The 72,089-nt window shown below is 35.7% G+C and overlaps 2 protein-coding genes across 2 annotated transcripts; one reads left to right on the forward strand and one right to left on the reverse strand.

Annotated features, from left to right (window-relative positions):
• Window positions 1-7,336: 7,336 nt before the first annotated feature.
• Window positions 7,337-35,230, forward strand: LOC125837677 (uncharacterized). Its single transcript, XM_049516761.1, has 7 exons — window positions 7,337-7,629; window positions 7,925-7,964; window positions 16,308-16,378; window positions 33,177-33,271; window positions 34,034-34,101; window positions 34,580-34,690; window positions 34,937-35,230. Exons 1-7 carry the CDS (start codon window positions 7,416-7,418, stop codon window positions 35,070-35,072), a joined length of 735 nt encoding a protein of 244 aa, XP_049372718.1. The 5' UTR covers window positions 7,337-7,415; the 3' UTR covers window positions 35,073-35,230.
• Window positions 35,231-58,692: 23,462 nt separating this feature from the next.
• LOC125837666 (F-box/LRR-repeat protein 15) lies at window positions 58,693-68,362 on the reverse strand. Its single transcript, XM_049516748.1, has 17 exons — window positions 67,492-68,362; window positions 66,843-67,014; window positions 66,609-66,741; window positions 66,405-66,504; window positions 66,125-66,322; window positions 65,774-66,044; window positions 65,601-65,699; window positions 65,413-65,501; window positions 65,204-65,303; window positions 64,935-65,105; window positions 63,159-63,311; window positions 62,836-62,996; window positions 62,554-62,752; window positions 60,305-60,765; window positions 60,144-60,207; window positions 59,035-59,121; window positions 58,693-58,920 (listed from the first exon to the last, which is right to left on the reverse strand). The coding sequence occupies exons 1-17, from the start codon at window positions 67,896-67,898 to the stop codon at window positions 58,840-58,842; spliced, it is 2,946 nt and encodes a 981-aa protein (XP_049372705.1). The 5' UTR covers window positions 67,899-68,362; the 3' UTR covers window positions 58,693-58,839.
• Window positions 68,363-72,089: the final 3,727 nt, after the last annotated feature.

Below are 72,089 nucleotides of genomic sequence, written 5' to 3' on the forward strand. Positions count from 1 at the left end.
GTGACTTTATGAGATAATGAAATGGGACAACTCCTATAAACTCTTTTAGCCATAACCGAGTCACCACCGGGGTAGAAACCGAAAAAGGTTCCTCTAATATTTCGGGGAGTACTTCAAATTTCATAGCAACCAAAGGTGTAACAAATGATAAAATGGCACAGGGGTCTAACAATGCATAAACATTAAATGGAAAAGACTTGCAACATGACCGTTACCACGTCTGGGGAACTCTCTTGGTCCCCTCGGGATTGGAGAGCATAGAAGCGATTCTTCTTGGGAGCATCAAAATTTGAGCCACTTGGAGGGACTTGATTGCCCTCTCTCCCATGAACCTTTAGCATAGGACAATCTCTTTTCATATGACCGCTCTTGCCACAACTAAAACAACCATTCGTGCCAACTAAGCACTAACCTTCATGCTTCTTGCCACACTTTGCACAACTAGGTCTTTCAACATAAGAGCCACCACTATTACCTCCTTGTGGCTTAGGGTTAGACACCCTATCTTTGTTGACCCTTGGAGTGCTAGAGGAGCCTTGGTTGGAAAACCTCTTCTTGAACCTTGGTTTACCTTGAATCTCAAATCTACCCTTGGAAGAATTCCCATCATTGGTGCTTGCTTGAGCTTTTGTTCCTCAATTTTTTCGGCATGAACCATAAGACGTGAATGATGAGCATCGCCGAACGACATTCATTGACTACCAAGTCGGATATCCCCATAACAAATTTGTTCATCTTGTCTCTAGAGTTTTCCACTAAGGTTGGAGCATGTTTAGACAATTGGGTGAACTTAAGGCTATATTCCTTCACACTCATACCTCCTTGGCGAAGGTTGATGAATTCTTGCATCTTTATCTCCCACAACTCTAGGGGGAAAAACCCATCAAGGAAGGCCGACTTGAAGACTCCCCAATCAATCGGGCCTGCTTTCATGGGTCTTTCATCCTTCCATTGCTCAAACCAAACTTGAGCCACGTCTTTCAATTGGTAGGCAGCTAGTTCCACCTTCTCTTGAGATGACACCCCCATAGCATCAACCACCTTAAACATCTCTTCTATAAAGCCTTGTGGGTCCTCATCCACTTTGGAGCCCTAGAATGTAGGGGGATTCATTCTTGTGAAATCCCTAATACTTGAAGCGGTTGTACTTGCATTGGGGTTCACATGAGCTTTAGCATCCCTAGTTACTTGAGTCACTAAAACATGGGTCAAAGTTTGGAGAGCCGACCTTATCTCCACATTGTCATAGCCCCTTCATCATTAGGAGCTTGAGGAATTTGAGGCCCTTGTTGACCTTGGGGACCTTAGCGAGGAACTCTCTCATCAACAATCTATTCTTACATCCTTTTTGCGGCTGCTCTTATTGTAGTCATATTCCTATATGCACAAGAAAAAGGTTAGGAAAAGGACTTCATAGAGTTAAAACTCAAAGGCACGACTAAAGAGTAATGAAAGAAGTGAAGAGTTCCTAAGAATCTTATAGCCTCTCATTCATAAATGTGGCGCGCTTCACACTTATGAACAAGACTAGACAAGGTTTATGAGACATCATCTTAGAATCATTCTATAACCTTGTGCTCTGACACCAAGTTTGTCACGACCCGGGTTTACCTCCTAGAAGCAACATGGCGTACTTGACCCCGAAGTGGTCACATACAAGCCCTTAGCATTATCATAACATAAATACATAGAATAATTGTGGAAAATTTAAAACTTTTACAATAGAAGTCAACTTCTTCTTCATAGATGAAAATAATAATCTAGACTTGTCTCAATCACCATCTAGTACAATAGAGAGTACAAATAGGGTCAAAAGCCCTTTACATCAATAAAGTCTCAAAAGTGGATGGTACATAAAAGCTAAGAAATGATAACATCTTGTCCTCGAACTTGAGGACTCACCAAGCCTAGGGAATAGTCAACCAAGCTTCACTTGAAGAAAGTAGTATGTATCAATGGCCGGAACCTACACTCATAGAATGTAGAAAATATGGGTTAGCACAAATAATGTACTAAGTATGGAAACCATGCACTAAATCCTTAAAACATGCATAAAAGGGACATTTAGTTGAAATCATGCCTTTGACAAGTTTAGAAACCATTATGCACATATATGAATAAACATAAGTCAAACCAACATATAAGCAACCCAAAGCCATACTAGTGCAATTCTAAGGTAAGATCCCATAACCTTACCAAATACTAAGTACCACATTTAGGTCACCACAACATACATATCTTACTTTACCTTATTTATATCCAACATACATAAGTAAGGAGCCAATCATATTCATAACTTGTAACAAGTGAAGTCAACCTTAACATTCATGCATACCTTTCATACATAATTCATAAGCCTTCATAACATAAGAGAACCTCACCATAACCCCTCTTAAGGTCTACTTGTGCAATGCATAAGTAAAGTCTCATACCCCCACTCATACTAAGTAGTGCCTCTTAAGAAGTCATAATTAAAGTCCATGTTCTTATCATAGTTCATATTCATATCATATAGGGAAAATAACATTAACTGATATAGACCATGTGAGCTACATGGAATCCGGTGTTCTACCCCCACACCAGAAAGAGGTGTCCTACTAACCTAAGGTAGAACTTTCATAATAGCTTTTAGGTGGATCCACTAGCTAAAGACCTATGTGGGCACATAGTTATGGGATATGGGGATTGCTACTAGAAATCCGAACTACTAATGTAAAAGGTTTCCATCCCATGAGACAACATATTTTGGGAAGCCGGACTTGCTAAACGTAAAAGCCTTCATCTCATTTTCATATCCATTCGGTGCTAAGCATAATTCCCTTTAAAGTTCATATTAAGTCTTTACTTAAGTTCATGGTCATAAGAGAATGCACTGGGCACTCAACCAACATACATCATAGTAGCTTATAGATTCATTTGGTGATAATGTCCTTTCAACCTTAGAATCATCAACATGTGAGTAAACCTTTCACATAACATTCATAGTGTTTCATGAGAATAGCCTTTCAATCAACACAATTAGCTTATCATAACATACATACATACTTCATACATAATCAAGTGCAAGGGTATAGAAAAGAAGGATCTTGCATCAATACCACAATTACACAATAGTCATAGGATCATCACTAACTAAGTGAATCACATGTTCATATACAAACCTCATTAACATGTATAAACCCTAACAAATTACCCTTTAAGGCCATGAATCAAGATCAACCCTAACTTATAGAATTACAAGACTAGATAGGGGAATTTTATGATTTAACTTAATAAACATTAACATAATCAGTTGTCAAGCTCTCATCATCAATCAACCCATACATAGTTCATAATTTAGGAAAAAGGGGAAATCATGGGTCCAAGGATATTTTCATCAAAATCCCAACAATACTCCATTAATCCAACCATAAATAATCATCATTCATCATAATAAACAATAATTAAACATTTGAAATCATTTTGGAAGAAGACCCATGACTAGATGAAAACCCTAGGTTTTTGGAAGTCTTAAAACATACTTTGAAGGGACTTCTTGGGGGATAGATACCCAAGAATGAAGAGAATCCATACCTTAGGGAGATTTCCACACGAAATTGAGGAATAAAGTCTTGTTCTTGAACCCCTAGCTTGACCTTGACCTTGTTCTTCAATGGAGTCTTAGAGAGAGAATATTTTAGGAGGGAAGTTGGTTGAGTTTGAGTTTGTGCGTGGTGAGGTGTTAAAAGAGTTGGTTAAGAACTTGGATATAATTATATATGTCTAAAATAATGAATTAAAACGACCCCACACTAATATAACACGTTTTGGAATTTATGGCTTTGACTAAGCCTTGGCCGAATTTTTGGGGTAGCTTCAGGGGTGACCCATGGACCCCCATCCACGGACCGTGGATGAGGTCACTCCTCATGTTGTTCATCCGTCAAAGGTTCAGAGAGGGGAAAATGTGGGAAAGATTAGGGAGACTAAGTCTCGACCCACGACTCCCCAACCACAGAGTGTGGGTCCACCCACGGCTCGTGGGTGCCTAATCGTGGTTAGGTGTTATTTTTGACAGCTTTGGGGTCTTCTCTTGGGTCCTCCTCAAGGGGTCTTCTTGCGAACCTACTCCCCAGGCGGGATAGGGCCTTCTCTAATAGTGAAAAGCCTTATATTTCCGTTAAATGACCCGACCTCCCCTCTGGACCGCCCGGATCCCACGAGTGAATCAAAAGTTGGATCTACATTGGATCTCACCCGGCCAATGGTTCTACAACTGCAACAACACTTACTGAAAAGACTATTCTATGACTAGCAAAGAATCCTGAGATGCATATGCTCTTTTCAGGGTTAAAGGAAGCGCAGAATCCCAAAATGGAATCATTGCAGAAGAAAGGTATAAGGCTTGGGAACCGGATTTACTTTCTGTTCCAGTATCCCTGACCAAGTGTGGTATTCCCAAAATAATATGAGTATGCCCCTATCTCGTAGGTCTTCCATCTTTGCAAGACCCTTCCAATAGAAAGAAAAAGATGTATTTCGAATTAAAGTAAGAGCGTATTGGTCTTCTCGTTTCATGAGGAAAAGGTCTGGAATGGCGCCGAAGCAGACGCTGCCCATGGAGAGCCTTTTTATCACCCCGGATGACGCACACTGCTTTAAATAAAGCGCAGTGAATAATGCACATCGTGGTTCCGGGGTATCGGTTCTTTTTCTCGACCAATTTGAATTCCAGACAATTATGCCAGCATCGGGATTTATACTTTTTTGTCTACTTCCATCCGCAATACTTTGCAGAATTTTACGACAACTATTGATTGGAAAGTCTTATCATCATCTGTATAAAGCATTTATCTACAGGTTTTTCACTTAACGAAAAATCCTGTGAAAAACACGATCGGCAAGACCAAGCCGAGCCACTAGTAGAGTAAGCCCTTCCCACGTGTCAAGTTGAATATGAATAAATGAATGCAGCCTCAGGAATGTGCGGCTGTGCTTCTCTCCCAGGAGGGTAAAAAGGGCCAGACGGGGAACCCCTTGCCGCGTGCCCTTGAGGAGGACCATGCCTTGACGTTTAGGCACTAGGACCTTAGTACTAAGTTAGGAAAGTTATTTTACAACTCTTATCTTGACGTTAACCCTTTTTAGGGCACTAGACTACATGTTAGGCTCTAGCTTGGGTCATTAGATTTCCGGGGTGTTACACATACCCAATAAAATTTCATAAATGGAGTCTTAAAAAGATAGCATATACTTAGCTTTACTCCTACCTTTTGTGTGAATGAACTTGAAAACAAAATTCATAAACTATTAGCTTTAGAGTTGAGCACGCTAAGCTAATTTATGCAAACAAGAGAATTAACAAAGAATTTTTTATAATCACAAAACGTGACTTGATATAAATTTGAAACTCACAAAAGATGATACGTCTTGATTCAATATAAGAATGAAAAAAGACAATATTATATTGATATGGTGATTATTTTATATAAAAAATTAGACGAGATTGAGGTGTTTACATTATTTATTTTGCTCAAATTATTCCTTTTCTTCGTTTAAAAAAGTTGTATTTAGCTTTTATTCGGATGATTTTTTTAAATATAAAAATAAGGTTTGTGTAGCCATAAAGTATTTGAATGATCATCCATCATAATATAAATAAGCTTTATTGTTGACGCTCTAAATAGTATAAGATTAAGATGTTTATACATTTTGTTGATTCTTTTAATTCAATTGTTCCTTTTATTTTTGTTAGCAATTGGTTTCAATTTTGTTTGGGATGAATTTTTGAAGAAGTAGATGAGTTTATATAGTTATGGATTATTCATTAGAATTGAAATGATAATTGATCTTAATATATATGAGACATATAATTGATCACAAATAGTTTGAAATTGAGGTGTTTATATGTTTGTTGATTGAGATGGGTTTTATTTGGTAATATGTGATTGATTGGATAGTAATTATTTTGACTGATATTGTGTTAGTGTTTAAGAATCTATTATTATACATTCGGTCAAACAAACTATAGACTATCAAGCTTCATCTAGCTTCGATGGAGGAACTGATATGTTTCTTGTTTAGCGGAAATTTATTTCTAACATCTTTTGTTTCAAAGAGAATATAGTAGTAATATTTTTATGTCAAACATATATTTTTATTTTTATTTCTTTTTCAGTTCCCAAGAAATTAAGAATTGCAGACAATTGGTAAATATGAAACGTGCGAAATTTAACTGGTAGGGTAGAACAACTTGCCTATTCAAACTTACATTTTCTTGTGAGTATAATTATAACATTTTACCTTTGAATTTTCATTATACTATAGTTTGGCAGTATCAAGGCAACTCATTACTCATTTTAAATAAAGGTGAAAAAAATAGTGAACTCGTTTGTTAATATGACATTTATGTGTTACTTTCTTTTCTGGTGAAGACCTTTGTCGTATATTTATTTTTATCTAATTTAGCAGGTTTATAGAATAATAGTGTATTGTTTTATCTACTTTTCCTTACTTCATTGTTAATTACGTTTCTCATATTTTTTTGTTGGATATCTATCAAAGTCGAGAGACTATATACCGAAGGACTATCCTTAGCTAATTAATCTTCATTTTAATATTTTTGTGTGTTTTTATGTGTGCTTTTTTAAAATTTTATTTCTCAGTCGCTTTCACTGTTTTACTTTCATAGAAAATTATTTAATAGGGCATTTGACGCTGATATTTGATGGAGAGACAGTATAACTGTTATATTTGTTTGAATTGGTTGGACCTTGATACTCTAAAATAATTAGAATACTAATATTTCATCCTCATTTCAAGGATAAAAGGTGATTTTGATAACAAAAAAAAAAAAGATTCAAAGCTATTGATTACAACATACAAGATGCATTTGTAAGTGTTTGATTTATAAATAGTATATATATCCACATATAAAAACTTTCAACTATGTAAATATTCCACTTTAACATTCAATATATGATATTATACAATATATATAGAGTAACACATTTAGCAGCTACACTGTATTCAAGATAGTAATATTTTCATTTATTTCATCTAAAATAATATTTATATACAATTTGATCATTTATATTAATTATATTTAAATAAAAAAAAGTTAGACCATAAATAACATACTTATCTTGTAGTAGTATTAATTTTGATTTTAATGTATATATAAAGGGAGTGCATACACCAATGTGTAGTTATTAAATTAAATAGGGTAATTATATTTAAATAAAAAAAAATTAGACCATAAATAACATACTTTTCTAGTAGTAGTATTAATTTTGATTTTAATGTATATATAAAGGGAGTGCATACACCAATGTGTAGTTATTAAATTAAATAGGGTAGAATTGTAAATTCGGAGATTGCACTGGATAAGTCTTATCATTAGACTGCTCTTCTCTGTTGCCAAACATTCCGATCAGATGACAATTACCATGTACACCCCTGCGCATGTTACCACCAGCATCTTAAATTCCCGGCTCCTCCGCTCTCCGCCACGACAAACATTGTCGCCGGCGAGATATCACCGCAATTTTAGCTTAACTTGCGCGTTATTACCGGAGACAAGGCGGGAAAGCAGACGATTGGTCAACATAGCCCTTGGAGTCTTGCTTCAATGGCTAGCTCTACCTAAAGGTGATTCCCTTCATTGTAGCAATGCTAACCTGCGCCACTGTTTAGTGCAGTGCGCCTTAGTAACTACATTTGTAATCATCTTCTCATGTATAAAGCCACTTTTGGCTGCCATAGGTTATCATACACGTGAGATAGTGATCGAAATTGGTATTATATATGCAAAAACGAAATTGTCAGTTATATTCATTGCTCTCTGTGTGTCTACTTTTCTTGTCCTTCTGAAAATTTGTTTTGGATTAATGGAAAATATTACAAGCGACCTAAGAAAGTTGTGTTGGAACTTTTTTATTTGCAGATGCAGTAGGAGCTAGCCCTTTTGACAAGTATGTGAAAAGGTGAGCACAAAAGTTCTGGGAGTTTGTAATAGGTTACATATATAATTTTTATATAGTTGATGAAAATATGGCTAATTTTTAAAAGTGGATTCAGCTTATAAGCAGTGAAGTGCACATACACTTACTCATCGAAGTATATAATCTGTATGAAAATTTAAAGAAAGATCATGAAAATATGTATATATATTAAAAGGTGCACAGGAAGCATTTAAATCCTTGGCCCCCCTATACTATTATGCGCTCTTATAACTATAAGTTGTGACCATAATATCAAGAGGTAGAATTAGGTTTGATTGCCACATCTATGTAGTTGAATGGGGAAGATATTGTATCATGTTTAGCTCTATTAATCTCCCTGGATTATTGTTTACCTGTTAAATCGTACATGGAAATTTATTTATTTTTGAGATAAAGGTAACTGTGTATTCACAAAAGGGTCATCATCAAATAAATGATGAGCATAGGTCACTTACAATCTCATCAGAGCATATCAAACTACCCTATGGGAGATTACAAATTACCTATGAAGTCATCAAAAAGTTCTATATCCCCCATCATATCTTGTTTACACCAAAAGTACAAAAGACTAAGACAATTCATTCTAATTTTCTAGATGTTGTTTCTCTTATCTAGAAAGCATCTTCCTTTCCTTTCGTACATGTAAATTTATATGAGGTCAAGAGAATGCATCTTGGTTTAACTCTTTTTAAGGCCGATTGTTAGCAATTTGGATATTGCCGGATTTACAAAACAAATCAAATGAAACGAAAGCGTAAAGGAGATAAAGCTGAGACTAAGATGTTGTTGGAGGGTTATGAATCCGAGACTGATAGCCTTTTGAATAGGTGATATCTTTGGGTGAATATGCTTCTAGGATAAGAACTGAATGGAACAACGGTAACTTGGAGCACAAGAAAATTGTGTATTGTTAGAATTCTGTATGAATTTACTAGTGGAGGAAACAAACCATCTATATGTTACAATAGTGAGGCATCATCCAATAAAAAAGCCCCATTCAATCCCTAAATTACTAAGATCAATGACCGTGGGCCACGTGGTGATGCCGTTAGGGGCGCCAACCATAATTTTTGTATTGCTCAGGTCCGTACAGGCTCGTCTGCTCACCTCTCCTCTCTGACACTTTGTCCTCTTTGTCTCCTTGTCCACGTCTTGGGGTTGGTCCTTTGCCCTGTCATCGGCGTGGTCTTTCTCTCATTCCCAAGGATATCTCTCTGATGGGTTGATCTTTTTGAAACTTCGTTTTTAGTTGTACCCTTTCGCCAAGTGTCCATTCCTCCACATGCCACGTGCATTAGTCAGTTTCACCCCAATACAGATTCTCCTTCCACTTTCCAGTCTTAGTCTTGGTGTCAGGCATCGCCGGGAGGCGGAAGGAGAAAACTCACGCAAACCCTTATCACCCATTTTTCTTCAACATGAAAAGATGTTGGTCCCACCTCATTAAACCTTCTTGCCATGTGTTCGGCCTATCTACAACACATAGTCCCAAGCAACGTCAACAACCCTCTTCTGATGTCTATAAATTTGGGAGTTCCCTAAACCATTCAGTTTCTCCACATTCTTCCTCCAACTCTTTATGCAATCCTTGGATCTATTACTCTCAATTTGTTTTGCTGTTCTTTGTTTTTGTTCCATCTTTTTCCTTTGACTGTTCCATGTCTTTGTCATCCTCAAGCTTTGCCACAGCTTCTTCTTTGAGGGGTGACTCGAAAAGGAAAAACAAAAAAAAGATGACTATACATTAAGATCCTTCAGTCCAACTTTCAATACTTTGAGCTTACTTCACAATTGAAACATTCTTGTATGAGTGTACCTTCTCTTCCAAATAGTTGTTAAAATCCCTTCAAACTCAGGGTGCTCTAAAACAATTTTGAATAATCTGAAAGATTTTGGCCAGGAGGGCAGTCTTGTGTCCACTTGGATAAGGATTGGTGAGTGTTCAGATACTCCTGGACTCAAAAACTCAACCTCCACATGCCTCCACTGTCCACCTAAAGTTGCCCAATGCCCAGTCTAGTTTGGAGTATACTCTACTCCCATCTTGATGTCTATTGCTAAAAGTGAAGTGTCTCCCGGTTTGTCTTAAAGCTGTTAGCTGCAAAGTGTCAATGCAACCCTGAAAAGCTTGATTCTCTCCTGGCACAACATGGGATCCAGTTCTGTATTCAGTAGCCAAAGCATTGTTAAAGTCCCCACTTAGAAACCAAGCCTTCTAGATATCATTCCCAATTTGAATTAGGTCCCTCCACAACTCCTCTCTATTCTGACTTCCATTCTTGGCATAGACAATAGTTAGGTAGATTGAAAAAGTATCATTTGCATCAGAGACACTAGAATGAGTATATTGTTGATGAACAACAAATAGATGTTCAAGATGTAAGTTGTAATACTTTAGAAGGGGGACTACATATTTTGATGTAGTGTACCAGTGGATATATAGATTAACTGTTACCATTCTCAAAAAAAAATATTCCCAGACTTTTGCATGTTAGTTCTAGTTTCAATAACTCCCATAATTTCTCTCTTTTCTTCTGCAGAAAGAGCTTCAACTCTTTCTCTTTCGAAGGTTGGCTAAGCCCTTGTATGTTCCATGTGGAGATAATTACTGAGGGAGATGGGTATCCCTCGGGTCTCCAGTGTGAGTGATCCCCTCATCTTGAAGAGCTTCATAGCCATTTGCAACCTTCACATTTCACATGCACCTCTAATTGTAGAACTTCAGGAGGCTGAACTGAGCTGAGATGGTGATATTGGCATCTTCCGTCTATCCACTACTAATGTACTAGTAGTTGGTTCATCCAGCTTTGCTACACCTTTTGTTTTCCAGTTATATCTAGGTTGTTTAGGTTTTCTGTTCCTGCACCTCTTCTTGTTGACTTCCTAGGACTTAGGCTCTTCCTGTGCTTCCACTTCAGAATTCCAGCATGCTTCAACTTTGTGGCCAAATGTCATACACTCAGAACAAAATTTTGGATGCCAATCATACTCAATTATGAAAAGATCCAATTGGTATCATTACTTCAATAGACTCCAAGAGTGGCCATTGATCAGCTTCAACTAGTACTCTAGCGTATGAAATTCGTGCCATTGAAGCAGTGAAACTGTCAGTGAGAGGGGTTTCCCAGTGTCACTCGCAACCTTACTCAATGCTTCACTAGACCAATAGCCCACCGGAAGGCATGGTAGCGTGATCCAAAGGGGGATTTTTTTTTGAACAGGTAACATTTTTGTGTATTAATAACAAACTACACAAAGGGTGTGTAGTCACCCATATTTACATCTAGATGAGAAAAAAAATAAGCTCCCTAATCTTCTCATTAGGAATCTAGTACATCAAAAATTGATTCTAACTCTTCCATTAAGCTATGTTTACGCCAAAAAAAGAAAAGCCTTAATCATGTTATCTTTAGTTTCTGTCTTCAAAACAAACTTGGTTTCTTTCTTCCCACACAATCCACCAAATGCAAGCTGGGAAATTTTCCATCTCTCTTTCTAATTGGAGGGATTGGTATCACTGTCCTAGCATTTCAGTACCTCAGATACACTTCCCAGCATAGTCCAGCTAATGCCTCTCAAGTTAATGAAAATGTCACGACCCGGGAGCACCCCCTAGTTGTAACATGGCGTACACGACCCCGAGGGGGTCTAATACAAGCCTCATAACATTCTTGAACATAAGAACATAGGAAAACAGAGAAGAATTAAAAACTTTCCTTTACAATCGAAAAGACTTCCATTAAAAAGCCAGCGGAAGACTTTCTAGACATTGTGCACTATGTCTCAAACCATCTAATACTATGAATACAACATTGGGAACTTAGCCCATACAAAAGCTTCAACATAAACTAAAAGACATAAAGGAACAAAGTGGGTATTGTCCTCGAAACTATGAGGACTCACCAAGTCTTCATCTTCAAGCACCTTGGAAACCTACTCCTCAAGCATAGAACACCAATATCTCCAAACCCTACACTTAGAAAGAGAAGGGGAAGAATGGGGTTAGCACAATTAAGTACTAAATATGATGACCATGCAAAAACATGCTTAAAAGGGGACATTTGAATTGAAAGTCATGCTTTTATGCCATTTGGAAAAACTTCATGAACATTGATAGAAGAGGCGTAATATAAGCCACAACCCATATACAAGTCACATTTTCGCACTTGAACAAGATCGGCATATAAACCTTTACCTTTACCTTAAGCCTTCACCTCAAGTAACCCTCAAGCTATACCTTGTGCAATGTATGGATAATGTCCCATACCACCACCCACACTAAGGCACCACCTTAAGGTCACCATAAGTGAACTTACCATTCATCCTTTCCACTTTTACACAATAAAGCACATAAGAGACATAAACAATACGTAAGTCGCATCATCACATTAAGACCAACATCTAAGAGAACTCTAAGTCATACTTGTGCAATGTGCAAGTAGCATCCCATACTACTACCCACACTAAGTACTCCTTTGAAGTCACCATAGATAAGGCACATTCATATACAATAAATCAAGACAAGGAAGTAACTCATAATACAATCCAATCAGCTTGGCGAGCTACCACTTAGCTTGCCTTTTGGTCCAGCACCTAGGCCAAATGGACAGTCCACTAGGCGATCACAAGAGCACAAGGACGACTCGCCCAATCCTTTGGGCGATCAAGTACTCCCATCGCCAAACAGCCCCTCAAAGAACAAGGTTTCTTTCGCTCAATCTTGCTAGTCTAGGCCCTTACTTGCACCCTAGGCTTCAACCTTGCCCCACTTAGGTTCTAAAACAGCCTAGACGTCAACCTAAAGTCACACTAACCCAAACGTTAAGGCTCTATATCATTTTCTGAGTCGTTATAGAAAATCTTCCACAACTGATCAGTCCAGCTGCAATGAAGAAAGAGATGAGAGATTGTCTCTGCTTCCTTACCACATAGAAAACACCTTGAGCAAAGATTGACACCTCTCCTCATGAGTTTATCTTGTGTGAGTACAACTTCTCTAGCTAGTAACCAAGAGAAGCATGCAACTTTGTGGGGGATCTTAACCCTCCAGATGATCTTCCCAGTCCAAGTTTGAGGTTGTGAATACTCTGTATGCTGCTTTCACTGTAAATTTGTTCTGCTTATTCCTTAACCATATCAAGTAATCTGCCTCAATTGATGTTCCTTTGAGCTGTTCTAAAGTTCTGAAAAAGCTTGCTAGCCTATCAATTTCTCAATCATTTAAAGTCTTCTGAAACTCAAGTTCCACTCCTCCTCACCCCAAACCATTTCAATTGTTGAGTTTTGTTGTTTGTTGTTGATTAAGGGAGTATATGTCTGGATAGAGCTGCTTTAGGAGGCCTTGCTCTATCTATTTATCATTCCATAGATCTACTTTCCTTCCATTACCAATGCTGAACATGGTTTTTGTTAGCAATTTGGGCCACAAGTTCTTTATGGATTTTCAGAGACTAACTCCATAAGGACTATTGCTCACTTTGGTTGTCCATCTTCCATTCAAACCATATTTCTCCATGATAACCTTCTTCCATAATGGGTGGTCATCTGAGTTGAAGTTCCATATCTGCTTCATCATTAAACTCTGATTATGGATCTTCAAATTCTTAATTCCAGCACCTCCATTCTTCTTGCTGGTTAGACAAGACTCCCAATTGACAAGATGTATTTTATTCTTTTCTCTGTTCTCCTCCCAAAAGAAGTCCCTTCTTAAGGAATCCAACCTTTTCATAACACTGGCAGGGAATGGAAGTAGAGACATCATGTAGGAAGGCATTGCATCCAATACAAAGTTTATCAAGGTCAGCCTTCCTCCCATGGATAAGTATTGGTTTCTCCATCTGCCGACTTTTTTTTCCATTTCTCCAACACTTGAGTCCATATATTTATTGACTTGCTTTTTGGCCCCAAATGTAATCCAAGATATGTTGTTGGAAGTTCCCCAATTCTACCTCCAAGAATGCTGGACAGTCTCCGAAGCCCACTTCATTAGATGGATAAATAGAACTTTTATCCAGTTGATGTGCAGCCTAGAGATGACCTGAAATAAAAGAAAAATCACCCTTAGCATCCTTCCTTGATTTATATCTGCTTCACAGAAAATCAAGGTATCATATTGTAAATGCGTGATCATCATGTTACTGTCTTCCCTGGATCTTACTTTGAACCCTCTGATCCAGTTGTTTATTTAAGCTCTCTGTACCATGTTATTTAAACCCTCCATGCTAATGATGAACAAAAATGGGGATAGAGGATCCCCTTGCCTCAGACCACTTTGTGAAGGGAAGAAACCAACTGGAGAGCCATTGATAAGTACTGAAAACATAGTTGTACTTATGCATAAGTGGATCCATTTGATCCAAGTTTCTCCAAACCCCATCTTCCTAACCATCCCCAATAAGAAGTTCAAGTGATCAAAAGCCTTCTCAATGTCTAACTTGCATAGGATACCAGGGGATTTAATATTGATCCTAGCATCAGTACATTCATTGGCAATTAAAATGGTATCCAGTATCTGTCGGCCTTTGATGAAAGCCATTTTTTGTGCATCCACCAATTTGTGCTCTACTTTCTTCGGTCTCTCAGTCAAAAGCTTGGATGTAATTTTGTAAATGCTTCCTATCAAGCTGATAGGCCTAAAGTCTCTCAGATTTTTGGCCCCAATCTTCTTAGGTTATCCGGGTTAAACTCGAAATCGATACTCCAATTTTGTAGCACAAAAGGTTTGTTGAAGAATGTATAGGGACCAACTTACATAAGTTTCTCACAATCTTCGACAGTTCTAAACCGAAAAATATAGTATCCCTTATGCAACAAAATCGTAGGGTTTGGTCACAAACTTCCAAGCATTTATAATAAAATTTTCCATTGTTAACTCATATGGAGTGTCACCAATCACATGCCCCCAATTAGTGTGGACTTCCAGTAAATTTCTTGCTCCTTAAAGGTCATCCTGCTCCATAGTAACAAAAACCTTACCATCCTTAGAGCTAGGAGGAACATAGGATAGCGTCTTAGTGTCTTATCTTGCTTCACGCTCCTATTGCCCTCATAATCTTTTTTCTCCGCCAGCGTCGGCTGGCCTGAAGTACAGCTTCAGAGAATTGTAGCTGGCGGGCTGCCAGTTGAGTACCGTTCGTTCCACCCCCCGTATGGCTCCAGTTGGATAGAGGATGAAGAATCGGAGTCCTCTCCTTTATCCTCAACAATTGATTGAAATCTTACTGGGATGAAGCTTCCAAACTTTATTGATCGCAATCTACAACACTCCATCCTCCGGTGTGACCAATTTCGCTCTGATTGTGCCTCTGTACCAGAATGTAACTGTCTTTGTTCCCTTTGTCTCTTTGTCCACGTCATCGGGGTTGGTCCTTTGCCTTGTCTTCAGCACGATTCTTCTCTCTTTTCTGAGGATATCTCTCCGACAGGTTGATCTTCACAAAACTTACCTTTTAATTGTACCCTGTCGCCAAGTGTCCATTCCTCCGCATGCCACGTGCGTTAGTCAGTTTCAGTCCAATACAGTTATATGGTTTTTCTTTAATAACAATAAATTTGATGATGTATTTAATGACTTGAGTTTGCACTTGGGTCTTTTTTTTAATTGAAATCGGTAGTTTGCACTAGGAATATTTTAGTGAAAATGAAAAAAAGAAGGTATCTTTTTAGTATGATAATGAAAGAGGCGAAGCATTGATAGTGATTTCGTTTAGTTCAAGCAAGTTTTCCCTGATTTCATTTATCCCGCAATTTGAATGAAGTTAATTCATTTCTTTCTTCCATGCCCCTCTCAATTCTCAAGTCAAATTTTCGAATCTTGGGCCTGCTTTGTGAAGTTGGCGAAACTAGTTTTCCCAAGTGATGTTGACTATTTAAAATGTGCTAAGTTTTGGGTTCTAAGCGTTGTTGTCTGCTACCAAAGATGAAACTTGTACGTAAGGCAAAATTTTGTCCCCACATCAGAAAAAAACAGTTTCCGTTCTTTCCTCAACTGAATTACAGGATTGCTAACTTTTGTGTTTTCACAACTATTGGTATTCACGTCAGAACATAGGCTCAAATAGCTTGTATAACTTAGTGATGTCAGGAGACTCTGTTCCATAATGTTCCGCAATCTTCATTAACTTCCATCACCTGTCTGCCTAGCTTCACATCTGCCAATCTGCTTTACTTAGCTACCGTGATTGGTAAAATTATCTTTTGCTCAAGTCATTGTCCTATGTGCTTTCACTTAGTTTTATAAGCCTGTGATACTTTGTGATTTTTTTTAAGCTTTAAATTGAGTTGTCGTGTTCATTTTATTATTTTAATTTTTGATTTGATAACTAGGAAACAGCTTGATCCACTGGAGGCTTATGTACCAGCTGTGCTGCTAGCTGGGGTGCAGATTAAGGAATTAGGTGACACTCGTTTCCCACTTTCACTTATTTCGTTTCTTAACGTGAAAAACTTTAAGAAAATATCCTCCATTCATGCTGCAATCAGTGTGTTTATTTAGATTGAGTATTTCAATGATCTTTAAAGCAATACAGAGATATCCTAGACTTAAAGGAGTAACAATGGATAGACACCCGAAGTTGGCACCACGGTCAGATAGACACCTTAAATGTGCCAGTGATCATTTGACACCTTCTCTTGATAGAAATTTGTATCATGAACATCTGTCTGTGAGATCACCCGCTTGAGACTCTCTTTGCTGATGTCAGATGGTCAAATGAAATGGTGACATGTGTAATCTTTTTTTTTTTATAAAAATAGAAATAGAATAACTTATAAAATACAAAAACCATTTATTTACCTATACTATAAGATGGAGTTTACATGCCAAAGCAGGCAGTGGGTCAACATGTCTACTTTGGCATGTAAGGTAGTTTGGTCATTTTAAATAAAATTAAATAACATGATTGGCTTAAAAACAAGTTAGAAACTTAAATGATAATGTCACTAAAACACAGGTGGTTACCGAATCTTGAAAGGGGTAACATTTGGCAACTACTGAGATGCATTTGGTGGAGCTCAAATTCATTTAGGTGATTTCAAAAAAATTCTTGAGTTATTTGTTTGTATTTTTTTTAAATTTGTTATATATTTGAAAATTGCATAATATTATAAGAGGGAGTTTACATGCCAAAGCAGGCAGCAGGTCGACATGTCTGCTTTGGCATGTACGGTTAGCTGGGTCATTTTAAATAAAATTAAATAACATGATTGGCTATAAAACAAAGTAGAAACTTAAATGATAATGACACTAAAACACATGTGGTTACATAATGTTGAAAGGGGTAACATTTGGCAGGTACTGAGACGCATTTGGTGGAGCTCAAATCCATTTAGGTGTTCTCAAAAGAATTCTTGACTTATTTGTTTGTATTTTTTTAAATTAGCTAAAATATTTGAAAATTTCATAAAAAATATCATTAATCACAATAATTAGACTTATAATATTTAAAAGACATAAAAAATCGAATTGACTCTCGAATTCTATTAGTGCCACATAAATTGGAAAAGAGGAAGTAACATGTATTATTTGAAAATTAAGTTAAAAGTACTATAAATCCCAATAATTAATAATTTAAAAAATTTAAAAATCATATAAAAAATTTAGTTGACTCTCCTAATTCCATCCATGCGGTATAAAATTGAGATAAATAGAGTAACACATATTGGGCATGTGTTTACACGGGCTCTCCAGTAAATATGAGAAAAACACTCTCTCTTGCTCCTCTCATTTCTTTCGTCAAAATGTTTCAGAACTGAACCTCCGATCCCCCTCCCCTTTTTCTTTCGCCACCTGTCCTTATCCTCACCCTCTTTTTCTTCGAACCCCCCCCCCCCCTCCCCACCCCTCGACCTCCCACCCTTCCTCCTCCACACCTTCCACCTTTCCCTTCCCCACTCCTCCTTCAACAAATCTCTCAAAACTGTTGCGGGTCAGAATCCATCTCTCTCAAAATTCTGAAATGTTGTTTTATTTAAATGGTACAATTATCAAATGTTCTCTGAGTTAATTGAGCACTCATGTTTTTTCCTAAATTTTGATATCGGAAACATTATGCACTCTTCAAATAAATTAGAGAGTTTAAGTTGTACTTCATGTGAAATTAGTTGGTTTTTGAGTCATTATGATTGAAGTCCATCCTGTGCACTGCTTCAGTATGTTGCAATGTTGGAGGAATTTACTCTTATTATACAAGATGTTGTCGGATCAGCTTATATTTTTTCAGTTGGTTGTGGTGGTTTATGGTGGAGGTGGGCAGAGGGTGGTGGAAAAAGTTGGAGTTAGAATAGGGTTACTTCCATAATGTGTTGCCTCTTTTCTGACACCCTGAAACCATATTGGCTTAAACTGTTCTTCTTCAAGAATTTGTGTTAGTGGTTGCAATTACATTGCTATCCTATCCCCTTACTTACCCCCTCCATCCAAAAATAAATTTAAAAAACCCAAAAACAATAGCCATCCTCTAATACTGGCCCAATTGGATCATGAGCACCTTATGAATCAGAGTGGATGTTGTTTATGGAGATCCCCCTTACCCCCTTATTTATTTGTAATGGTTATGGAAATTTTTTAAGTTTGATGCTCAAAACAACTGAAAGAGTGGTATGGCCTAGTGGTCAATGAAGTGAGTCGAGAACCATGAGGTCTCAGGTTCAAATATCAGTAGATACAAAAGCACTTGGTGATTTCTTCTCATCTGTTGTAGCCTCAGTAAATAGAGTTAGTTACCTGATACTTGTTGCTGGTGAGAGGGGACAAATATCCCATGGAGTTAGTCGAGGTGCGCACAAGCTGACCCAGCCTCCACGGTTATCAAAAAAGAAAAGAGAGCAGAAAGGTTGGGGTGGATCACTGGCTTTAAGGTTAAAGGAAATGGTGACAAAAAGGTGGCCATTTCTCATATTTGGCATGCTGATGACACACTGTTAGTGGGTGAGGCAAAGAAGGAACGATTTCTTCTTGTCAGAGAGATTTTTCGGCCTTTGAAGCTGTCACAGGTTTGAAAGCTTACCTCGCGAAGAGTCACCTGTTTAGTGTTGATATTGATAGTAATATTGAAGAGTTGGCTGAAATTGTGATGTAACGTTGAGAAATTCCTTGTTGTATATTTGGGACTTCCTCCGAGTGTTAAAAACAATGATCAAATGATAGTCAATGAGTTCTAGACATGTGCGAAGAAACTGATCCCCCAGGAAAAATAGTATTTATCTTTAGGTGGAAGGCTCACTCTAATCAACATAAGAAAGAGGGGATTGATAAAAAATCTCATCCTTTCCTGGAAGGCTGATGTGATTTGTTTCCAAGAATCTAAAGCAAGGGGTTTGCCTTCTTGGTCGAGCTCGTCGCACCAGGCTTGCCTAGTGCGGGGTACCTCTCCTATGTGGTTTGCAAGCTATTGCATAGGAGCGGGGATTTTACCCTGTGCGCACCCAAAGGGTTGCGGCTGCGAATTTCCCTTGTCATAAAAAAAAATGGAGGGGGATATCAAGGAAATAGTAAGAGATTTATGGGGGATTAGATGGGTTAATTATACTCAACTGGAGGCAAGTAGTACTAGGGGAGGGATTATCCTAATGTGGGACAACAGAGTTTGGGAAGGGGAGATCAGCAGTATAGGCTCTTACTCTGTACCCTGTAATCTACAACGATTACAGGTAAGAATCAGGACTTCGCTTGGTATCTTACTGGAGTATATGCATCAAATGACATAATGGAAAGGGAAGAGGCATGGTGGGAAATAGCATCAGCTAAGGGTCTGATTTCAAGTCCATGGGTTGTCTCTATAGATTTCAACACGGTTAGACATCCATTAGAAAAGAAGAACTGCAATAGAATTAACAAATCAATGACAGACTTCTCCGAGTTCATTGAAGACATGGAGTTGATAGACTTGGATTTAACATGTGGTCAATTCACCTGGAAACAGGGGGATAGATAGGCAGCTGCTGCTAGACTAGATAGATTCCTAGTTTCAGAAGGATGGGACACACATTTAGGAATATAAGACAACTCATTATTCTTAGAGTGACCTCAGATCACACAACGCTGATGCTACAATGTGGTGACTATGAACTTGATAAATCTTATTTCAAGTTTGAGAATTGGTAGCTTTAAACTGAAGATTTTGGTGACAAAGTGAAGAACTGGTGGGAGTCTTTCCACTGCACAGGAAGGCCTGACTATATCTTGGCTTTCAAACTGAAAGTTATGAAGGAGAAATTAAAGGAATAGAGTAAAATAGTCAAGGGTAATATGGAATTACAGAAACAGAACATACCAAACTAGTTAGCATAATTGGAGGAGATCCAAGAACAGAGGATTTTGACAGAAGAAGAAATAACCAAGAGGCTAGCTTTATCAATGGAATTTGAAGATATTGATAGGCATGAGGAGACTGCTTGGAGGCAAATATCCTGGGCACTATGGGGCTAAAACAAGGAGATAGAAATACCAATTTTTTCACAGGACAACCAATGCACACAGGAGAATAAATACCATTGATAAACTAATAGGAAGAGGAGAAACTTTGACGGACCCAATCAACATCAAGAAAGAAATAATCTCTTTCTATGAGTTCTCTACTCAGAGACAGGAATGGAGACCACACTTTAATAGGAGGAACTGTCCCACGGTCAGTGCAAAAGACAACCTGATGTTGACGGCCCCCTTTGAACCACAACAGATTTTGGACTGTGTCAAATTATATGAGAGACAAAGCTCTAGGACCAGATGGTTATACTCTTCCACCAATGTTGGGCAGTGATTAGTTCAGATGTAGTAGTTGTAGTACAAAACTTTTCATAATGTAGGTTTCTTTCAGAAGAGATATAATGCTATATTTGTAGCTCAATTCCAAAGAAAGTGGGTGCTATTGAATCAACTGATTCCACGCCAATCAACTTGATTGGGAGTGTCTACAAGATCATTTCCATAATCTCAGCAGAAAGCTTGAAAAAAGTAACCCACAACTTGGTGTTGGATGGCCTTCATCAAAGGAAGACAAATCATGAATGCTACTACGATGGCAAATGAATGTGTTGAAGGAATGCAGAGGAGCAATTTGCCAGAAATCCTATGCAAACTAGATATCCAGAAAACTTTTGACCATCTTAACTGGAACTACCGTCTTGAACTATTGCAGAAGATGGGCTTTGGTTCCAAGTGGATAAGGTGGATCAAACATTGAATCAACATAGTCAAATTCTCAGTATTGGTCAACAGGGCCCCGGTTTCTTCTCTTCCTACATAGGCTTGAGATAAGGAGATCCTTGTCTCCTTTCCTCTTAATCCTAGCTATGGAAGGCATAAGCAATATGGTATAGACTGCAAAATTAAATGGATGGGTCAAAGGTTCCCAAGCAATTCCCAGTACAATGAACGACTTAGAAATCATCCACCGACACCCTGGTTTTCTGTGAGGCTTCCAAAGAACAAATTCTATTATTGAAAGTGATTGTCATCCTTTCTGAATCCATATAGGTTTACACATTAATTGAAAAAAGAGCTACATTTATCGTATCAATGAAGTGGCTGATATTCAATCCTTGGCTGATATTTTAGGAGAGACATGAACTCTTCCTACTAAATACCTGGGTATGCCTCTTGGTGCAAAAAGAAAATATGAGAGATATGGAATGAGGTGTAGAAAAATGTGAAAGAAGACTAACCAACTGGAGAAGTCAATATATCTCTATGGGAGGAAGATTGACTTTGAACAACAACATGCTTGATGCTTTACCCACATATATGATGTCTATCTTTCCTGCCCCTATCTCTATGTGATAGAAAAGATAGATGCCTTAAGGAGGAATTTCTTCTGGCAAGGCAATGATGACAAGAAGAAAATCCATCTTGGGTAACTTTGACAAAAAACGAGAAGAAAGGGGGAATGGGAGTCAGGAACAGGTTGATGCACAATAGGCGTTTGATTATGAAGTGGTTGTGGAGATTTAATATAGATGACAACCAACTTTGGAAACAAGTTACTAAAGCTAACTATGGAGAAGAGGGGTTATGGACAACAAAGGAAGTGACTACTCCCTATGGATGCAACATCTGGAGATCTATCTGAAACCTTTGGCCAATTTTCCAACAAAGAATAGGCTTCAAAATTGGGAATGGAATGAAAATTTCCTGTTGGAATGACGTCTGGATTGGAGAAAACACACCAATCATCTCTTTCCAGAATTATACAGCTTTTCTCAATAAGCATCAATAGCTGACATGTGGACAGGCATGGATTTAAGACTTCCTTGACCCTGGGAATATAAGAAATCGAAGTATTTAGGGATTTTTTTATTTTAACTTGGGACCCGTTTGGCCATAGATTTCCCAAGTAATATTTGGAGGAAAATTTGGCAAATAGTGTTTGTCCATACAATTTGTCATTATTTGGCAAATATTTTTGGCAAATAATCCAAATTCACAAATACTAGAAAAAACTAGTATTTGGGCCAAATCTCATTATTTGGGATCTTTTAAAAAATTTAATTCTACACCAAACTTTCATCTTTTGCAAAAACACCCTCTATATTAGTAGTTTGCATTGTATTACATAATATTTTTAACGTAAACACCAAAGTAGTGATGAAATATTCAGTGAATATGAAAGTGATGATATGATTATTGATGAAAATGATGAACAATCGGCTTAGGGTAACAAAGTCATGTTCTTTGTCTACTTCACGATGTATGGAATGATGCTTGTTGCACTCACTTCGAACTACCATATTGCTCTAGTGTCATGGACACTACTTGTTATTTGTTGCAACGAAGATCTAATTGACTTCTAATACAAACCTATGGTTAGTTTTGATAGTTTTTAAAACTTACGGATATAAATCATATTTCCTAAAAAAGTGAAATATGTTTCCCAAATACTATGGCCAAACACATGGTGAAATTTCACCCAAATTTTAACACAAATAATATTTGTCAAAAATATTTGGAAATCTATGGCCAAACGCTAGTTTGGTAACTTGTATTATATCACAAAACAATACATGGGTTGTATTGAAACCTTGTATACAAATGTACTCCCAATTTCACTTCTCTAGGACTAGATTGAGTCTAGGACATCAATAATAGAGATAGTGTCATTTGAGTATAACTGGTTACACCAAAAAACTAGAAAAAGAAAAAGAATTGCAGTTAAGTTTTAACTTCCACACACTGTTCACTAAGCTCTCAAAACATCTTGAATTCCTCTCTTTCCAGATAGCCCACCATATAGCACTAGGGATAATTCTCCATCTACTTTTGTCTTTTGCATGGACCCCTTCTCCCTCCCAGCTCATTAAGGCCCCAGTCACTTCCCTAAGCATGGTCTTGGGAATGCCTTTCAGGCTGATAAAAATTCTCCACAATTGTTGGGTGTACCTGCAAAGTAAAAATAGATGGTTGACAGTCTCATTTGTTTCACCACATAGGAAACATCTGGAGCACAAGGATATCCCCTCTTCATGACATTGTCCTGAGTAAGGACTGCTTCCTTAGCCATTAACCTGACAAAGCATGAAACTTTGTGAGGTATCCTACTCTTCCATATTTGTTTCCAAGGCCATTTGTACCCGACTGGTTTGTTTGGTCCATCATCTTGTAGGCTTTGTTGACTTTGAACACTTCTCTGCCATCACCTGTCCACCATAGAACATCCTCACCTGTCTGCAAACCATTGAAAGTGTCCACCGAGTTGAAAAATTCAGCAACTCTCATGATCTCCCAATCATTCAGATGTCTTCTGAAAATGAAATTCCATCCCTGTGGAGACCATAGCTCTGCTATGGTACTTTGTTGGGACAGGACTAGGTTGTAAATGTCTGGGAAAAGTATTTCCATGTTACCATTCTCATGCCAGTTATCTTTCCAAAATCTGGTCTTCCTTTCCATCCAAGACTTTTATCTTTGAGTTGTTTTTAACTTCATTCCACAAACTCCTAATGGACCTCCAGAGGCAAACTCCATAAGGAGTTGTCACTTCTCTGGTAAGCCAGTTGTCCTCTTCCACATGTTTGGCTCCAATCACCTTCCTCCACAACAATTGGTTATTATTTGAATACTTCCATAACCATTTCATACTTGGGGCCTTACTTTGGATCTGTAAATTCTTTATCCCCATCCCTCCATTCTTTTTTCCAGTCATCACTTCCTTGCATTTTATCAAGTGAAAGCTTTCTTCTCCTTGTTACCCTGCCACAAGAATTTCCTCCTAAATCCTATCCAACCTCTTGATGACCCTTGTTGGAATAGGAAAGAGGGACATCATATAGGTTGGTAAAGCATCAAGTACTGAGTTGATCAGGGTCAATCTACCACCTATGGATAAATATTGTCTTCCACTTGGCTAGTTTCTTCTCACACTTCTCAATGACACTGATCCATATTTCTATGGAATTTAGAATTGGCTCCTAAAGGCATTTCCAAGTAAGTAGTTGGTAGTGCTCCTATTTCACCTACCAAGATTGAAACTAACCCTCTCATATTGTTCACCTCATTAATAGGGTACATCACACTCTTTCTCCAGTTAATATGCAGCCCAAATATACCTTCAAACAAGACTAGAATCACTCTTAGATATTTAAGTTGTTCCTACTCAGCATCACAAAATATCAAAGTGTCATCTGCATATTGCAAGTGTGTAACTTCCAAGCTATCAGTACCTTCTCTAGCCACCTCAAAGCCCTTAACCACCCTCTCATGTTTGTTATCTTTATCATGTTATTTAAACCTTCCATAGTGTTCAGGAACAAAAAAGGGGACAAGGGATCACCTTGTCTGGGTCCTCTTTGTGTTTGGAAGAATCCTGCGGGATTACCATTGATGAGAATTGAGAAGCTAACTGTTGAGATACAATATTTCACCCAATTCAGCAACTTTTACCCAAAACCCATCATTTCCAGCATCTTCACTAGATACTTCCCGTTAACATGATCATAAGCTTTTTCTATATCCAACTTACAGAGTACCCTAGGTTTCTTTTGTTTATTTCTTGAATCAACAGCTTCATTTGCAATCAGATTTGCATCCATTATCTGCCTCCCTTTAATAAATGTCATTTGTTGGGAGTCTATCAACTTGTCTACTATCCTTTTTAGTCTCTTAGTCAAGACTTTAGAGATCAGTTTGTATATACTGCCAATTAGGCTAATTGGCCTAAAATCTCTCAACTCCTTGGCACCTTTCTTCTTGGGTATAAGGGTTATGAATGTTGCCTTATAGCTCTTCTCAAATACTTCTTGCTCATAGAAGTTTTGGAAAGTGTCCATGATGTCTTGCTTTACCACATCCTAACATGTAATGAAGAACCCCATAGTAAAGCCATCTAGACCTGCTGCTTTATCAACTGCACATAACTTTAAGCACCTCAGGACTTCACTTTCCTCAAAATTACTTTGAAGCATCTGTCTTTCTTCTTATGTTATGACTGGTCATTGTTCATTTTGATACCTAGGTTTCCACTGAGTAGTTTCCTTGTATAGCCTAGTGTAGTAATCAACAATCTCCTCATTAATTCTGTTTGGCTCTTGAGTCACTTCTCCCTGTATTACAAGCTGGTCAATGTTGTTATATCTTCTGTGTGCATTTGCAGTATTGTGAAAGAATTTAGTATTCTTATCACCTTCTTTCAGCCGCCAAAGAGCCCTTGATTTTTGCCTCCAGGAGATTTCCTCCTTAATCAACTCTTCATACTTCATCAGCAACTCATCTTTTAATGCAGATTTTTCAATAGTGAGAGTTTTCTCCTTCCTATCAGCTTATAAGTCAGCCATCTGTTCCAACAGTTTCTTCCTCTGAATGGTCAAGTTTCCCTCTTCCCCCTTCCTCCATTCTTTGAGTTTGCTCTTCAAAACTCTTAGTTTGCATGCCAATCTATAGTCAGGTCTTCCAGTGAAGTTGAAAGATGACCACCAATCCCTAACTATATCAATGAAACCCTCAACTTTCGACCACCAATTTTCAAATTTGAAATTGCCTTTGTTCCTTTCCCAAGAACCCCCAAGTAAAGCTATTGGTATATGATCAGAGCTCAGCCTTTGAAGAGGAATCTGTTTTAGATTTTGAAACTTGTCATCCCAGTCCTCAGAAATTAGTATTCTGTCAATCCTGGAGGCTACTTCATGTTGATCCCCTTTGAACCAGGTGTATGTAGCATCCTCTAGTTGTAGATCAACTAGTTTCATATATTCAATAAAGTTGGAGAATTCCTTCATCCCCCTAGTTCTGCTCGTACAATTCTTCTTCTCAGATATGTATCTAACTACATTGAAATCCCCACAAACTGCCCACGACCCTTCCACCTAACCTCTTACAACACCCACTTCTTCCCACACTAATCTTCTTTCCTTGTAACAATTGGGAGCATACACTCCTGTAATGTGGCATTTGAAGTCTTGTGTTTGAGACTCAAATTTACAGGTGATAGAGTATGCCCCTATTTCCAGAATTTCTCCCTTCCAAGTTTTCTCATCCCACATCAGTAAAATCCCCCCTCTTGTTCCGCTGGACTCTAAGTATGCTTGTCTGATCCATCTACCTCCCCAGACCTGTTTGGCTACCTCTATAACATTGCCTTCTCGTTTTGTTTCTTGAAGACATGATGTCTGTCTTCCACCCCCATATCATACTATTCACCAATCTCCTCTTGTCTCTATCATTTAGTCCCCTAACATTCCAAGAGACTAGCTTTATCTTCATCTGCAACTAGTACTTGCATTCCTCCCATTTCCTCTGTTCCCTGAGCTTTTGAACTTGACATAAAAGCATATCAAACTTTTTCTTGTACTCCCTTAGTCTTTGACTTCTTGATTTCATTGCACTGTTCCTGTCTTCTTGCCAGCCTACAACTATCTATTTGTAACAATAGTTCTATGGCGTCCTTCTCGTTGCCTTGAAAATCAACCCCGAAGATTTTCCCCGATTTAATTAGGTTTTGTTGTACCCAATTCGAGGTTTCTTTCTCCTTCCCCTGCATTATGAACTGTTGTTGCGACATAATAGGCTCTGCTTCATCAATTTCCCCGTTGACTATCTCTGTAATAGGATTTTGTAATACTACCCTATTGTTATCGTGATTGATCTCACTTGGTTCTTGATTGCTTTCCACCTGTTTATTAGTGTCTTCAATCTCCATCGAAGTCTCTTTATCCTTCATTATCTCTGCGGATTTTCTCACCATCCTTGCGAATGTTGGACTGTTCTCAGTGACTTGAGAATTGCCATGTACGACTCTTTGTGCTCTTATTTCCTCGACGCATTCGAAAGATCTCTGGCTGTCAACAAGCCTTCTATTTCCCCTTGAAAGTTGTTAACAATAACTTGGGCCGCCACATCTGGGCCTATGCACCAAGCTTGTGAATTATTTGGCCTAGACTTATAAGTTATAACCCTTCTTTAAGATTTCCTTTAAATGACTGACATACCCCTCATTTAAATGGCTCACGTGCCCCTCACGAGCTGACATCGTGACTTTATTTGCAGGGGCCACGCGCGACTGCGTTGGAAAGTTCCTAAGTTGACGGGATTCGCTATCAACATCACAGATCCTCTCCCCTAAACCCTTTGGTTAAATCGCTGGACTGGGTAAAAGGTATCTTCTTTCCCCTTACCGCTTTCCGGCATAATTTCAAATCTTGGCGAACATTCCAGCTAGATTTGAAAGTAGAATTCTATGCCGTTCCGCGACACAGCCACCTCTTTCGGGATTTTTCTACCATCGTTTGCAGCCAGGATCCTCGCCCACTTCATATGATTTTTCAGTTTTGTTTCCTACTCCGTAGCCACCCAACCTCCACAGATCTCGCCTTTCTCTTGGAAGACCTTCTTTGACCATAGGTGAAGGGGAATCCCCACTGCTCTGATCCATGTTTCTTTAACAGAAACAGACTTAGAAATAGAGGTTGTTGGTGGTGTCCACCATTCGAGATGAAGGTTACACGTCTTCCATCTCCACTGGCCCTGTATAGTCTGCTCTGCCATGTTTCTGTATGGAAACTCAAACAGAAATTTCTTATCATTCAGCTCGTATATGTTTATTCTGAAGACATTCTTCCAGTTAGAAGACGACGATCTTTTTAAATCTGCTAGAGTTGGCCTCTCTGCAGGCTTCTCACTACAAAACTCTACAAGGCATCTAGATAAAAGATCGCCTTCCTGCGCTCCTATTTTATCTAGGATTTCTACCATACCCCTCATATTTTTTATCTCTGCATTGCGTAAATTCCTGGATTGCTATTTACTATCTTGAATAGCAGTAGCGTAGGGGTAATCCAGGACCACCCTAGTGCTAGGTATTTTCACCTTTACCTGCTGATATTTAATGAATCTGTCAATCTTCAAAGCAATGTCCAACCACCCAGCATTCAATGCCAACTCTGGTATTGTAATTCCAGACCTTCCCCCTGTATATAATGTTATGATGTTTATGAACCTCCCATGTATATTATGCTTTCTTGTACAGTAGTGCTCCGACTCATGCTCAACCATTCCCTATCTTCTTTTCTCCTTGTTCTCCTCGGATGCTTCTCTTAAGCATTGGCAGATCCATTCCATCACCTTCCTACTCATAGAAGATCTGTGCATCATCTTTTTCTTTTTTTTTTACACTAGTAATATTTGTATTTCAGTCAGTACTTAGGTAGTACTGAAAACCATATTTACAAAAAAGAAGAAAAAAATTATAGTCTTTCCAATGCTAAACCAGGAACTAGATGGACCCTAAAACGTCTATGATTGATTCAGTGTCATTGGAGTAGACATTTGTACACCAAAAACAGAACAACAAAATACATTTAAGCTGGACTTCCTGCAGGTTGTTGTCCCTATTTTCAAAACATCTATCATTTCTCTCTCTCCATATAGTCCACCATACACAAGCAGGGATCATCCTCCATCTTTCTCTGTTTGTAGCCCCAACTCCAGCCTCCTCCCAACTGAAAAGAGTTTCATCAATCTTACTAGGCATACTCCAGGAAATGCCTCTGAGATTAAGGAAATCTGCCACAGTTGATCAGTGAAATTGCAGTGTAGAAAGAGGTGTTTTACTGTCACTGTATCCTTACCACATAAGGAGCATCTGTTGCATAGAGATATACCTCTCTTGGCCACATTGTCCAATGTCAGAACTGCTTCATTGGCTAGCAGCCAGGTGAAGCATGGCACTTTTTGTGGCACTTTGACTCTCCGGATTTGCTTCCAAGGCCATTTGAAGTCTTGATTCTCCCTAAGACTTGTTTGTTTATATCCTTCCTTCACCCTGTATCTTCCTTTGTTATGACCATGCCACCATAAATAATCTTCACCTGTTTAGATTCCTTGGAAACTCTCCAGTAGTTTGAAAAGTTCAATCATTCTGGGAATTTCCCAGTCATTCAAGTTTCTTCTAAAGATCATATTCCATCCTTGTGGTGACCACATTTCAGCAACAGTCTTCTCTTGGTATTGAGCCAAAACAAAGATATCAGGAAAGAGATCTTTAAGGCTCACAGTACCCATCCATTTATCAATCCAAAAACTTGTTTTTCTGCCATTTCGAACTTTGACAGTTAATTGATTACTGAGAAACTGCCAGAATATTCTAATGGATTTCCAGAGGCTAATACCATAGGGGATGTTGACCTCTTTAGTTACCCATGTGTTCAGTTGCTCATACTTGCTCTTGATTACCCTGTACCAGAGGGCTTGGTCCTTCTGATGGTACCTCCATAGCCACTTGACCTTGAGTGCTTTGCTTTGATATTTAAGGTTCTTGATACCTAGTCCACCTTGATCTGTGCATCATCTTTCTGCTTCTCTCTACCCATTCGTACCATTCGACTTTGTCATCATCCCATCTGGTGATATCGAAAGACTTAAATCCTGCATTGAAATAGATTCGACTTTCCTCCATTCTATCGGAGAGTGGTTTATCAATAATCACAGTGGGTGATTATTGTTGGCTTGAAAGAAAAGGGTTGATTCTGGTGGGAGTAACCGGAAAAGATGGGCTTCTCTCTCCTAGGAAGTAGGAGAGAGAGGGTATCGGGAACTGTGTCTGGGAGCCTTTTAGTTGGTGAAAACCGAAGTATTTAGGGATTCGACGCTTATCATCTGCCAAACTCAAAAGAAATGAAAAACGGGCAAGTATTGAGTCTCAGATTTAGAAGAATTTTAGAATAATTGAGAGATGGAAAAGATGGCAGATTTCCTCCACATTCTATCTCAGTTAAATGGTTTTTCAGAAGAGATGGATAGATTAGTTTGACATTGTCACAGCAAAAGGGAAGTTTTCTTTAAAGTCTTCTTACAGAGATCTCACTAGCTCCAACAATCAAGTGGGTTGTTCGCTATGGAAAATGATCTGGTAGTGAAAATTCCTTACGATGTAGCTTGTTTCACATGGCTTTTTACTACAGAAAAGGTTCTGACAAATGAAATACTTCAGCAAGAGAGGAATGCAACTGTGCTCAGATGCTATCTTTGTAATGAACAAGTAGAGACAATTAACCACCTTTTTTTTTTTGCACTGTAAATGGACATATCGACTATGGAAAAATTTGATCAACTTGAGGAAAATTTAGTGGATGATTCCAAGAAGAATAAAGGAAGCGCTAAACTGTTGGAACAGTGATGGCAATGCAGCTAACAGGGAGGAGAGATAGTAGATCGTCTCAGCTTTATTTGGTGGTCAGTTTTGACAGAGAAATCAGAGATGTTTTGAGGAAACCATTGTGACACCCAGAAGATCATGATGAATTGCCTAGCCCTCTATTATTTTTGGTGTAAACAGAAATTGTTAATACAAACTGAAGATATTTTTGATGTTCACAATTTATAAGTATTTTAACAGATACAATCCTTTTGTAATCGGCCTACTTTTTTGGGGGACTGACAATTTTATGGTGTAGTATACCTGTTGATATTAACTTTTGCCTTTATGAAAAATATTACCAATTCAAAAATATCATCTGAATGATCATGATGCAATATGAAGAGCATATATTCAAAAGTCTTTTCCAACCTCGAAATCACAAGTTTCTTCAATGATGAGCTTTTGAGTAACTATTTGGTATTTTATAGAAAAAGAACATTTTTTAATATTTCCAGTGAGTTTATTATGGACACGTCTTAAAAAATGAGAACTCCGAGGAGAGGTGTAGTAGTACAATAACAACAAACAACAACATACCAGTGAAATTCCACAAGTAAGGTTTGAGGAGGGTAGAATGTATGCAAACCTTACCACTACCTCGTGGAGGTAGAGATACTATTTTTGAAAGACCCTCGGCTCAAGTGTAACAAATCCCGGTATAAAGGAGACAATGAAGATTGAGGAGAATTGGGCAAATAACAAGGAACTAATGTAAAAATCCACCAGAGAGGAGCCAAAACAACAGTTAAATCATGTGATAATCCAAACTCCATAAACAACATACTAGGGTAGATTATTAAGAAAACAATAATAAACAATGATAAAAATAAAAATAAAACAAAAGAAGTACAATAATATAACTAGTACCATTGCAAACACCAGCCACCCTATGCAAGACAACATTACACTACCTACTAATTTTCTACCCTAATACATACTCCACACCCTCCTATCTAGGGTCATATCCCCGGTAACCTGAAGTTGCATTATATCATGTCTTTCACCTCTCCCTAATACTTCTTCAGCCTACCTCTGCCTCTCCTCGTTCCCTCTATAACCAACCTTTTGTACCTCCTCATTGGTGCGTCTATGCATTTCCTCTTCACATGTCCAAACCATCTCAGCCTCGCTTATCTCATCTTATCCACCACGGAGGCCAATCCCACCTTATCCCGGATATCCTCATTTCTAATTTTATCACTCCTAGTATTAGGGGTGGGCGTTCGGTTCTTCGGTTCGGTTTTTCAGTTTTCTGTTTTAGAAAAGTGTGCACCATATACCAAACCAAACTAATTTGGTTCGGTTCGGTTTAGTTAGGTGTTTTTAAATTGGTTTTTCGGTTCGAATGAAAAATAAAATGAGGACAAAATCAAAGTATAAGATAATTAAAATTTAAAAGTATGTTAAGAAATGATGTGTCTCGCCATGGAACACTTATTGTGCTAACTAGAAGATTACTCATCTTTGTCAAGAACATTGTGCCGCCAACTACTTCTCCAGAAAAACAAGGACGAAGACGGGTTCCTTTACATAACGTACATTGATAAAAATATGTTTTGGTTCCTCTTGCGAACTAATATTTGAAGTTAAATATTGAATTATACATCCGTTGCTATTTTGATTTGTTCATGAATGATTTAATTGTTAGTTGACTTTTTATTTTTAGTTAAGAGAATGCCCATAAATAATATATAAATATTATTATTATTTTATATTTTTTTCAATAAAAGTTCGGTTCTTCGGTGCACTGAAGTTCTGAGACCCTTACACCGAACCGAAGAATTGAATTTTTGAAAAAATAACACCGACACCGAACCGAATCAGTTTGGTTAGGTTCGGTTCTATTTTTCGGTATTTATGCCCACCCCTACCTAGTATGGCCACACATCCACTGACCAAACATCCACCGCAACATTCTCATCTCTGCAACATGTATCTTTTGGACGTGAGAGTTCTTGACTAGCCAACATTCAGTCCCATACAAAAATGTTGGTCGAACCACCACGCTACAGTACTTACCTTTGAGTTCCAGCGGTACCCTTTTATCACACAAGACTCTAGAGGCAAGCCTTCACTTCATCCATGTCACACCGATACAATGTGTGATATCATCGTCGATGTCCTTGCTCCCTTGAAGTATAGATCCAAGATACTTGAATCTATCTCGCTTGGGGATATTTTGTGTGTCAAGCCTCACTTCCATGCTTACCTCATGCATCACATCATTGAATTTGCACTCCACCTATTCAGTCTTGGTCCGGCTCAACCTCAACCCTTTAGCCTCCAAAGTATGTCTCCACGCCTCTAACTTAACATTAACTCCAAAAGGTGTAGTAGTGTACTTGAATTTATTTTTCTAAAATATGTCATTGTTATATTAATTTATTCACTTCTTTAAATGTCGACAGTGCGTATGGAAAATCATGTGTACGTCACTGAAGATAATTCTAGGTTCTTGCAAGTTGTCTCATTTTACTGAGTAGTGCTAGATATTTGCAGTGTATGGTTAAGCTTACAAAAAATTATTGTAAAATTTCACAGCATGATATTTACATTATCTTTTAGCATTTTATAGAGAAATCTTTGGAGGTTGATCAACCTAAATATGGAGATTGCCGGAATATATTGCGTTCTGGTCCTGCATCATCTCTTCGTGTCAATATTCGAGCAGTAAGTTAAGGTTCTCCCATACCTCACTCTCAACTCTATGAATGACATTATCTAACGGTTGATAATTATCCGTTTCTGTACAGCTTTTTTCAAAATTAGGAATGTATGAAGCTGATTTACTTGGTTTAGACTTATGAATGTTCCATTCTGGTCTTGGAGCATGCTATACATCTTAAGGATGAGTGAAAACTAGGGATGTTCGATGATTTTAAACATTTTGAGACAATTTTTTATCTCGTAGGCAGTATAGGAGGAACTTGAAATGATTCGAAGAGAAAAAAGCAAGAATTTTTTCATTTATCTGCAAGTGCTCTGCTATGCCATATCTGCTGCACGGTGCTAATATGAACATTTGATATCATTTAAGCCAGCTACAGAAGTCCAAGCCAAATATTCAAATTAGAGAGTCAGTTAACAAAATACCATTGCAAGTAGCATTTTTGACAGGTTATCATCTGTCTATCAAATCAAGGGAAAAATATCCCGAATGCTCAAATTTTAGTTACCAAGAAAAGAAAAAATCTGGGTACATAAAAAAAGAAAAAGCTCCAAATTTTTAAATATATCTTGTTGCTTGGTTTGAAAATGGCATTGCACTGAAGTTATATATTCATTTTTCTTTTCATTTAGTTGTGTAATTTGTAATTTCTTTTTCTTAACTAGTCTATTGGTTGTTGTACAGAGAAATGCTTAGGCTTCTTCCAACTACAATTAGATGATCAACTCCTGAAAAAATTCACTTATCTTCTCATTCAATTTCAGGTAGCACAATACGCAGCTGATGGTGGCAATGGTAAATCAGCTTTCAGTGATGTTGATCAGTGTCTGAGGTACTACATCGTTTATTCAACTGTCAACCTGAACAATGCTGTTTAAATATAACGTAACGCAGTAACATTATAGCTTTGCAGTTAAGGATATATATTAAAATTTGCAGTAGCCTGCACAGGATGATCAGTCTACTGGGTAGATGTAAGAAAATTTTAGAATGTCCTTGGAACACTGATGATTTCTCTAGGTCTTCCTCTCAGAGAGAGTTTCATAATTGATTTTGTTCCTATAAGCTTCCTGACTTATTTTCTTGAGCAAGGTTGGCTGCAAAAGATCATGTCACGAATATGATATTCTTATTCTACACTGCCAGATGGAACACCTTCAAATTGATGACGAGAGGAGCATGCTTTTAGTATAAACATCAGTAAACAAAAGGGACCAATTTTAACCAAAATGCAAATTGGACCATCATTGCATGTCAACTTTGTATTTTTACTCGCGTGATGTTATTTGTGTTTTTATTCTTTCATGCAGTGCATTGGAAGGACTTGACTCGTTGCTTTTGCGTGCATCAAGAAAGGATCCAGGGGCCTCAATTGACTCAATGAAGGCACAAATTGTTACTGCCTTAAATGCATTGGACAGGTCATACTTCTATCTTTCTTGCCTTGGTGATAACCAATCAATCAATATCGTGTCATTCCCAAATCAATTGGGTTATGAATTCCCTATATCCTTTCTTCTCTATCCAAATAATAAATAATGTCTTTCAACATCGGTGATTCTTTAAATCTCAATTATCCCTGCATAGTTATCTAGTTTAATCTGAACGAGTTACGGCTTTTGCCTAGTAGTTAAATATGGATTATTTTTTCCCTTTTCTGTCTTCAGTCTTCTTAAAACCGTCCCAGCTGATGTGCTTGAAAAGGGAAAGTCTGTAGCTGATTCATATTTTTTTGCTGGTGAGGAAGACGTAGCACCTGAGAGACTGGACCCTGAGCTGAAGCAACTGGAATCTATACTGTAAATACGAAAGCCTCTTTCTTGATCAGGTAAATGTTTTTGTATTGCTCATGAGTTGATGGGCAGAGATGGGGTTGTTCTTTAGTCTCTTAATTGATGCAGGTCATTCAAAGTATGTAATTAGTTTTGTTTTATATCTCTATTGAATAACGTCCAATACACTTAAATTTATTGCAAGAGTTAACTCTGAATTACCCATAAACATGGACGAACGCACATTAACTCATTCGCTGAGTTTAGAAAATCGATTCTATCGGAAGGAAGATAAACATCAGGCAAAAAATGAGATTTACAGACAAGCCTTGTTATGCCACTTGATCCTTTGAAGTGGGAAATTGAACTATGAGATCAATCTTAACATCTTTAGTGCAAGAACGAAATAACGGATTAACATCAATACTCTTAACTGCAACCCAAAAGTCATGTGCATGTATTGACATTTGACAGGACTTTATTGATAGCTTACATGGAAAGCAAGACCAAGATTTGAAAGCTTCTATAATACACACAAGCTAATTGGACATTAAGAGCATGTTTCACATTGTTGTTGGGAGGTCAAAAATATTCTTTTTGAAAAATCAAGCGTTAGGCAGATCTTTAAATCTGTTTTTAAATGAAAGCAAAAGTAGTTTTTCTGCGGTTAGAAGAAGCTAAAAATATCTACTTCTTAAAAAAAGCAAAATAAGAAGTGGAAGTTTTTTTTCAAGACTAAAATAAGCCTTCCATATATATATATATATATATATATATATATATATATATATATATATATATATATATATATATATATTTATCAATGTCTCTTATTAATTATTAATTAATTAACATATCTCATAAGTTTGGTTAAGTTTCATTCAAGAATTTTATATTTTATTTTTATATAATAATTTTTTTTATTTTATGTTTATATATTATTATTTTATATTTTATATATTACTCCTATTACTTTACAGAATTAGAAATAGAGGTAACAACATTTTTATAGGATCAAAAATACGAAGGAAATTATTTATTTTTTCGTAGTAGTGATTTAATTTATGGAATGATTTTTAAATTTATTTTTCTTGATATTTTTAATTATATTTAAATTTTTATGTTAATATTATATTAGTAATATTTTTTTTATTTATGTATGTATGTATATTGATTGAAAATTTAAATATGTTCATTTTAATTTAACTAAACATTTTGTAAAAAGAAATTTAAAATAGTTTCTCTATAAAATAATTTTAATATTAAAAGTACATTGATACTTGTCCTTTTTTGTAATTTGAATGTCAAAATATTTTATAAAAAAGATTAGTCAAATATAATTTGCTTATTAAAAGCATTTTTCAAATGAATTAGTCAAACGCACATTATTATTTTTTTTCGTAACACATTTTTCTAAAAAGCTATTTTAAAAAAAAGTGCTTCTAGAAATAACCACAGCCAAACAAACTTTTCTAATTAATATGTTGCAAGTGAAATAAAATAATTTATAATTCATGATATCTAAATAATGAACATGCTTCGATACGAACAATTATCATGCTTTTATAAAGTAATTGTATTAAACATGGTGAGAATGCAAATTGAGATTTCGTAAATCATATTTATTAGTATGTTAACAAGTTTATAAAGCTAAAAGCATTAAAAATGGTTATTGCAAAATAGACACATTGAAAATTATCTAACTTACATATTTAATAGTAGGTTTCAGTTCGACAATACACGTTAAAATAATTTCAGTTCGATGATACACGTTAAAATAATATCTGAATACTAAATTTTAGGCATACCAAAGGTTATGACTGGCAAACTTTCTTTACAATGAAATTTGTAAATATAGTCGATTAACTCAACAATTATAATTTATATAAGCATGGTTTCTAATATAAACAAATACAACTTTGAAACAATAAATGAACCCAAATTGCACATAAGCCCCTCCCATTTAAACAATCTAAATTATTTTTATTTAGAGAGAGTTAATACAAATGATTACAAATCATAAAATCATATATATATATATATGAGAACTCTAGGCCCGCCTACGTGGCGTCACCACAAATCAGGATTCCCTTTTAATTTATTTATTTCCAAAATTAGTCTTCCCCTTTCATGAAAAGTTGTGGTTTTTATGGAAAATTGTGACTTTTATGAAGAGTTGCGACTTTTATGAAGAATTGCGACTTTTATGAAAAGTTGTGACTTTTATGAAAGGTTGTGACCTTTCCGAAGGGTTGTAACTTTTCCAAAGAGTGGTGACATTTCTGGTAAGGCACTATAAACATTTATTCACACTACCCTTTGTTGTCTATAAATAGAGGGATTTCCTCTCATTTTAAAACAATGAAAATTTTGAAATTCTTTTCCTTCTGCACAATTAAATATTCGTGTACTTCGCTCCTATTGAGTGACTCACTACACCATTGTTTTTGTACCAATACACTGGTGAATATAATCGTTCTATCCTGAGATGATCTATTCCTTTAAACCTCGGGTATTAGAGGAGAATAATTTCCTGAAGGGGACACTATGCATTCAGTGAGCTCGATTTTTTCCTTTCTGTTTCATCCTATTGTTACAGATCCTGGTATAGTTTTTTGGGGACATTAATTTATGATTATGTTATTAATTGATGTTTTTGAGTACATGTTTTAAACTTTGTTGTTTATGTTTCTGCAAAGCTATTGTTATAAGTATTTGTTAGTACAGATTACATAACACATGTCAATTAAGTATCCACGCAAGTTTTTTCTACTGAAATTGTTGAAGGTACAATAAAAAAATTACTACCATCTCTTGAAGACAAAATTCTAATTTGGTATGCCATTGTAAGGACATAAAGGCCTTAAAAAATTTATCGCACCTTGATGTGCGAAGTGAACCAGGAAAAGAAGACAAAAATTAATAAACTTTTGACATGGATTTAAGGATGTACCAGATGACCTATAGAGGAATATGACTAGATTTGAGCCTCTTTTAATCCCAAAGACATAGATAACTACACAATAAATTAATTGCTCATATTCAATATGAAGTATGGACAGATTCTGAAGTTTACTGCAAGTTGTAAATACTTTTCTTGATGTAATAGATGTGTTTCTCGACACTATGATTGGAATAGAAGTGTAGTTTCAAATTGAACTTCATTACTGTGGTATGTTAATTTATAAAAAACACTCAAACAAACTAAATAGTTTTGTGTAATATTTTTCCCTTTCAGTATATATAATAAGTTGAATTGTTGTCCAATATGATACATTCTCCCTTTAATTTTTCATTTAAATAATTACTTATGATACATTTCAATGAGGAACTTTAAAATGATATATGTAAAGCAAAAGGTAGGGCTGAACTTTCTACACGTTAGAATTAGAATATTTGTTCACTTTTTTCAGCCTTTTAAAATTTATTTATCCCTTCACCAACGATTGTTTATTTATTAGAATATTTAATATCTCCGGTTGATGTTCATTTGATTCCACAAAAATATCAAATAGTAACACCTCCCGGAAGGAAAATGATAAATTATAAAATTAAATTAAAGATGATTGGTTGAAGGATAAATAATAAGATGTTATAATTAACATATTCCTTTACATTATTAATGTTTATTACTATGTAATCTTGTATGTAAGATAATATAGTATTTAAGTTTTAATAACTGATAAATTTTAAGTATTATTTTATAAATTTCGTGATATTAAATATCCGCACAAAGCGCAGATAACTTTACTAGTGAAATAATAATACACAAGATTATTAAAACTCCTAGATAAGACTAATCACGTACAAAAAGCCCTCATCCCTTGCGAACTCTTCTCACCTTTGAATTTTGATTTTAAGTTCAATCCCTGCCAAACATAGAAGAAACACAAAAATTAACACTATGCAAGAATACAAAACATATACTCCTTCTGTTTTTAATTACTTGTTCAATTTTTCTTTTTTACTTGTTCATTTTGACAAATTGAGAAAAGATAAATTTTGCTTACCTGTTATACCTTCAATGAATTACTTTGAAAAAGGTATAACTTCTTCAAAATCTTAAATTTTTAATTCATCCTTTCATAATTAATATGGGTAAAATGATAAACTCACTATGTCAATCACTATTTTCTTAATAGGTGTGTCAATTCAAAAGTGAGCAAGTAATTAGGGACAGAGGGGGGTATTTATTACTCCCTTTGTCGACTTTTATTTGTCATGTTGCGCTTTTTGAAAGTCAAATTTGACTAATTTGCAAAGTTGAATCAGATTACATTAATTCGATATTTCAAACAAAAATATAGATATTCAAAAACTATATGAAAAATACAATATGATGAAAAAATAAATCGTAAAATATTAGTCAAAATTTTTATAGTTTGACTCTAAAAATGAAACTATGACAATTAAAAGTGGACGGAGGTAGTAATGTAATTACGGTATCTATTGGCAAACAAACAAAGCATACTAATTACTCCCTTTGTCCCTAATTACTTGTCCACTTTTCTTTTTTTAATTGTCTCTAATTACTTGTCCATTTTGACAAATCAAGAAAGGACAATTTTTTTTACCTATTATACCCTCAATTAATTACTTTGAAAAATGTAGAACTTCTTCAAAATCTTAATTTTTTAATTCACTCCTTCATAATTAATAGGGGTAAAATGGTAAACTTACTATGTCAATAATTATTTTTTTAATATGTGTATCAATTAAAAATGGACAAATAATTGGGAACGGAAGGAGAATCAATCAAAATTTGGCAACATCAATCAAAGCAAACAAATAGAACACATTCGGAAAGAAAAAAACATACTACACAGAAAGTTATAGGGACTGACATGATGTATGCTTCCTTTAAACAAATAGAGATATAAAAATTACATCGTATGTAAGAAATAAAACTACTATGATGAATAATACTAACCCGTTAAGCAGCAAATAAAAATTAAAGAGTGATGCCCCAAGTTCAAAAATCAGTAGTAAAACAAAATAGCCAAGAATACAGAAAAGTAAAACTTGAGAGTCGTAATCAAAAGTGTTATAAGTACTTTAATTTAAAATGTTGATAATTACATGGTGTAATTATGGATATGTTTGGTATGAAGGGGAAAATTTTCGGAAAATGTTATCCAATTTTCTCATATTTGGTTGGCTTAAATGTTTTTCTGATAAACTTATTTTTCTTTAATTTAAGGAAACTGACTTCCCTCCAAAAATTAAGTAAAACATTTTCCAAAATTCTCTTCCAACCTCAAATTACAATTTTATTTTATTTTTTCTTACCCCACACTGTACCCAACCCTTCCTATCCAAGAAAAATATTTAACATTTAAAAAATTCTTTTTAAAAAAAAATTACTTTTTTATCCCCTACCGACCAAATCAGCCCTATTGGAACTACTGTTATGACTCCTTTGAAGAGTTCGACTCCTACGTCAACTAGTAATCCTAAAGACAAGGGATAACTTAGTTTAGTATAATTAGATCTCCTAAGTCACATATAACTCATACTACTATCATTGTATATAAATACGGAAATAGACATAACACATTGTAAGAGAGCGATATAAATAATATATCCTTTGGTTATTGCTTTTGGAGAATATCACATTCTAACATGGTATCAGACCATACTTCGGACTCATCGTCCACCTCTCAAACGGCATCCATGGCTCAAGCAAGCAACCCATCTCCTTCTCCTCTCAACAACGCTCATCACTTTATTTCCATAAAATTAACATCTACGAATTATCTTTTTTGGAAAACACAGGTTTGTCTGTTTCTTAGAGGACAAGAGCTTTTTGGTTATGTAGATGGAAGTTATGTATGCCCGCCCTCTCATATGGCAGGCGAAGATGGCGAACAAGATGTTGTCAATCTAGCATATCTTCGGTGGATCAAACAAGATCAATTGATTATGAGTCTAATTATCTCATCTCTCTCGGAGGAGACTATACCAATTGTTATAGGGCTACCCACGGCAAAATCTATTTGGGATGCTCTAGAGGTAGTCTTCTCGTCACCATCGAATACTCAAATTCTAAACCTTCATATGCAGCTTCAGAATCTTAAACAAGAGGATTTGAGCGTTACTCAATATCTTCACAAGGTCAAATTACTTATCGATGAACTAGTAGTTGTTGGTCATCCAGTTTGCCTTCCTGATCAAAATATTTACATGTTCAAAGGTCTTTGAAGTGAATTCAAAGATATTGTAACTGCTCTCTCTGCTTGACAAGAACCTGTCAGCTTTAGCGAACTACACAACCTTTTTTAAGCCATGAATTTATTCATGGTTAGGCACTCTCGTCCTTATCTATTTCACCATCTACTATGTCGGACTTACCTGCCAATCCTTCTGCAAAGTTCAGCCAGGTGCTTCCCAGAACGAGAGCCAATACAACCAGAAAAATCACAGAGGACAAGGTCGCAACAACAAGAGAGGTAGAAGAGGAAATCGTGGTGGCAGACAAGGTTATCGCAACAATTCATCCATTGGAAATTAGTGGTCCTCACCGAACTCTCGCTCGCGTTGTCAAATTTGTAATGGTGTAAATCATCTTGCCCCAAATTATTTTCAGCGATACAATCACACGATCAATCCGTCAGCTTATTTGACTCATCAATCACCTCATATCGCACCCCAAAATTGGTATCCGGAGAGCGGTGCCAGCCATTACATCACACCCGATCTTGCTAACTTGCATCATGTGAAGGACTACAACGGTATGGATCAAGTTCAAGTTGGGAACGTGAAAGGGCTTTTTATTCATCACACTGGTGATTCCACACTCTCTCATTTCAAAATCCTTAGCCCTTACTAATATTCTTCATGTCCTTTCAATCACAAAACGTTTACTTTCTGTTCAGAGATTTGCTTGTGATAATGATATATTTTTTGAATTTCATCCCTCTCATTTTATTGTTAAGGATCGAGCATCCAAGACACATCTTCTTTCAAGGCAGAGTAATGATGGTCTGTACTCACTCAAGCTTCAACCTTCCCAACCACGAGCAATCTCCAAGTCACCATCCGCTTTTATATCTTCCAGAACGTCGTCCACGTGTTGGCATCTTTGTCTAGGTCATCCCCACAAACGAGTGCTCTATCAAGTCATCCAGATGCATAGCCTTTTGTTAAGCCATGAATTTATTCATGGTTAGGCACTCTCGTCCTTATCTATTTCACCATCTACTATGTCGGCTACACAACCTTTTGTTAAGCCATGAATTTATTCATGGTTAGGCACTCTCGTCCTTATCTATTTCACCATCTACTATGTCGAACTTGCCTGCCAATCCTTCTGCAAAGTTCAGCCAGGTGCTTCCCAGAACGAGAGCCAATACAACCAGCAAAATCACAGAGAACAAGGTCGCAACAACAAGAAAGGTAGAAGAGGAAATCGTGGTGGCAGACAAGGTTATCGCAACAATTCATCCATTGGAAATTAGTGGTCCTCACCGAACTCTCGCTCGCGTTGTCAAATTTGTAATGGTGTAAATCATATTGCCCCAAATTATTTTCAGCAATACAATCACACGATCAATCCTTCAGCTTATTAGACTCATCAATCACCTCATATCGCACCCCAAAATTGGTATCCGGAGAGCGGTGCCAGCCATTACATCACACCCGATCTTGCTAACTTGCATCATGTGGAGGACTACAACGGTATGGATCAAGTTCAAGTTGGGAACGCGAAAGGGCTTCCTATTCATCACACTGGTAATTCCACGCTCTCTCTCATTTCTAAATCCTTAGCCCTTACTAATATTCTTCATGTCCCTTCAATCACAAAACGTTTACTTTCTGTTCAGAGATTTGCTTGTGATAATGATATATTTTTTGAATTTCATCCCTCTCATTTTATTGTTAAGGATCGAGCATCCAAGACACATCTTCTTTCAGGGCAGAGTAATGATGGTCTGTACTCACTCAAGCTTCAACCTTCCCAACCACGAGCAATCTCCAAGTCACCATCCGCTTTTATATCTTCCAGAACGTCGTCCACGTGTTGGCATCTTTGTCTAGGTCATCCCCACAAACGAGTGCTCTATCAAGTCATCCAGATGCATAGCCTTTTGTTAAGCCATGAATTTATTCATGGTTAGGCACTCTAGTCCTTATCTATTTCACCATCTACTATGTCGGCTACACAACCTTTTGTTAAGCCATGAATTTACTCATGGTTAGGCACTCTCGTCCTTATCTATTTCACCATCTACTATGTCGAACTTGCCTGCCAATCTTTCTGCAAAGTTCAGCCAGGTGCTTCCCAGAACGAGAGCCAATACAACCAGCAAAATCACAGAGGACAAGGTCGCAACAACAAGAGAGGTAGAAGAGGAAATCGTGGTGGCAGACAATGTTATCGCAACAATTCATCCATTGGAAATTAGTGGTCCTCACCGAACTCTCGCTCGCGTTGTCAAATTTGTAATGGTGTAAATCATCTTGCCCCAAATTATTTTCAGCGATACAATCACACGATCAATCCGTCAGCTTATTTGACTCATCAATCACCTCATATCGCACCCCAAAATTGGTATTCGGACAACGGTGCCAGCCATTACATCACACCCGATCTTGCTAACTTGTATCATGTGGAGGACTACAACGGTATGGATCAAGTTCAAGTTGGGAACGGGAAAGGGCTTCCTATTCATCACACTGGTAATTTCACGCTCTCTCTCATTTCTAAATCCTTAGCCCTTACTAATATTCTTCATGTCCCTTCAATCACAAAACGTTTACTTTCTGTTCAGAGATTTGCTTGTGATAATGATATATTTTTTGAATTTCATCCCTCTTATTTTATTGTTAAGGATCGAGCATCCAAGACACATCTTCTTTCAAGGCAGAGTAATGATGGTCTGTACTCACTCAAGCTTCAACCTTCCCAACCACGAGCAATCTCCAAGTCACCATCCGCTTTTATATCTTCCAGAACGTCGTCCACGTGTTGGCATCTTTGTCTAGGTCATCCCCACAAACGAGTGCTCTATCAAGTCATCCAGATGCATAGCCTTTTGTTAAGCCATGAATTTATTCATGGTTAGGCACTCTCGTCCTTATCTATTTCACCATCTACTATGTCGGCTACACAACCTTTTGTTAAGCCATGAATTTATTCATGGTTAGGCACTCTCGTCCTTATCTATTTCACCATCTACTATGTCGAACTTGCCTGCCAATCCTTCTGCAAAGTTCAGCCAGGTGCTTCCCAGAACGAGAGCCAATACAACCAGCAAAATCACAGAGAACAAGGTCGCAACAACAAGAAAGGTAGAAGAGGAAATCGTGGTGGCAGACAAGGTTATCGCAACAATTCATCCATTGGAAATTAGTGGTCCTCACCGAACTCTCGCTCGCGTTGTCAAATTTGTAATGGTGTAAATCATATTGCCCCAAATTATTTTCAGCAATACAATCACACGATCAATCCTTCAGCTTATTTGACTCATCAATCACCTCATATCGCACCCCAAAATTGGTATCCGGAGAGCGGTGCCAGCCATTACATCACACCCGATCTTGCTAACTTGTATCATGTGGAGGACTACAACGGTATGGATCAAGTTCAAGTTGGGAACGGGAAAGGGCTTACTATTCATCACACTGGTAATTCCACGCTCTCTCTCATTTCTAAATCCTTAGCCCGTACTAATATTTTTCATGTCCATTCAATCACAAAACGTTTACTTTCTGTTCAGAGATTTGCTCGTGATAATGATATCTTTTTTGAATTTCATCCCTCTCATTTTATTGTTAAGGATCGAGCATCCAAGACACCTCTTCTTTCAAGGCAGAGTAATAATGGTCTGTACTCACTCAAGTTTCAACCTTCCCAACCACGAGCAATCTGTAAGTCACCATCCGCTTTTATATCTTCCAGAACGTCGTCCATGTGTTGGCATTTTTGTCTACTCATCCCACAAACGAGTGCTCCATCAAGTCATCCAGATGCATAGCCTTTTGTTAAGCCATGAATTTATTCATGATTAGGCACTCTCGTCTTTATCTATTTCACCATTTACTATGTCGGCTACACAACCTTTTGTTAAGCCATGAATTTATTCATGGTTAGACACTCTCGTCCTTATCTATTTCACCATCTACTATGTCAGACTTGCCTGCCAATCCTTCTGCAATGTTCAGCCAAGTGCTTCCCAGAACGAGAGCCAATACAACCAGCAAAATCACAGAGGACAAGGTCGCAACAACAAGAAAGGTAGAAGAGGAAATCGTGGTGGCAGACAAGGTTATCGCAACAATTCATCCATTGGAAATTAGTGGTCCTCACCGAACTCTCGCTCGCGTTGTCAAATTTGTAATGGTGTAAATCATCTTGCCCCAAATTATTTTCAGCGATACAATCACACAATCAATCCGTCAGCTTATTTGACTCATCAATCACCTCATATCGCACCCCAAAATTGGTATCCGGACAGCGGTGCCAGCCATTACATCACACCCGATCTTGCTAACTTGTATCATGTGGAGGACTACAACGGTATGGATCAAGTTCAAGTTGGGAACGGGAAAGGGCTTCCTATTCATCACACTGGTAATTCCACGTTCTCTCTCATTTCAAAATCCTTAGCCCTTACTGATATTCTTCATGTCCCTTCAATCACAAGACGTTTACTTTCTGTTTAGAGATTTGCTCGTGATAATGATATCTTTTTTGAATTTCATCCCTCTCATTTTATTGTTAAGGATCGAGCATCCAAGACACCTCTTCTTTTAGGGCAGAGTAATGATGGTCTGTACTCACTCAAGCTTCAACCTTCCCAACCATGAGCAATCTCCAAGTCACCATTCGCTTTTATATCTTCCAGAACGTCGTCCACGTGTTGGCATCTTTGTCTAGGTCATCCCCACAAACGAGTGCTCCATCAGGTCATCCAGATGCATAGTTTACCTTGTTCTAGATTTAATTTTAATCATATTTGTAGTGATTGCCAACTCGGCATGTCACAGAAGTTGCATCTTCCACCTTTAATTAATAAAAGCTCCTCTATTTTGCAATTATTATTTGTCGATGTTTGGTGTCCTGCTCCTCACTTATCTTTCGATGGTCCTAAATATTTTCTCATGTTTGTTGATGTTTTTTCAAGTTTTTCTTGGGGATTTCCAATGAAATTAAAATCAGAAGTCACCTCAATTTTTCATCAGTTTAAGCTTCTGGTTGAAAATCAATTTCACACCAAAATTAAGTCAATTCAATCAGATTGGGGTGGCGAGTTTCGTGCTCTTTCCCTTATCTTCTCGCAATTCGGAATCTCTCACAGAGTCTCATGTCCTCTCACCCATGAACAACAAGGCAAAGTTGAACGGAAACATCGCCATATAGTTGAAATGGGCTTAAGTCTCTTAGCTCATAGTTCCACCCCATCCCGTTACTGGCACTTTGCCTTCGACACCGCTGTATATCTAATAAATCGACTTCAATCACCCTCGAATAGTGGTAAGTCTCCATTTTGAACTTACATTTCACAAATCACCATATTATTCTCTCCTAAGAGCCTTCGGATGCCTTTGTTTTCCCTATCTCCGACCTTATAACAAACACAAATTTGATTTTCGTAGCGCGCCTTGTGTATTCCTTGGTTACAGCCCCAAACACCTCGGGTATCATTGTCTTGATAGTGTCTCTGGCCGTTTCTATATAGCCAGGCATGTTTGCTTCGATAAAACCATATTTCCATTTACTTCAGACTCAATTCTAAGTCCCCATCCCTCTACTCTAGCATATTTGATCCCTTGGGCATCTTCCCCTATCACAATTCCCCATCGACCAGCTAATCCAGTTGCATCACCACCTACCTCAAATCTGCCCAGTCTATCATCTACTCTTTGAAGCCCCGTAATCGATCAGTCATTTAGCAACACCAATGCTCCATCGTCCCAGCCGATCATTCCTTTAGTTGTCGATCTTACGGACTTCTCCCTGCCACACCAATCTACTCCGTTATCGATGCAACATACATCTCAGTCCGTAGAACCTCCACAACGCACTCACCACATGTGTCTTAGACATATGACTCCCTCTTCTTATTTATCCACAGTTCCATCTTCCAAGTTATCATCCCCTCCATCTACCGAACCTACTAGCTTCACTGAAGCAAATAAACATAAAGTTTGGCGAGATGCTATGTCTGCGGAGATGAATGCTCTTCTACGCAATGGAACTTGGACACTTGTCCCTTTTAACTCATCCATGAATGTGCTAGGCAATAAGTGGATTTTTCGAATCAAGAAAAATTATTTGGGAAATATCGAGCATTACAAAACTCATTTAGTTTCCAAAGGATTTCATCAACTAGAAGGTCAAGATTATTTTGAGACGTTTAGCCCAATTGTCAAACCTACAACCATTCGGGTTGTCCTCACTGTTGTTGCGTCTAGAGGATGGCAATTGCGCCAGTTAGATGTCCAAAATGCATTCTTACATGGACACCTTCAGGAACGTGTATACATGGCTCAACCTGCTGGATTTGTTCACCCATCCCTCCCTAATCATGTATGTTTGCTGCAGAAATCCCTATATGGTCTCAAACAAGCACCGAGAGCATGGTACATGTGCCTTCATCAATTTCTCATGGTTGTTGGATTTTCTCCTTCCAAAACAGACACATCTCTATTTGTCTATCAAGCTCATGGTGTCACAGCTTATTTGCTTGTTTATGTTGATGATATTATCGTCACCAGTAGCCATCCCTCATTTTTGGAATCAATTATATCCAAGTTAGGAGATGAATTTTCTATTCGTGACTTAGGTTGCCTAGGTATTGAAGTGAAGCACACTGCCACGGACTCTAACAAGCCCTAGCCAATAAAAAAAAATTAACATTTTAAAATTTTATTTTTGAATTCAAATTTAAAACATTTAAGTTTTTTTCTACCCCACTAAATCCTCAACCCCTGACCACCCTACCCCCTAAAAAGATTATAATTTTTAATTTTTTAATTTTTTTTCTTTAACCCACACCTATCCCAACCCCCTACCACCCCCATCCCTACCCAAAAAAAATTAAAAATCACTTTTTTACAACAAAAAAAAGCTTAAAAGCTTGATTTTAAAAATATTTTTTAAATTTTAAAAGTTTTATTTTTTTGTCATCCTATCCCCGACCCCTCACACCCCCCTCCCCAGCGCAAAAAAAATAAAATTTTGTAATCTTAGTTTGAAAGTGAGGTTCCAAATCGGTGGTGGTTGGATCCCGATTCAAAAGTTGGGACGAAATCTCAATTTGAAAGTCGAATCTTTGGTCTCGCATCGGTTGCGGGATGTTAGGTCTTGATATGGAAGTCAAGTCTCAATGAGTGTTGGAGTCGAATTTTGAATTGATCGTGTTCAAGTTCAGGTGTCAGGGTCAGGTCTTGGGTCGGATTTTGTATAGGTCATTGTGGTTGTGTCCAAGTTCAAATGTTGGGTTCATATCCTAGATTGATTATCGAGGCTTACATCGGAGTAAAAAATTATTTTCTATTCTTTAGCAAAAATTAAAAGATATTTTTCTGAAAATTGGTTTTCATTCACCAACTAAACAATAAAAATATTCTTTAGTCACCAACCAAACATGAGAAAATAAGTCAGAAATCTACTTGTTTTCCAGGAATATATTTTCCTTCATACTAAACACACCATATAAGCTGATTACTTTTTATTTTTTTGGTTTTAATTTATTTTTAGTTCTATTATTTAAATTCTTTTTTTTTATTTCTAAAAGTATACTTTTTATTTTATAATATTTGTAATTCAATTTCCTTCTTATTCTCAACATTTACTTCTTGTGAATCCATGCGATTTTTTTTATTATCTATTTTTTTTTATTTTCATTAGTATAAGTTTATTAGTATTTTAATTTTTAAATTGAAGGAAAATTCATTGTTAAATAAGGTTATAGATTTTCGTTTATCTTTTTTTATAAATCGCATTTATATATGTATGTTATGTTGAAATTTGACATAAGAATATTACATTAAATTTCTTTTCGAATTTAGAACTTATGTTATATTTTCAATTTCATTTGCTTTAGTCGTATTGACTTGATATTTCATATAGAAAGTCATTTATTTTTTAGTTAGACTTGATAGATTATTTTTTTGTCAAATATTTCATAACTTATGACATTATATTTATAATGTTAACCTATTTGTAAACATGTATTTTATGATGTTCATCTTTTACTTTCAGTTTTTTTTATTAGTTTAATTAATACTGTTATAAATTCATTGAACTAAATGGATTGTCCATTGAGTTTATCCATAAACTAATTATACTTATCATCTATGTGTATTCCCTAGGTTCTATGAACCTTTTTGGATAAAAATGTATCTATTTATTATGACAATTAATATGGTGACTTTTGGAATGATTTTTCAACCTATAAATAGAGTTGTTCATTCACCATTGTAAAATACACGCATGAGACATGAAGACATTTGAATAAGATGATCTCTACATTCTACTCCCTATATATCTTTGTCTATATTTTTTGTAGTATATTATTCATATTTTACAACACTTTATCAGCACGAGACTCTAGCCAATTGAGATTGAGTTTTAGTTTTTCTTTAGCTCATGTTTTGGTTGATCTTGTTATGAGAATCAAGAAGAAAAAATGATAACTACTGGAATCAAGGTATAATATGCATAAAATCAAGTATGCATTTTCTAGAATCTTTTTATGATTTAGAATAGAATAGTGTTCAGTCGCTAACATTGACCAGGAACCAAATACATAAACTACTACTGGTTGAATATGACATGCTCTACAAAATTCCTTAAATGGAAGAAGGTATAAAGTTTTAGTAGCATGAATTTAAATATTAGTTTGATTATTCTGAAAGATTCAAAGGGTGCGTCATGTTGTACTTTGGTCTATTATACCATTGGTTAAGGGTAAGACGGTGAATTCAAGTAAAGGTAAGACATCAGGTAAAGTCTGGATGCACCATAATGAAAAATGTTTGAGGGTAAGACAGTAGATTCATTTCTATCGCACCAAGAGGGTAAGACATCAATTTGAGTTTTGATGCACCATGATGATAAGGATTGGGTTCGAGTCCTGTAGAATTATGGCCTAACACGCCTTATATGGGTAAGGCATTGAGTTTGAGTTAATGCACCATAGCGATGATATAATGATGACTAAGGCTTTGATGAAAAGTCATGAAATTTGTCCCATTGAATTTGCTTAATTCCCTGAGGCGAATGTGGTAGCAATACATGATAAGCCGCTCAATTGCTCCATTCTATCATATGAATGTGGTAGTAGTGAATAGTAAGTATGAAATAAGACAAGTGATTGAATATATGAATAAGGGCGTTGAGGGCATAATTATAATAGTTATCATTGAGGTAATTATAAAAGGAAATGGTCCTTCAAAATGTGAAGGTAATTCTTATCATCATATGGTATGAAAGGTTATTGGACGTGTGGTTGTTGTGCGGCCTAATAATATAAATCCTCCATTAAAAGAAAGGAAGATAAAGTGGTGGTACTCTTGACTTTCAAAGTAATGTTGAGGTGGGTCATACAAAAATGATGAATTTCAAAGACATGACAATGTGCTTATAATGAAAATTTATAAAGCACATATAAATGATTAGTTCATTCCTTGAAGAGAATGTGACTTGTGATAAGCATCGTGAATGCTCGATCATTCAAAAAGAGAATGGATCAAGATGTGATAAATCATTATGGGTTGAATATATGCCACTACTCACCTCTAGGGGAGGTTTGAGAAAAATGATATATGACGCAACTCACCTCTACAGGAGGTTTGAGAAAAACAAAAACCAGTTGGCATGACTGATTGGTCATTCTGGTTCAAATGTGATGCAAAAGTAACTGAGAATTCATGTGACTTTATGATGAAGAAATAAAAGATTCTTCAATAATTCTCTTGTGTTGCTTGTTCTCATGATAAAATGATCATTGTATCATTATACCAGTTAAGGTTGGGATTGTATTCCCTGAAGTTTTTGAAACATATAAAAAGTTGAATATGGGTCCGTTCACCTGTCATGTGGACCGTTTGCAACTATATGATAAATGCATCTATGGGATGGTCACATGTGCTTTGTTGTCATCTTACAAATTGATTTTTGTAAGGTTATTTGCTCTAATCTATAAATATATATATAAAGTTGAATGAGAAACCGCTGATGTGGCACCTCTTAGAAGCCAAGATTCCTATTTATTTATTTTCTCAATTTTTTTTTATTTTTCATCACACTAAACATAATATGATTTAATATTACATTCAATTTATTAAACATTAATTGCATTGCAAGAATAGAAAGAAAATCACCATTTATGGACAATAAAAGTTTAATTACAATTTTATTATAATTAAGGAAAGAGAAAGATTAGAATAAATGTTTAGTTACAATTTTACTATATAAGGAAAGAGAAAGATTAATTCAACATTCTATAATCACATTTAATATTCTAATTATTAATTGTATTAGTTGGAAACGGAAGAAAGATCCCATTTCCGGAAAAAAATATTCTAATATCCTAATCTGAAACTTTTGGCATTCTCTATAATATTAAAAATTATAAATTTCATTTAGAATAATTACGTATTTATGGGATGAAACAATGAAATCATTTGCAAATTTTATTATTAACATAATGATTAATAATATTGTGAGTATATAAAGAGAATCACCATTTAAGGAAAATAAAAAATTAATTACAATATATATTTTTATTTATTTTTTTAAGCCCTCTATATTTCTTTATCTATTTTTTTTTTAAAACCCTTATCTTTCTTTTCTTTCTTTCACGTTCTTTCAAGAAAATAATAGTATAAACTTTTTTTTTTATTATAGTCATTTATATCATTTTCTTATATTCCATCTTCAATTTTATTAAATTCATCTCTTTATTCTATTTGTGTATAAACTGATTATCCTTTCATATTCTTCATTAATGTTATTTATTAAGATTAATTAAAAGTCAATATAATATTCTTTTAAATACGATAGCAAAAGGAGCCCCAATTCAAATCTAGCCATAATTTTTTTCACAATTTTCTTTTCTAGCTTTTCAATATTTCTATTAGAAAATAATACTTTGGAGAGACATAAGGTAATCTTAACTTCCTTACTATTTTTATGTTTATACTATTGTGAATTTTTTATTTTTTTTCATTTCATTTAAATTATATAATCAACGAAAATATGATGATTATATTGTATATAACAATAAACATTGAGGCATCTTTCATACTGTCAAATAATTGTTCCAACAAATTGAGATTTACATTTTTATGAAATTGTTTGGTTGTTGTAAAGAGGTTCATAATATGAATATTTATATTAAATTAAATACAAACGCATTGTTCATATGTTTCCTTCCTCTCTTTTGTTTTTCAATGAATTTGGCAGGTTTTATCAAGCTAAGGATTTCATGACACATCTTTTGAGTCTCTCTATTTTTTTTCATATTTCACTTGTGAAATTACATTAAATATGTTATTGTTGTTACATTATTAGAGAATATTTAATATTATTTTTTATGAGAAATTGTAATTGTTTCGGTAAGTTATCATGGCATGGTGTGATATTGGTGATTGTCGAAACATGTATGAAGGAGCAGACATGGAAAAGGTTCTTACAGAAGCATCTTGTCATTTGCGTATTTTCTCTATTTTCATCTAACACCCAAAATAATTTTAAAAAAATTATTGGATAATAAAGAGATGTCAAATGAAAAATTATCTCAATATATTGTAATTGATTGATTTATTGGTTTCATTATTCATACATATTAGAGGTTTGGTTTGATTTTTTGGAAAATAATATTAATTTTTTTAATTATATTGTTCAAAATATATTGATTGTTGAATTCGAACTATTATGTTTTACTTGCAGGTTCAAAATTTATTTTAAAATGAAAAAGTGTTAATTATATGTTTAAAACTTACTTCCAATTGAAAATGTGTTAACTAATAACTATATGTTCAAATAATTTTAAGCACGGATAAGCTTATTTTGTTACATTATAATAGAGTAGTTAAGATGAATTTATCAACAAATTAACAAGAAATCTTGACTAAATTTGTACTTAATAATTTTAAACTTAACAAGTATAAGGATCTTTATATTTAAAATTGTGTTAAGATTTGAATTTTTTTATTGACGGATAGTCTTAATTAGATAAATTTTAAACTTTTTACTTTATTAATATGTCATATTCCTCTTGCTAAAATATATTAAGTGGATATTTAATTTTTAGAAGGATTGTAAATTATTTTGATATATACATGTTTCTTTTAAAATCTTTAGTAACTTATTGAGTTGTGCTAAATAGTTATATCACCATAAAACAGTTAGGAAGAGAAAAAGTGAGGGTGATATTTTTCTTTGGTCAAGAAATACAATTTTTTTTTAAAATTTATGTGCTATATTAAAAGAATTTTAAAAATATTTAACTTTGTTAATTATATTAAATGTGCATTACAAAGAAATTAAAAAGACATTTTTAGAATAGTTAAATGTAAAACTTAATTTGTCTTTATTTTCATTAATTACTCTACACAACTTTTTATTATTATGACCTATAAAATAATTAATAGTCATATTCATCATATTATTTGGTGTTTCATATTGTAGCCCTGTAAATAAAATCATTGTAAAATTTTATAGAAGATCACATTAAGTTTTTAGGTTGTTATATTTTCGGTGCTTATTATATTCATATTTTAATTTGATTTGAAGAATAAGATGAAGAATGGTGATCGGCTTGTGGGAGTGGACGTCCACAAGAACTCGAAAGATATGTGTACTGATTTCATAATTTTCCTTCTATTTATTAATGAGTAAGGAATTAAGAATGATGTTGCATTTTTATTGATATGATTTATCTTTATTTTGCATCTTATGTGAATTTCTTATTGCAATTTTTTTCTTCAAAATAGTAAAAAATTTAATAACTTTATTGGAAGTATACTAAGTACTAATCAAACATTTTTCTCTTAAATTAAGAGCACAATTTCAAACTATGAAATTATATTGATAATGCTGGTTGGTTTAGGAAAAATTGTATTCCTCCAATTATAGCTAAACCTTGGGTATGAGAACGAGACTCCCAAATAAAATTTGGTATGCGATGAGTTTATTTAACATGTAGCGACACATGTATGTATCAAGCCAACAAGGTTTCCCCATCAAAATTAATTTAGGGTCAGGAACCAAATAATTTTCATCTAAAGTTTGAATGTGCGATATCTGATTTAATTGCTCCACCACGCACAAAGATGGATCCCCAAGTGAGGTTGGGGTGAATGTTAAATTTTCTAACATTAGGGGGAGAGAAGATTGACAACTGAAAATTATGAAATGAATTATCTAGATCCTCGTAAAAAAGTGAATTTAAAGTTCAAGAGATAATTCATTTGCATAATGTTGCAAATTAATTGCCAGATGAATTTGCAATTCAGCTACAAATGCCAGTGAGAAGTTCTTAAAGGACAAAGTTTATAGTACGCATGAAGCGTGATAGACCAATCGATTCCAAATGAAAACTTCTTAAGGAAGGAGAGGAGCAAACAATCAAGTTGGTCATGATAATGAGGCAAGTGCTTTAAAAGGAGCACGATGGCATAACACTTCATAAAAATCTTGACAAAGGTTCAGGTACCTGAAATGATGAAATATGAAGAGATCTCGATAAATTGAGTCGTATTGGAATTGAGTCAAAAGACCGTCGATGGTATCTTTGATATGAAGTAGCGCTCAATGCTACAGATGATGAAAAGGATCTTGAATTCAAATCTGTCATATAATATGGACATATAAATGATTGGCCAAATGAAATGCACAATTCAAATATAGTATGCTTCACTTTTAAAAGTGATGTTTTGGACTTATAGTGCATGGGTCAAGATATAATGTCAAGTAGGGTACAAATGAATCATTATGTGAAAGTATAACCGTAAGATATAAAGTACGGTTTGTGCCTTGGGGCATAAAGAATTTTTGCAAAAGTCCTGACATTATTAAATGGAGATATATTCTCTTATGGTGAATGCAATGAGACTTGTTTCAGTATGACAATTGATGAAATGCTTGAATATGTGTAATGACTGATTGTCATGTCTAGCTAGATGATGAAGGTTATATAAAAATAAATTTAAAAGGTCTTAAAGCAATTTCATTGAGTACCTCAATGGTTGTGAGATTGTTTAAAAACGGAAAGATATTAATTCCGATCATATGAAAATGATTGGAAAATATCATGTATTAGTGCAATTGGTGCACATAGAGATTATTGATTATGCAGATGTCGTGAACTGTGTAATTCCTCTTTGAAATGGGGTATTCCAGCCATCATGTATGAAGATAATGGTGCATGTATAACTCAATCGAAGGGAGGATACATCAAAGAAGACTAGATAAAATACGTTTCACCAAAGTTCTTCTTCACACATGATCTTCAATAAAATTGTGAGATAGAAGTTCAACAGATCTGTTCAAGTGATAATCTTACAGATTTATTCACTAAGACATTGCCAACATCAACATTTGAAAAGTTGAGATATAAGATTGGAATGCGCCATCTCCGAGATATCAAGTAAAGCTTTCATCAGGGGAAGTGAAATACGCGTTATACTCTTTTTCTTAATCATGCTTTTGTCCCCATTGGATTTTCCTGGTAAGGTTTTTAATGATGCAGCACTCAAAGCGTATTATGAGATGTGTGTACTTTTTTTCCTTCACTAGCCTTTTTCTCACTGGGTTTTTCCTAGTAAGGTTTTAACGAGGCACATTATCTATGGACATCCAAGGGGGAGTGTTATAAATTCATTGGACTAAATGGATTGTCCATTGAGTTTATCCATAAACTTATACTTATCATCTATGTGTCTTCCCTAGGTTTTATGAACCTTTTTGGATAAGAATGTATCTATTTATTATGATACTTAATATGGTGACTTTTGGAATGATTTCTCAACCTAAAATAGGGTTGTTCATTCACCATTGTAAAATACACAAATGAGACATGAAGACATTTGAATAAGATGATCTCTACATTCTACTCCCCATATATCTTTGTCTATATTTCTTGTAGTATATTATTCATATTTTACAACAAATATATACTAATTTGAAAAGTACAAAACAGTTTTTTTTTTAATAATATTACTCCATCCATTCCATATTAGTTGATCATCTTCCTAAAAATAGTTGTCTCATTTTAGTTGATCATCTTACTAAATCAAGAAAGTATTGATTAATTTTTTCCTATATTACCCTTACAACTAATTCTTTTTGAAAGTGTTCACATTTATTTGTAAAAATTTCAAGAAGTTTCTTAAGAGGTGAATTAGTAAAATTATCTTATTTATGATTTTTTATTATGCGTAAAAAGGAAAGTGATCAACTATATGGGACGGAGGAGTAGTTCAAAACATATGTTTGTTGATTACTATATTTTCAAAAGATAATATATATCTTAAATATTTGATTATTTTTCATTTATAAAGTCTCTTATTTGTCTAATATAATTTTTTTATTTTAGATAACTAATTATAATTTTAAAATTTAATAAAATCTTATTATTGCAATTGTGCGACCAGACAGTGCATTTGTAATTACATTATGGCAAACAAACAGGTCAACCTAATTACTATGTTGTGTAATTACTATGCTGGTAGTTACCCCAATTCCAATTATCCGGTGGCTTTCCAAACCGACCCTTAGGGATTTGGTTAATTGAATAGGAAAGAGGATGGAGATTAAGGGTGTGTTTGGTATGAAGGAAAATGTTTTCCTGGAAAACAAGTTGATTTTTGACTTATTTTCTCATGTTTGGTTGGTGAGTAGAAAATACTTTTCGGAAAAGATTTTTAGTGTTTGATTTATGAATGAAAAATGTTTTTGAGAAATATCTTTTATTTTTACTAGAGTAGAAAATAATTTTTGAAATTGATTTTTTTTTAAAAACAAACTTAAATTTTTTTGGGGTGGGGGTGGGGGCTGGTAGGGGGTGGGTGGGTTGGGAGGGGGTCGAGGGTAGGGGTGAAAAAATAAAATTTTGAAGTTGAAAATATTTTTTAAAAACAAACATGAATTTTTTTTGGGGGTGGGGGGCTGGGTAGGAGTGGAAAAAATGAAATTTTGAAATTGAAAATACTTTTGAAAAACAAACTTAAAATTATTTTTTGGGGGTGGTGTGGGGTTCGAGGGTAGAGGTGAAAATATGAAATTTTGAAAATGAAAATATTTTTTAAAAACAAACTTAAAATTTATTTTGGGGTGGGGTGGGGTGGGTGGAGGGTCAAGGGTAGGGGTGAAAAAATGAAATTTTGAAATTGAAAATATTTTTTAAAAACAAACTTAAAATTTATTTTGGGGTGGGGTGGGGGGCTGGGTAGGAGGTGGTTGGGGGGGGTCAAGGATAGGGTGAAAAAATGAAATTTTGAAGGTGAAAATAGTTTTTAAAAACAAACTTAATTTTTTTTTGGAGGGGGGATTGGTAGGGGGTGGGGTGGGTGGGGGGCTGAGTTGGAGGTGGGGGAGGGGGTCGAGGGTAGGGTGAAAAAATGAAATTTTGAAGTTGAAAATATTTTTTAATAACAAACTTAAATTTTGAAGTTGGAAGAGAGTTTTGGAAAATGTTTTCCTTAAGTTTTGAAGGGAAGTCATTTTCCTTAAATTTGAGGAAAATTAGTTGATTTGGATAACATTTTCCAAAACATTTAACCCAACCAAACATGAGAAAATTGGAAATCATACCAAACACATCCTAAGTCACGGTCATTGATCAATACAAAATGAACGGGTGAGATTAAAATTGGAATATATAACTAGGCCACATTTGGTTTAAGTTGGCTAAAACTGCAATAAATTTGGACGGGAAATAGCTACAACTTTAATAATTTGGAGCAAAATGAAAAAGATTACAATCTAATTAATAAAATACTACATATATTAAATAGAAAATAGATGAATATTTATCATGTAAAATAATAACTTTCCATATAAAAGAAATACACGCTTCATTAAATTATATTTATATATTAGATACTAAACAAACATAAATAATATACAAAAATCGTGATTTCAAATTAACAATTAATAAAAGTACATAGCTACAAGAACAAAAATAATATTTCTTTTATAAAATATGAGTATTAAAATATGATTAATTAGATAAAATTAAATAGTTTACATATATATATATATATATATATATATAAAGGAAATTAGTTTTGAAAACATTTACTTAATCAAATAACAACCCAAATGAAATATAAGTCGATAAAAATTGAGTACCAATAATATTGTAATGGCATCAAACAAACTATAGGCGAATTAAGCTTAGGCTAAAAAAAGGGAACGCAGAGTAATTACTTTTTGCATCCCAAAGACATAAGCCGACTGACTACTCTATTTTTGGGCTATTTTTTGTAACCTTATTTTTAGGGCAACCAAAATTTACACATTTGAGCCTGACAACCTGCGTTTTTTCCATTAACTGAAAAGGGCAAGCAGGCCACTATTAACTAATATTTCCCTTTACAAGGCTCTAGTTTATTTTCTTCATCCATGAGATCTGAATAAAGTTGCAGTAAGTGCGCTAACCAAATCATAAAATGTGAAAGCCAACACCAAAATATTAAGGTGTTACATGTATGAAGCTCGCTGTACGTTTCACCAATCACAGCAACATAAATAGCTAACTATACATAAAATATGAACCTCTGTTGTCAAATATTATGTTCCTAGCCAGCCTACACAAACATATCAAATATTTCATTTTGCCTCACGATGGGACTAGGCTGCTGAAGATGCGTTTCAAACTGGGACATGCAACCCGCAACCTCGTCATGTTCAGTGGACAAATCTGTTAAGTGGAAAAAAGGATTATCAGCAAATTCACAAAAGAGCTCTAGTATCAATAAAATGATACATAAAAATCAATACAGGGCATATTCTTAACATCGAAAGTACTCCTGACCTTGGGACAAAAACGAACGTCAAGCGTCTCAAGCATCGTACATCGTGATACGGCAGCTTCAACAGCTTCCTCATCAATGTTGCAGGACTGTAGGACAACATACGCAAGAGTACAGAATAACTCCACATCACAATTGTGTCACAAGAATTTCAATTGCACAAGCACCTTCCGGGTGTGCCAACAATTTTTCAAGGGAGTTCATCAAAGTAGTTTTTTACAAGACATGATAGAAAGAAAGGCAATCAATTTCACGAGCTCTACACTAGAAAGTGGCATGTCTTTGAGGTAAGCCTGAGGCGTGTAATGATAGAAGCAACAACGGAAATACAAGAAAGCAAAAACTTCTTATAAAGAAAAAAAAAACAAGACTTCAGTTCTCACTTGCAGTTCCAATATTCAAGCAAATAAGCACCAGTTAAGAGTTCAAATTCTCATTTCAGTAATTTTAGCCCAAGTACATCATGCTCCAAGAAATATAGGCACGATGCCCCCAAACTACATGCGCCATCCCTAAGGACTTCTAACACTACCAAATTTGAAAAATGTTTATTATCTATCCACATGAATGCCTAGGAAGACCATGAAGAGTATTAGGATTACTTGTTATTTTAGTAGACCACTGTGTTAATTTGAGTACTCCTAAGACAATATGCAGCTAGCTATTAGATCTTACAATACAATCCCATTAGCGACTTGATTAGGAGCTCAAGTTCTCACTACAGAATATCAAGCTTAAGGGTATGCATATTCTCCATACCAACCTACTGAACCAGAGGCAGACGAGCATGTTTTGTAAAACAGACCAACGAGGATCCTCCTATCCTAAATGGATGAGTCTTTGGTGTAAAAAGGAAATTGTAAATGAAGTTGAATCATTGATAGAACTCATAAAGTCCCTACAAGGTAGGAAGGGGACTGACATTTGTAATGGTTGTACAGTTTGCATATCCTTCATGCTAAGGTAAAAAACTATTACTACCTCAACAGGGGAAAAAAAGCACAAGTGAAATGATAAAGACCAACTAGAAAGAACACTTTTGCAGCAAAGCTGCCACTACAATAATTAAAAAGCCAGCAAAGAAAATGCCAAATTGAAGATACAAAAATACCTGAAGAAAGAGGCTACTTAATCTTGGACATTCCAGTTGCAATGATTCCAATGAACAGCAATTGCTGAACAAGAGAATATAATTAAGTAACAACTATGATCATGAAAATAAAGCCATTGATACAACATTAACCTACGAAATCATATTGCTAAAGAAAATACCTCAAATTGAGAACGCACAAGTTGTAACAAGCTATATCAACCTCCTTCAAATTCGCAGACAGGGAAAGGTTTAATGATGACAAAAGGAAACCTTGTGCCATAGGAATAAACACCTTTTTTATATTTGGGCAGCCTACACAGTTAAGGTTCTCTAGCAAACGCTTTGGTTGTTCATTTGGCAACTGCTGTTCTCCCAGGGAAGATCCATGAGGTATACTAACACTGGGTATATGCGACAGTTGATCTCCAGTAAATCCCCAATTTAAATCATGCATATTAATACATCCATTCAAGCTGACATGACTCAAATGTGTGCAGCAAGCAAGCAATTCCTCAATGGCTGATTGGCATAAGGTCCCATACGACAAATCCAACTCACAAAGGGCTGGGAGAGCATTTTCTTTATAGAGGGGTTCCAAAGATGTATCAGTGAGATACTTGCATGCTTGCAACTTTAGGACCTACAACATAACATATATATATAAGCTTAGAGAGGGGGTTAAAAAAAGAAAGGAGGAGGGGTGGGGGTGGGGGGGCAGTAAGCCAAAAAAGCCCATCAATGTATCATGCAGATCCAAAAAGTTTATCCCAAACGCAATAAGGATGTGCCTAGTGCAGCGAGAAAGAGAAACACACTTGTGTTACTAAACTAGAGTCTCATCAGAAAATTTCAGATATAGCACTAGAAATTCTGCATACAAGGAACTCATGCCCTTGCACTGAAACAAATTGGGCACAAGACAATGGCAAACATTGGATATGGACAAAAATTATAGCATCTGTTGGAAAGTAGAAATATTCAGATGTTATGCTCCAAAATAAAAAAGAATGACAGAATGCCTAAAGTAACTGGATCTCCACAATTCCAGGCCGGCCATCTTCAAGGGTCTAAAAAGGAGGGCCAATAATGAAAGAGTTAAGGTGGCAATTCTAGTCTACAGTTTCGTAATATTTAACAAGTGCATTTATAAACGAACCCAACCAAGTGGCACAGAACTATTTGAGAACAGAGACAACATCATCAGTCCTGGAATGGCATTAGAATATCCTACTCCATCAACAGCTAATATAATTGTAGATTTTAGAAGTCCAACAATCTACAATCTTATTCTATACTTTGTTGACTCTCTTTCCCTTGCCCTCGACTAGAGTTCTTTTCAAAGCAAAATGGAAACCTCTTACAAGTTTTCTGATTGCTCTTTTACAGTTTCTGTTGCTCCAGATCCTCCAGAGCAGGTAAAAGCTAAAGCCTAAGCTTGCTTTTAGCTGTTTCCTAGCTCTTTCTGGTATCCATGATTGTCAGCTTTCTATTCTACTGATGTTACTTTAAATCTGTGTTATCACTTACACTTGATCTAATGCATTGACTTAATTTACTTCTTATTCTTTGTACAGAGCTGATGATTCACTTTGAAAACAGAAATGCTTTGTCAATAATAAATCAATATAGTTGTCGAAGGGGAGCCTTGGCATAACCGATTACGTTGTTGCCATGTGAATGGGAAACAACCTCTTGCAGAAATGCTGGGTAAGGCTACGTATAATAGACCCTAGTGATCCGGCCCTTCCCCGGACCCAGCGCATAGCGCAAGCTTAATGCACCGAGCTTCCCTCTTTAAATTAATACAGTTGTCATTTGTCAGAACTGTGGTATAACTTGGTAAGAAAATTATAATGGTATTTTGTATTGAAAAATTAAACTTTTGGTTCTGCTTAATGAAAAGCTTCAAATTTGACTTCTTCGCCACAACAACAGAGAAATAGCTTATGGTACTAAAGATCACATTTCTTTTCTAAGAAGAATGGTCAAACAATGATTATTAAATTTGTAATAGTCAAAATAGAATCACAGTTCTACTGAAGTAAGCTTTCAATCAGTCAGAACTGATTCACAAATTGTTAAATGCATCCTGGTGTTTTAGCTTTTACTGCAAGTGGGAAAAAAGGAGAAGAACAGAAAAATGAAAAGGAGAGATTAAAGTAATTGGCTTATGACCCTGTGTTCATCCCATCTTAACATGAGTAAATTTTGTAGTTAGGTATTTTGACCAGCACAAACTTAAGCCAACCCATCCCTTTGATACCCATAAAAAAAAAGATAGGAAAGTGGCCCATATATCTAGAAGTGTGCAAGTCCAGACTGGATAAATAGGCATACTTTTCCACAAAATAGAGCATGTTAAATCAAGTTCATCTAGCTTCCCACTGTAATGGAGAAAGTGATAATATGCTTAGGCGATAGAAGTTACCTTTAACTGCAAGCATGATTCATAAACAGGTTGCAAGGTAACCAAAAACGTATAGGATAGATCAAGGTAGGTCAAGTTTGGGAGGGACTGCAAAGAGAGGAGTCCAGCACAGCCAACAGATGGACATGACATTAATACTAATGACTCGATGAGGGGGCACGACGAAGTCGTGGCAGATAAACAATCATCCTTGAGTTGGCTGCATATATGGAAAGAAATTAATGAGATGTGACAGAACTAAAACAAATATGCACGTGTGACAAGCGAGAGAAAGTAAGCAACCTGCAGAATGAAGCATCAAAAGAGGTTAACAGGGGGCAATTAATAGATGCTTCAGATAGCACACCACAGCCCTTCAGCTCAAGTGAAGCCATTTGTGGAGCTTCAATATGGAGCATATTCATTTTGGGGCATATACCAAGATTAAGTGACCTAAGACCAACCTGGAATAAGAGAACACATTTATCAACCATTTGGGTATAAATAAAGCAAAAAATGCATGTGTAACAAATTAACAATCATAAAATCAGCAGGTGAACATACAACTCCAGTCTCAAACCCAGAGATGATGTAAAGAAAAGAGGAAGGAGCCGATGATCACTTACTGGGCAAAATGATGCTACTTCAAGATGATCACAACCATCTAAAGAGACTTGTTCAAGATATGGGCACCTAAGTGCAAGAGAAATTAAAGCACGGCAACCACCAAGTGAAAGAGAAACCAAAGAAGTGCTGCAGAAAGCCACAAGTGTCAAGCTCTGAAAAAAAGAAAAGACCGTAATTAGATTTAGACCATAACAACACATACAAATGTTACATAGATACAGCCGGATCTTTCAAGTTGAATAGGCAGAAATATATCATTATTCACTTCCAATATTTAAAAAAAAAAACTTTTCTGAATAGGTGTTGGCCTAAAACAGATCTGGCAGAAAAGAGAACACAGAAGGCGAATGCTAATCAGGACCCATTCTAAAACAGTGGAAACCTTTCCCTCTCTCAGCCCCCTTTTCCCCGGGAGGGTGCAACTTGAATATATTACTCTTTCTCTCACCTGGTCCCTCCCCCCTTTTCCCAGGAGGAGGGAGGGGGCACGGGGGAGGGAGAATGGGTAACCGAAATATAATACTTGATTTGTTGTGAAATTCTTCAATAGTCTATCACAATATTGACAAATTTAGTTCATTATTTTGTACATCTCTCAAAAATGTCAAACCCAAACCTAATTCAGCCTTGCTTTTCTTGATCACCAAATCAATAAAAGGGAATCTTGATTGGGAGAGGAGTACATATTTTGTCAAGCTTCAAAAGAAAATTCCGATTTGACATTTTTTTTTGAAATGGCACGACTTCAGCTCTAGCATTGAATCAGGAAAAAAAAGGTGAACTATTTTCTTCTCCCATCTGGGCAATAGTTCTCATGTTCTACTTCAGCTTAAAGCCTTAAACTGTCCCCTTAAGAACTCCCATGTATCTAATCAAAATGTTGAAAGAAACTTAGAGCTTATGATACCAAGAAAGACGTTTATCCTAATAGTTATTTTTTGACAAGATAAAAATACTTCAAGTTAATTTGGAAATGTGAGTATAAAATAAATACTACTGGTAAATCTAGGAATACATAATCACTATCCTTAATGCCAAAACAAAGGAATTAGAACTTTTCATCTTACCCGCTTCACCTCTTGAACAATTTTAATATTTTTTAACTTGTCTGAGTTATTGAAGGAGATTCTTGCAACAAGTTATCCAGGGATTGTTATCCCACCCTCAATGTGGGATAAGAATGACACTACAATCCTGGGATAAGTTATCCCGCGATTTTATCCCAACCAAACATGGGATAAACTCATCCTAAAACTAATCCTGGGATCAGTAATCTCTTATCCCTCGTATCAAACAAGCCCTTAGTGCACCCAGTAGCACAGCTTCCCAGGCTTACGGCAAACAAGAAAGCACAACCAGATGACACAACAGTCAGTACAATTGGATCATACTTTTTCCTTTCATCATCTTTCATGATTACTCATTAAAATACCTGATCATTGATTGTCAGAATTCAGTACTAGATTTATTTACTTGGAAACATGCATAAAAAAGAATCACAAGTATCTGTTACAAGAAAAGCAAAAATGGCATTATGATCATAGGTCCATAACCACATTGACATACGTGAGGACAAAAACAAGCTCTTAATGAAAAATGTACTCTGCACAGATCAACTGCCAAGATTTTAAGTGAACCACCTTCCGTTGACAAGCAAAACTAAGAAGAGATCATATATATCATAATTAGATTTAGAAAAATCATGTTCAGCAACACATCCTCTAGTTAACAACCAAGAATGCACAAGTTAACAACGAGGAACTAAAATTGCCAACCTCACAGTTATCTAGAACTAAGGATTTAAGCACAGGACAGCCGCCATCATCACTGAAAACTTCACAAATAGAATTGGTGAGCGATTCACACTCAGTAAGGTCTACTTCTAGCAAATTCGGACACTGTAATGCAATTGTTGTCAAGCTTTCCTGCTTCTGCAAAACTAATTTCTGTGGAATAATAAAGGAGAGAACTATTATCCAATGAATAGAATAATTCTAGTCAATAAAATAAGGTGACAATATATAACATCTAGGAATAAACTTACTTTGAGTGCACTTGAAGTTATATTGATTCGATGAAGCAATGGGCAATTAGAAACAGTAATTGATGATAACATTCCACAATGCAAGTTAAGGTCAATAAACCTGTTTTAATATAAACAGTAGGTTACTGCACAAAAGAGTGACGGCAATCAAGGGATGGAAAGAAGTTCCCTTGAGACTGGATATGGAAACTATAAAGCCTGTATCATACTTGCGACAATGTACTAGTCTGATGCTCTGAAGGCGAGGAAGATCCAAGGACACTGATGTCAATAAACTGCAATTATCAAGCTCCAGAACCTGAAAAAAAGTGAAATTCACTGTTCAATATGAGATTTAAGGAACACTCCTGATTACAGCATGGCTACCAGTATGAAAAGGGTGAGGAAAGACTCAAACCTCTAACATATAGCTATGGGCTATGGCAGCCATGGAAGCTGATGTTATGCCCTCACAACTATGAAGCTTGAGAACAGTCAGCATAACCAGCCTCACAGACTTCAACAAGTAACAAGTGTTAGTATAAACCAACTATGTCAATTTCAGGTACTAGGTAATTTTAATGAACATACCTCAAGAGAAATGTTTGGGCAGTATGAAGCATCCAAAACTCGAAGATTTCCACAAGTTTGAGCTATATCACGCAGTGTTTCATCACTGACACATGAACAATTTGACATATCCAAAGACTCTAAAAGAGGGCATGCTGTGGCAGCCGAACGAATAGCAGCGTCGGAAAGTTTGTGACATGAAGCAATATCAAGGTCATGTAAAAGAGGGCAATTAAGCACCGCATGTGGCATGCTACTGCGCTTAAGTGACAACGTTTCAAGTTGTGGACATCTGTAAGAATACAAACAATTAAGCACAATTGGACGCTAACTACTTTAACAAATTAACATTGTTGACTAATATTATACAACCTGATAGAAACTCGAAGCACACGACACTTCACTAGCTGCAGAAGACGCAAGCTATCATGAGAAATTGGTATCTCTTGAATGCCATTTCCAAGAGTGGCATCATTAATGGTCAAACTCCTCAACACATGGCAATTTGTTAAGGCTTGAAAAAATGTTTCCCCCAATTGACCTCTGCCCAATGACAGAGTCTCAAGATTCCTGGCAACAATGAAATGTATCAAATTAGTCACTTATAGTGGTTCATTCCTAGAGTAGTGACAACATAAAAAAAAACTATTACCTTAAAGAAGAAACAGCTTTCATTGCTAGTGGGTGAATATTAGGAGTTCCATATAAGTTGATTGTTGTTGCATTTGGGTATCGCCGACACATGTCCTCAACTACATCATACATGAACAAAAAGTTGCAATTAATTGAAACATGAATTTTATGTGAAGTGATCATAGTAGTGTGGAAGGAACGGATACGAGGAAAAGATACTCACATTGATTTGAGGATATCTGTTTGTTCTCAAAATTCAGATACCGCCAAAAGTCTTCGTGAGAGCTAGCTGCTCTCCACTGGCTACAAACACTTGCAGCTCGACAAAGATCAATATGGTCCAAAAAGGAGAACACCTGGCAACGGATGGGGCATATATTCCCTTAATCAGAAACTTAGTATAAACACTTATTGATTAAGCAACTCAGAAGGAGCGGATGTGGCAACTAGTAAATACCATATGCAACAAGTCATCAGTAAGATCCATCCGCACATCTAAATCCTCCATTTTAGAATCTTTCCCCTCAGCATCTGTTGCACCAAGTAAGTTTGATAAACTCATATCTCCACCGCCCTCGTTCATTGGACATAGGTAACTGGTTTCCTGCAACAAGTGGTTGTCCCAATCCCTGCAAGAATATTAATCAATCAGTCTTCATTTTTGAGTTGTTGGCCTACATTAAGGGCTTACTTCAAAACTCAAAAGACAATTTGATTATATCAAATTAAAGAGTAACATTATATATTAGGTTAAGCTTTTGAAATTCCAAATATAACTAGCTTTAGAAATAATTCTACTCCATGTTAATATTACTATGTTCTTTTCTCTAAAAGAATTATGTGAGAATGTACTTTCTCCAAAACTCAGTGAATAGTGTAACACTCTTGACCACATGTAAAACTGTACACACGAGAAATAATCAAGAGTCCTTAATTAATTAGTGAGCCACCCCTATAACAACAACTGATCCTTGTAATTAGGCTTGGGTTGCTTAAATGAATTCTGTATTAGTTCTCTACTATGGCCAACTTCACTCTAATATTCAATAGAATTTGACTAATTGGAAAAAAAATATTGTAAATGAAGGTGCAGTAGCAGGTCTTACAGCGAAAAGGAGTTAACTTTGGGCCTTTTACTACAGGTATCACGATCAGAATCCTCTTTCAGCACTGTTGAGGATGAAGCCTCTCCACTCAAACCCAAATTCAAATTAACATCCAACATTTTCTCACCACTATAATTTTCATTCTTCACCTCCACTTCACTGGATAACCAGTTGCTATCAAAATCAATCTCCTCATTCTTGGGAACACCAAGATCACCTGCAGCGCCCGCTTGTGGACTCACCACTGCTGCAACATTGACACCTTCAAAAACATTCCTCCAGTCAAATGCCGAATTTTCATCTGGAGATTCGTCGCCGTTATTCCCCAAAATCGGGTCCCTCATACTCTTGTAGCCCTTCTTACTATCCTCTTCTTCTCCAAAACATAAACAACACCAAATCCTCATACACTCACTCACACCACACCAAGAAAAATAAAGAATAAACCCCAAATTTTATCAATTTCTGATCTTCAGAAACCCTAGCTCACGATCTAAAACTTTCCCCAAAAAAAAACCCTAACTTTACAGCAAACTACAGCAAAACGACTCCTTTTTCACAAGAAAGCACACAAATTACATAGTTCACAGAATCTAACAAATTCTTGTTCCAGAATCTTCGACAAACCGGAGAATGGAGTTGCAGAAAAAGGTATGTGTGTAGAGAGAGAAAACAGTATGAGAAGTGCAGTGAGAGAAAGACAAAGAGATCTGATCGGATCTTTCGAAGGATCGAAGGCTGGCAGTGGTGACGCTTTTCTGGGATTGAGCTTTGGAAAGATCGGCAAATGGAGATTTGTGGGAAAAATAATACTACAGACAATGGAGCTACTTCTTTTCACCTTATATATGTCTGTCTATGTCTATATCTCACCACTTTATCTCTCAAAAATCAAATATTACAAATAGTGAATTTATATAAATAATCCTTCTTGTTTCCTATTAAGAGTTTCAACATGGAAATTATAAAATTTGAAAACTAAAAATACTACTCTAGTATTTAAAGTTAAAATTGTGTTTGAATATGAATATTTAATTATTTTTTTGTAAATGAAATTTATTTTATTTTATTTTATTTTATTTTATTTTAATTTTAAATTAAAGTGAGACCTCAGTATTTAAAGTTAAAATTGTGTTTGAATATGAATATTTAATTATTTTTTTGTAAATGAAATATAGTGAATTTTATTTTATTTTAAAATTAAAGTGAGACCTTGAGGTCTTTTTTTATTAAAATGGAAAACAAATGATTCAATGTACCAAGTTTGATTCAAAAAAAGATTCAGCCCAATTCAAAAAGAAAATAAAGATAAAAACTAATATAGACAAAAATAAATAGGCATTTAGATTCGTGAATGTTTCGAGGATAGCAACATATGGGTTCTTTGTATTCTTCGACAACTTCTCGACAAAGGGATTTAGATCGCTGGTCATGCAGTGTCCAAGCAAAGATCTCATTTCTCTAGAAATCATTAAGGAGCGACAAAAATGAGGTAAGATCCTTCATTCTTCAACCTTTCGGGTTTGAGCTCCCATTGAATTTTGAAATTTCATAATTTCTAACTTCCCATATGTTATTTGTGCTAAAGATACTCAAAATGCTAAGTAAACTTATGTAACACCCCAAAGGTTCCAATAAAAGGTTGCACAATTCAAAAAATATATATAGATTTGCAGAATTTTGGGTTCTATGGACAAGTTTACAAGTCGTGAAAAGTAGTACGACTCGTAGGAACCATCCGTGTATGAGACTTCGGAAATCAGGAAAATTGGGTCAGAGTTTACGATTGAATTTACGAGTCGTATAAAGTTGTACGAATCATAGACACGAATCGTAGTTGAAACTTCAGAAAGTTGGGCTCAAAATGGACGATTGGATTTATGAGTCGTAATAGGTTCTATGTGTCGTAGAAAGGCCTCATGAACCAAAGTCCTAAAACCTTGGATATTCCCTAGACTTACTTCTACGACTTGGTAGTATGGATCATGCAATGGACTACGAGTCGTGGTTTAGGTCTCGTAGATCCTTCCTAAAAAACTAAGCATTTCGTTACAGTTTTCTACGAACGACCCGGACAGGTGATAAGACATTCTACAGATCGTAAAAGGGCTTCATAGGTCAAAGTTCAAAAATTCAAGAGTTTTTCCTCTAAGTACTATGGACAGGGTTCTACGGACCGTAGAGGGTATTACGATTTGTAGAAGCCCCCCAACAGTTGTTAACTAGGGGCATTTTAGTCCTTTTCCACTCTTTTCATTCTTAATTATGTATTTGGCCTGTTCTAAGTGGGAATAAAGGATTCCTAACAACCATAATCTCTCATTCTCTTTTAATTCTCCCAAAATCCAATTTCTTCTCTCTCAAGTTTCTTTTCAAGGCAAGAAAAAGTGATTCAAATTTCAAGTTTTTCTTCCAAGATTCAAGCTAGGGTTTCATTCAAGGTATGTGAGAACTTCATCAATGGGTTCTTCTTTATCTATTGAGTCCCAAAGAAACCTCAATTTCTCAAATTATAAATTTCCCAAAACTAGGGCTTAGTTGATCTTGGATACTTATTGAATTTCAGTTTCTTCTTCATAATTAATCTTCAATTGCATGAATTGATTATAATTCAATGTTTTCAATGATATTTTCATAAACTCATAGCACAGATTATATATATATATATATATATATATGTGTGTGTGTGTGTGTGTGTGTGTCGCATATTATCACATTTTCATGAAATATGATACTTCCAAATAAATTATCTCTCGATATATACAGATATCATGATTATGATGTTGTTAATTAGAGGATCCTTCAGATTATGTTCAGTTATCATGGTTTATGAGCTACTCATTATTTTATTAGATTATTAATACGATTAAGTAGAACAAATTATTATAGTTTTCAGATTTATGCATAATTTTGTTGGGAGTATACTTAGCACCAAATCGGACTAAGGTCGATTACCCAAGTTTCATAACTATGTGCCCCCGTAGATTATGTCTTGAACAGACATTAGCTAGTGGATCCACGTTAGCTCAGATATCATGGCCTTTACCTTGGCAAGTAGGATACTCTCTTTTTGGTGTGGGAGTAGTACACCGAACTCTATGTATAAGCTTACATGATTTATGTCTTTTTAGTATCTCCCACATATGGTATGTTTCATAGATTGCATGATCTTGTACTTATGTATGTTATATTATTATAATTCAGTGTTATTTTATTTTACTTGGTCTTTCATCAGCATGTTTTACAGATTTATCATGATTAGATGTTATGTTCATTATGCATTTCTCATATTCCAAGTATTGACAACATATTTTCTACCTATATTGTTTGAGAATATAGGTTCTGACACTGTTAGTACTACCTCTGATTAGCTAGTAGCAGTATTGATGAGTCATCATCTCTCCGAGGACACCACTTATGTTTCATTTTTAGACATTACTTTTAGTTTTCAAACTTGTTAGAGTTAGCTAGGGATTTATCCTAACAACTCGTATTAGTAGAGGCTTTCAGATAGATACTTAGATTCCGCCATGTGATGTTGTTTCTAGATTTTGTCTATGTTGAGTTTTTGGGTTATATTTCAGATATTTCAATTTTAGTTTCCACATGTATATCTCAATTTTGTGTTGATTTGCTATTCTTAGTGTCATGCCATGCCATGTCTTGAAGTTATCTAAGGGTCACTTGTGGCTCTAGGCACCGTATCGCATCTAGGGATAGTCTCGGGGCGTGACAACTTTATCTCAATATACCCAAAAAAATCCCATTATGTGCTATGATATCATATTTCAAACAAAAAACTTCTTCAGATTTAGAGTTATGTAGAATAAAAGAACACAATGGTGAATGTATTGTTAAAATTCTTGAAATTATCTTTGAGCGGCGATTTCAAATATAAAAAAAATAGAAAAGGGTCGTATTTGTCCTTATACTTAAAAAAAAGGTTATATTTACCCCTCATAATGCTTTTTGATATATTCGTCCTTAGCATCCAACTATGGGCACATATTTAGCCTTGAACTATTAAGTCTCATTTGTCCATTCTTATTATCATATGTTTCAAAAAACATATTTCAGTAAAAATTTAATTAGAAGTATGGTAGGACTTTAATTGAATAGATTATTAGATAGAATTCATAAAATTCTAATCTATTTTTTTAAAAAAATAAATGGAATATAAAATGAAAATAATTAACAAATGCATCTCTCCAATGAATGTGAACATCGTAGCAATCAGGTATGTCAATGTATGAATCAAAATAAATTAAGTCTCTTTAATGTGAGAAAGAGGGATCGAGAATGATGATAATCATAACAACAATAATGACGCTGGAGAGTAAAAATTTATGATGATAATAACCATTTTAATTACAAGACTAAAATACGACATATTTCTAATCCAATTAAATTTAAGTGGAAAGAAATTTTAATTGGGTTAAACATATATCTACCTAGGCTCCATGGAGGATAATAACAGTGGACACATGAAACTTAACAGTTCAAGGGAAAATATATGTCGAAAGTGGTATTGTAAGAACAAACATATCAAAAAGTATGATGATGGATAAATATGTCATGACCCAGGGGTACCCCCTAGA

Source organism: Solanum verrucosum, unplaced genomic scaffold (genome assembly GCF_900185275.1).
Source record: "Solanum verrucosum unplaced genomic scaffold, falcon-dt-bn FXZP01000133.1, whole genome shotgun sequence".
Classification (NCBI taxonomy): Eukaryota; Viridiplantae; Streptophyta; class Magnoliopsida; order Solanales; family Solanaceae; genus Solanum; species Solanum verrucosum.

Excerpts from the sequence above, each read along its gene's own strand:
- LOC125837677 (XM_049516761.1), top strand. The coding sequence starts at position 7,416 with ATGACAATTACCATGTACACCCCTGCGCATGTTACCACCAGCATCTTA. Across the intron at positions 7,965-16,307 it reads TTTGACAAGTATGTGAAAAG|GAAACAGCTTGATCCACTGG; the intron begins GTGAGCACAAAA and ends TTTGATAACTAG. Across the intron at positions 34,691-34,936 it reads GCCTTAAATGCATTGGACAG|TCTTCTTAAAACCGTCCCAG; the intron begins GTCATACTTCTA and ends TTCTGTCTTCAG.
- LOC125837666 (XM_049516748.1), bottom strand. The coding sequence starts at position 67,898 with ATGAGGATTTGGTGTTGTTTATGTTTTGGAGAAGAAGAGGATAGTAAG. Across the intron at positions 65,304-65,412 it reads AGACTAGTACATTGTCGCAA|GTTTATTGACCTTAACTTGC; the intron begins GTATGATACAGG and ends ATATTAAAACAG. Across the intron at positions 62,753-62,835 it reads TTTGATGCTTCATTCTGCAG|CCAACTCAAGGATGATTGTT; the intron begins GTTGCTTACTTT and ends CCATATATGCAG.